Source organism: Rhinichthys klamathensis, unplaced genomic scaffold, assembly GCF_029890125.1.
Source record: "Rhinichthys klamathensis goyatoka isolate OS25496 unplaced genomic scaffold, OSU_Roscu_1.1 h1tg000181l_1, whole genome shotgun sequence".
Taxonomy (NCBI): Eukaryota; Metazoa; Chordata; class Actinopteri; order Cypriniformes; family Leuciscidae; genus Rhinichthys; species Rhinichthys klamathensis.
In genome coordinates this window covers 2420584-2492672 of record NW_026606709.1, presented here as the reverse complement: position 1 = coordinate 2492672, position 72089 = coordinate 2420584, and the positions used below count along the sequence as shown (strand labels likewise).

The window sequence follows — 72089 nt, the reverse complement described above, 5'->3', positions numbered from 1 at the left end:
TTTACAGTATTACTGTATGTGAAAATACAAAATATACAAACAGAAAATGCCATCTTCTAATCATCCCGGTCTTCTCCATTTGGCCACATGTTCTCATCCACATCACACTTGATATATCTTCTCTGGCAAGGCTTCTTGGGAAGAATCATTTGGCATTTCTTATCCACCCCTGTCAGTGTTCAGTGATGTCTTGGCATGCAGCATCCATTGCATCCAGGAGGGACATTTGGTCCTGTGGACGATGGTCAATAACCTTCCATCTACAGGCTAAGAAAGGGAAAGGGGAGTAATGGGCAAGGAAAAAGGACATCATCCTCTGATGGGATCAAACCAGCCTGTGACTACACTGGAATTGTGAAATGCCACATTGTCCCATATTTGCATAATTCAATCAGCTGTTTCTCAGTAACAATAGAATAAAATACAGGGGATATATTTGTGTTTCAATTCACAATATAAACAGCTGTTTACCTTGACTTTAGCCTGTAGGGTTAGGTTTAGAACATGGTGTTATCTGTTCTGACATACAGTGTTAAAGCATTGGTAAATTTGGCAGTAAAAATCCATTGTTTTGGTCTTGTTTGAGCTTGAGTGTAAAAGAAGTTCAAGCATTTTAAATTTGTGTTAATTGTATGCATTTTGTGTTAAAGCAATAAGAAATGTGTTAATAGTATAGCTTACACAGAAGGATGTAGTGCTAACTTTGTTAAGAGTTTTGGAAAATTGTTAAAAGTATTGAAAAATCTGTCATAGCAATCGTAAAAAACTGTAATTCAAAAGGTTTGACTCAAAAGAATGATTATAGTTCACAAATTGTGAAGGCGAGAAGGAATGGAAGTTAAATTTAGCCTGTTTCTTACTCAAAGCTATTATTTGACTTCAGTATGTCTTGAAGACTTGCAATATAGCACGCAAGTCTTATGAGTCACTTTTTATGGTGTTTTTTTAGCTGACAGCACATGTCTTCATCCACTTTCATAACTTCAAATGACCAGGATATTATTCAGAAAGTCTTGCTTCCACCGAGGAAAGAAAGATGTGAGGAATTTGGTTCAGCATGAGTAAATAATGACAGAATTTTCTTGTTTGGATGAACTACTCCTTTACTGTGTATGTGTGTGTGTGTGTGTGTGTAAGAGAGATTAAAAGCAAAGGAAGCATGAACAACCCATGATGAAAGGAGAACAGTGAAGCTGGCCAATTCTGACCTGTATTTGATTAAGATGGTGTGGTGTGGTGTGTTTTTGTGTGCCTGCATTTAATCTGGCTGCTACACTCCAAATGTACCTCAAATACAAGGCATTATCATTTATTGTAATCCTAACCACGTTTCACAATACAGCTATGACATCAGCTAATTATAGCTTAGGTGCTTTGAAATGTTTACCAAAGATACCTTTACGCTCACAATATTTAGAGACTTTCATTAATTCGGCAATTGTGTAGTAGCATTTTAATCAAAAAATGGTCAACATTAATTTGCCAATGAAATAATAGCATGATTATACAGTATATGCTGAATGAGTGAATCACGAAATTAGCAATTTTGGAATTAGTACCAATCACTGATTCTTCATCCACACAGACATGGTGGATGCTGGCTACATTTCATTCCATCCTGATAACCTTCATGTTTTGCTTGGTATTTGTTGTTCTTATATATACAGTGTATGTATTAATATTATATGTGCTTAATATTGAAGCGTTAGGTTATTACTTAATACTAGATTTTCTACATTTTTAATGCATTTTTCCATGTTTTTTTCTGTGGTCAAATTAAAACAGAACAATGTAACTAGATACCTGCCACATTTGTGAAGTCATTACGTGGTAAAACATGGATAAAGCTTGATTTTACTTGGTTTTGATTTGGTTTCTGTGACCTCAAAAAGCTTGGATTATGTTCATACAGTATTTGTTTGTCATAGATGTATTTTGGAGTATGTATGGCAGGATTCATTACATTTCAAGCATGAGGCAGCTGCTCCATATTCAACAAGCAAGGCTGAGTGTACTGATCCTTTCCCTCCATATTATTAGACCGGCCATTCCTGTTCCCTCTTGTTTGATCACTGAGGGCTGCACTGTACACTGCTGTCACAAGAGAACATGACTCAGCCAATGGCACATGTTTTTTAAATGAGGTCTGAAGCTTTGTCATGTACTTTAGAGGTCATTCATTAGCCTTGTTCTGTTTGTCTTGAACTTTTCTCCTTAGGCTATGGCAGCATTCAACGTGGACTGTGTACTGATGACAAAGGAATTCAAAGGCTATCATTTTTTGAGATTGCAGTATATGTGTGGTGTATGTGTGTGGATATTTCACAAAAGGTCCAGAGCATTATTTTTTTAATAGGGTCTGAGGCAGTTGAGCTCCAAAAAGTGTTCTGAAATGTACTTTAATTTTTTGTGAGAAACAGACATTTCAGCAGTATTATGATAGTATTATTTATAAACTATTATATAATTTATTGAATTAGCTTTTATTTTTTTATATTTTCAGTTTTCATTTTAATTGTTATAATCTTGGTATGTGCATTTGTCATTTTAATAGCTTTTTTTTATTTAGCTTAATTGACTTTTAGTTTCAGTAATTTTAGTATTTTAAACTCATGTATTTTAGTTAGATGCCTGTTACGGGTATTCTGGGTTTAATGTCTGTTTTGGGTGGGTTTTGCACTTTTTTTTAGTTCAGTTTCCTGCTTTTGAATTTGGTTTCCTTGTTCTTTCATTGATTGATTATGATCTGCACCTGTTCCCTTTCAAGGGAACTCGCGATGCGTCATCGACGCTTTGGGAACGCCCCCAGCGTGAATGGGCATCAATGTCAACTAGTCCAATGGAAAGAATGAGCGTCACGGGCGGGTGACGTCATGACCAGGAAGGCATAAGAGCACATCCGGTGAAACGCGGCATTAACTTCTGTGTCTCAGCAAGCGATCTGTGTCATTTTGTCTCTGTCTATTTACTGTTGTCTGTTGCGGAAAAGGATGGAAACTAAACAAGTGTACAAACAGTGTGCTTCTCCCTGCCCGCGTTATTTAACGGGTGGGGACACACACGAGCTTTGTGTCATTTGTTTGGGAGTGGAGCATGCGGTCTCAGCCTTCGACAAAAAAAAAAGAGAGGGGGCTGAGTGCCAGCATTGTGAGATGCTACCGCTTCGCATGCTCTGCTCTCGCCTGTCACTCTTTGATAAAGAGAGTGGGCAGGCTCGCGATCCGCAGGGATCAGGACCCGCGTCTGCCGAGGCAGCGCGGAGAATGCATTCCTGGGGATCGCAAAAGGATCTTTCGGAGGGGTTGGAGACGGGTCCGAGGGCTCTTTCTCCTTCCTTACCCGAAAGATCCAGCGCTCCCCCCCCCCGGTGTCGGAAGCACGCTCTGCGGTTTCTTCCGCCCGGGGAGAGAGCCCTCCATTACTTCATTGCTCTTCCTCCGAGGAGGTCGATGCTATGAGTTTGGAGAGTGAAAGCACACACATGGGGGAAAGAGATTCACAATTTATTTCCCCAGCATATGATGAGCTAGTGGATGTTATGTCGCGGGCTGTAGAAAAATTAAAGATTGAATGGCCATCTGATAATAGGGGCGCTCGTCCTAAAAGTAAATTAGATGAGCGCTTTTTATCTTCTACTGCTTCATCTCCACCACAAGGGCTTCCATTTTTTCCTGATCTTCACAATGAGATTTCTAAATCATGGAATAAACCATACTCATCACGACTTTTCAGCCCTCAAATTAATATTTATTCGAGAATTAGAGGGCTGAAAGAGTATGGTTATGAGGTGATGCCCCAGGCGGAACAGAATTTAGCCAGCTATCTTTCCCCTGGTCCCGCATCGTCTCTGAAAGCCTCGGCTTTGCCCACTAGACCGCTCAAAGCCACTTCGGTGTTAGTGGGCAAAGCTTATACGGCAGCAGGTCAAGCTGGAGCATGTCTGCATACTATGGCAGTGCTTCAGGCTTATCAAGCTGACCTGCTGGGATCTGGATAATAGTGAGGGAGTTAGTCATGACGATATTCGAGAACTTCGTCGGGCTACCGATCTTTCTCTCAGGGCTACTAAGGAGACCGCCAGAGCAATTGGGCGGTCTATGGCAGCTTTGGTAGCTACTGAGAGACATTTATGGTTGAATCTTTCTGAGATTAAAGAAAAAGATCGTGCTTTTTTGTTAGATGCTCCGCTTGAACCTTCTGGTCTCTTTGGTGACGCAGTCCACACGGTCGTCGAGAGATTTCAGGAATCAAAAAAGCAAGCTGACGCTTTCAAAAAGTTTATCCCTCGCCGTGTCCAGCCCCCTGGGGCTGCTGGGCGTGAGCAGCCCCAGCCATCAAGCTCATCATATCGTGTGCATCAGAAAGAGAGTGTTGCGTCTCGTGCACCTCCACGTGGAAACTGGAGACAGACGCAACCCTTTCAGCCGAAGTCTTCTAAGTCGAAGCCGGATCTGAGGACCGTTTCTTCAGGCGAAGAAGACTTCGGCTCAAAAAAGGTCCTGATGTTCATGCATCAGGCCTGTGAGGACAGCCCCGACCGAAATAGAGTGGTGTACACCTCATTATACGGTGCCCGTTCCATTTCGGGGTCCTCACGAGACCGTTCTGCCAACCCTGCCACCCTTGGTGCTTCAGGGCGCAGCGGTCTCCAGCGAGTCGCTGATGCTATGCTGCGGCACAGCATCGGTTTCGCGCCCTCTGAGGGGGGCTTTAGAGCAGCCAGTTCAGGTAGTTCCTGCCATTATGTTTCAGGCTCCGGAATTAGCTGTCTCGATAACACCAGAGACCAGCCTCGAGAGGCTGGTTCCTTTAGTAAATTTTCTGGCAGCGTGGAAGCTTCTGCCGAATATTTCTCGTTGGGTCCTGCAGATTGTAGAGAAAGGATACAGAATCCAGTTTGGTTCTCGTCCTCCTCGTTACAACGGGGTGCTGCCCACAGTGGTGCATCCCGAGCAGGCTCTGGTAATGGAGCAAGAGGTAAAGGCCCTGTTAGCAAAGGAAGCTATAGAACAGGTGTACTCACCCGACAGAGAGTCGGGTTTTTACAGCCGTTATTTCATTGTTCCAAAAAAGGATGGGGGGTTGCATCCCATTTTAGATCTTCGTCTGTTGAATCGTTCAGTACAGAAACTCAAGTTCAAGATGCTGACACTCAAACAGATCATGACTCAAATCAGATCCGAGGACTGGTTTGTCACGATAGATCTAAAAGACGTATACTTCCATATCTCCATCCTCCCTCAGCACAGGAGGTTCCTGAGGTTTTCTTTGGGGCAAAGAACACCAGTATCAGGCACTTCCTTTCGGTCTAGCTCTATCACCCCGCACATTCACGAAGTGTGTAGACGCAGCTCTGGCCCCGCCAGGTCGCAGTGTATACGCATTCTGAATTGCATAGATGACTGGCTGATTCTAGCGGAATCAGAAGAGTTAGCGGTTCGGCACCGAGGTGTCGTTCTCGCTCATATGCAGATGTTGGGGTTGAGGCTCAATGCCAAGAAAAGTGTGCTTTCTCCAGTACAGAGAACCACTTTCCTTGGTGTGGTATGGGATTCAGTGACGATGCGGGCCACTCTGTCGCCCGTTCGTGTAGCTGCTATCCTAATAGCCACAAAAGAGCTGAGGCTAGGCCAGTCACGCACTGTAAAACAGTTCGAGAGACTGTTGGGTCTTGTGGCAGCAGCGTCCAACGGGATACCGTTTGGCCTGCTGTACATGAGACCTTTACAGTGGTGGCTCAGGACCAGAGGGTTCTCCCCGAGGGGAAACCCACTTCGTATGATCAAGATCACGCGGCGGTGCCTTCGTGCCTTGGTTATATGGAGGAAACACTGGTTCTTAGCCCAGGGTCCGGTGTTGGGAGCTCTTTGCCATCGAGTTGCTATCTCGGCAGATGCTTCCCTCACCGGCTGGGGAGCGGTATTGGAAGGCCGCTCAGCTCAGGGCTTGGGAGGAGTCATCATCTCGCTTGGCAAATGAATTGCCTAGAGATGATGGTCGTCTTCAATGCGTTGAGACATCTCCTCCCAGACCTGAGGGGCCATCATGTGTTGTTCTGAAACAGTGACTGTTAGGCCTCAGGGCAGCAGCGTTCAATGTGATACCCTTTGACCTGCTGTACGTGAGACCTTTACAGTGGTGGCTCAGGACCAGAGGGTTCTCCCTGAGGGGAAACCCACTCCGTACGATCAAGATCACGCGGCAGTATCCCCGCGCCTTGGTTATATGGAGGAAACTCTGGTTCTTGACCCACAGACAACACGTTGGTGGCCTATTATTTTGGTCCCTCAGGAAATTACGCTGTCTGAGGGCAGTGTATATTCCAGGGGGGCCAGAATATTGGAGCAGACACCCTGTTGAGGCAGGGGCTGAGGCCAGGGGACTCCACCCCTAGGCGGTGGAGCAAATATGGGAGTTTTATGGCAAGGCAGAAGTGGATTTGTTCTCGTCTCAGCATACGACGCACTGTCCACTCTGGTTATCCCTCACTCAACCAGTCCCCTCGGGGCTGGTTGCTATGGTGCAGACGTGGCCGAGGCTACGTCTGTACGCATTTCCCCCTGTTGCTCTGCTCCCAGGAGTTCTGGAGTGATTCCGCCAGGATGGAATAAGCCTATTTAGTAGCACCACCCTGGCCGAGCTGAATTTGGTTTGCGGACCTAATTTTTCTCCTCGACGGACCTCCCTTGGAGGTCCCGATCAGGAGAGACCTTCTGTCTCAGGCAGGGGATGCAATATTGCACCCCCGGCAGGGGATTTGGAAACTGTGGGTTTGGCCTCTGAGGGGGCCCAACTCATAGAGAGTGGTCTCTCAACCGAGGTTGTTGAGACCATTCTAAGCTCCAGAGCTCCCGCTACGAGGAAACTATATTCACTATTTCGAGAGTTTTTCACTTCTTGGTGTTACCAGCGTCAGTGGGATCCGGTTAACTGTTCAGTAAACACAGTATTCGAGTTTCTGCAAGAATGCTTTGTATCAGGTCTATGTCCTTCCACGCTTAAGGTATACGTGGCGGCCATTGCGGCTTTCCACGCCCTGGTGGGTAGTACATTTTTGGGTCGAGACCCCCTGATCACTCGTTTCCTTCGTGGCACTTTGAGGCTGAGGCCTGCAACTTGCACTAGGGTGCTGGCTTGGGACCTTGCAATAGTTCTAGAAGGCCTATCTGGGGCTCCCTTCGAGCCCTTAGATTTGGTCTCAGAGAAGTTCCTTTCTTTTAAGACTATTTTCTGCTAGCTATTTCGTCCCTATTAGAGTCAGACCTTCAGGCCCTTTCGGTCCCCACCTGCCTTGAGTGCACCGGGGATGGCCAAGGCAATCTTACCCGAAACATGGATATGTTCCAAAGGTGCCTACCATTATTCCGAGGCCTATTGTGCTGCAGGTTTCTGTCCTCCTTTTACATCTGCGGACCAGGAAAGGCTAAACCTCTTGTGTCCAGTGCGAGCACTGGATACTTATGTTCATCGGACATCTTCAATGAGGAAGTCCGACCAGTTATTTATTTGCTTTGGATCACCTAAGAAGGGTCTTCCTGCTTTTAAACAGACGGTTAGTAAGTGGATAGTTGAGGCTATTTCACTTGCATACGAGGACTCTGACCAGCCGTGTCCTTTGGCGGTCAGAGCTCACTCTACGAGGGGTATGGCGGCCTCTAAAGCCTTGTTATTTGGGGTTTCTCTCCAAGACGTTTGTGATGCGGCAGGCTGGTCCTCACCGCTCACATTCGTCAGGTTTTACAGTTTGGACCTGGATGCTGCCCCAGGTTCTCAGGTGCTTAGTGCTTAGTTCCAACAGACTGACACTCAGGTACTTGGAATTCTGGCGTTTTGGGTATTCTCGTTCCCAAAGCGTCGATGACGCATCGCGAGTTCCCTCGAAAGGGAACGTCTCAGGTTACCCTGAGATAGAGAACGAGACGATGCGTCAGCCTGCCATACTTCCTGCATCCCTGTGATCGGCTTGCTTCGACTTTTTGAAGCTAATGCCGCGTTTCACCGGATGTGCTCTTATGCCTTCCTGGTCATGACGTCACCCGCCCGTGACGCTCATTCTTTCCATTGGACTAGTTGACATTGATGCTCAGACGCATTCACGCTGGGGGCGTTCCCAAAGCGTCGATGACGCATCGTCTCGTTCCCTATCTCAGGGAACTATGGTTACAGTAGTAACCTGAGACGTTCTCCATTTCGTTGATTAGTTTAACTTGTGATTTTTTTTATACCTTATTCATTCCGTTCATTGTCCGTTCTCGTCAATATTATGTTGGTTGTTCTGTCTGTTTTTGTATCCAGTATTCTGAGAAGTGTTATTTTGAGTTTGTTTTCATTCAAAATGTACTGCTTGAGATTAAATCCAGCCTTTTATTTCATTGTGTTTGCAACCAGCTCCGACAGAAGAATGGACAAGCAAAATAGATTTAGCAACAGTGAAAATACAGTCCGAGAGAGAGAGAGAGAGACACACACAGGCCTTCCTGGATTTGTACCATCTCGTCCACTATGACAACAACAGCCTGGGTGTGTTTTTCTGGGCAGGTATCAACGCGGAGACATAACCGCGCCTGCCCGTAGACGGACCTTGAAGGACGTTTAAAGAGTATGTAGACTGGATCTACCATCTGCGAGAGAGAGGAGGAATTCAGTGCACCATCCACATCCATCATTCCAACAGAAGCTAAGCCGTGACAGTCTTTAGGAGTGTAGGAGTTTGATAGTTTGATAGATAGGTCATTGTATGTTTATATCATACATTTTTGCAAACATTTTCCTTTTTGTTCCATGTAAGAAAAGTCAAACAATATTGAATGAGAGTGAATAAATTTTATTTTCATGTGAACCAACACTTTAAATATCATGTTTTTTTATTTTTTATGATCATATAAAAGCAACTTCACGCTAAAACATGAATCTGACTTGGCAGAACTAAGCTTTGCTCCCCGTGTTTGATGCTGTGGTGAGCTAACATATTATCAATATGCCCGCTGTAAGCAGTGTATTGGCAGAGGAGTGAGAAAGAGCTCTATTAACTCAGCTAGCTAGCAAATACTTCCTGACAAGAATATTGAATTCTGTTGCAGTGTAATGATTAATTGGACCAGGCAATGTAACAGCCCAGCACGTGTTTGCTTATCAGAGTTAGTTCTCCCTTAAAATTAAAATATATCATTCCTGCCGGGTTTTAATTATTGAAAACGTATTCCCCCTCCCCTCCCCCCTTTTTCTCTTGCCCCTGGGCATGAAAAGGTATGGAGGAGAGAGGCTGACTGATTCACTTTATTGGTTTTGTTATGATGCATGTCGATGGCTGCTTGGTGTGTAGAAGCAACTTCGTTTGAAAGCTGGAATTCATTTGAATGAGTTAATGATTATTTGCACTGTTTGCAGGAATGGCGATTCAATTTGGATGACTGTCTGTGGGGAGGCTAGATATAGCTGACTTATCTGTTCCAGGATTGCGTGGTCCTTCAGTCCACAGGCACCCGTATAGCCTCTGGGTGAATGAGTTGCAACAGAAAAATATTAGGCTTCATGTTGTGTATTTTGCTGGAAGCTGTTATCTCCATGACTGCGCTCGTGTCCTGTCTTTGTCTATTCTTCATTCTTCGTAGCATGTTGACAGGTCAGGGTATTTGGGAATTGTTGAGAGGCTCTGATTGGTCTCCTCTTGTCTTCAAATTCAACATGAAATCAGAATGTACACTATTTGTACACATTTTCCTAGTCTTATGTACAATTCATCAGTGCACATTATTCCAAAGGAAATTTTTGGTATTCGTAATTTTTTATCAAAATGTAATCATTTTGTCTGCCTTTGAAACATTACTTTTCATCTGACACAACCAAGGTCTTACGCAAACCCAGGCTCACTGAAAAACTTTTCTGTGCTGCATATGTATTCGCTCTGTACAATTATTTTCCATTTGCTTTTCTGTTTTATCTCGGGATGCCCATCCCAAGATAACAAGAGAGTACATCAGCTACAGTTTGGATCCAGCCTCATATAAAGACTTCAGATGCCCCAACACCTGCAAGGACTTCAGATGAAGCAAACTCTGAATCAACAAGCACCAATGGTAAATTTACTATACAGGTCCTTCTCAAAAAATTAGCATATTGTGATAAAGTTCATTATTTTCCATAATGTAATGATAAAAATTAAACTTTCATATATTTTAGATTCATTGCACACCAACTGAAATATTTCAGGTCTTTTATTGTTTTAATACTGATGATTTTGGCATACAGCTCATGAAAACCCAAAATTCCTGTCTCAAAAAATTAGCATATTTCATCCGACCAATAAAAGAAGTGTTTTTAATACAAAAAAAAAAGTCAACCTTCAAATAATTATGTTCAGTTATGCACTCAATAGTCAATACTTGGTCGGGAATCCTTTTGCAGAAATGACTGCTTCAATGCGGCGTGGCATGGAGGCAATCAGCCTGTGGCACTGCTGAGGTGTTATGGAGGCCCAGGATGCTTCGATAGCGGCCTTAAGCTCATCCAGAGTGTTGGGTCTTACGTCTCTCAACTTTCTCTTCACAATATCCCACAGATTCTCTATGGGGTTCAGGTCAGGAGAGCTGGCAGGCCAATTGAGCACAGTAATACCATGGTCAGTAAACCATTTACCAGTGGTTTTGGCACTGTGAGCAGGTGCCAGGTCGTGCTGAAAAATGAAATCTTCATCTCCATAAAGCTTTTCAGCAGATGGAAGCATGAAGTGCTCTCAAATCTCCTGATAGCTAGCTGCATTGACCCTGCCCTTGATAAAACACAGTGCACCAACACCAGCAGCTGACATGGCACCCCAGACCATCACTGACTGTGGGTACTTGACACTGGACTTCAGGCATTTTGGCATTTCCTTCTCCCCAGTCTTCCTCCAGACTCTGGCACCTTGATTTCCGAATGACATGCAAAACTGAGCAACAGTCCAGTGCTGCTTCTCTGTAGCCCATGTCAGGCGCTTCTGCCGCTGTTTCTGGTTCAAAAGTGGCTTGACCTGGGGAATGCGGCACCTGTAGCCCATTTCCTGCACACGCCTGTGCACGGTGGCTCTGGATGTTTCTACTCCAGACTCAGTCCACTGCTTCCGCAGGTCCCCCAAGGTCTGGAATCGGTCCTTCTCCACAATCTTCCTCAGGGTCCGGTCACCTCTTCTCGTTGTGCAGCGTTTTTTGCCACACTTTTTCCTTCCCACAGACTTCCCACTGAGGTGCCTTGATACAGCACTCTGGGAACAGCCTATTTGTTCAGAAATTTCTTTCTGTCTTACCCTCTTGCTTGAGGGTGTCAATGATGGCCTTCTGGACAGCAGTCAGGTCGGCAGTCTTACCCATGATTGCGGTTTTGAGTAATGAAACAGGCTGGGAGTTTTTAAAAGCCTCAGGAATCTTTTGCAGGTGTTTAGAGTTAATTAGTTGATTCAGATGATTAGGTTAATAGCTTGTTTAGAGACCCTTTTCATGATATGCTAATTTTTTGAGACAAGAATTTTGGGTTTTCATGAGCTGTATGCCAAAATCATCAGTATTAAAACAATAAAAGACCTGAAATATTTCAGTTGGTGTGCAATGAATCTAAAATATATGAAAGTTTAATTTTTATCATTACATTATGGAAAATAATGAACTTTATCACAATATGCTAATTTTTTGAGAAGGACCTGTATATCCTAATCATTTGTTAACAACATGTATTCATTACTTCAATGAGCTCACTATTTCTGCCTTAAATTAATACATTGTTTAATTTTGTTAGCTAACTGCTTGATTTCTATATGTACATTTCTGTATGTTAATGCTCTATCGTGTTTGAAAATAACGTACCACATACAATAAACCCTGCCATAAATCTAACCGATAGTGTAGAAGTGTAACTTCGCAGATTTTGAACCCGCTTTTGTATTGTTACAGTGTCGGTATGTAAATTAACAATGATTACTTGTTCTCTGTATTACTTGGACCGAGGAATTACTGCTGACAAATAAACGTTCCAGATAAAGAAATCTGGATTATGCAGACTTCTGAGAGCTCTAGTGCTTCTGTGAAAATACAGATTATGTTCCAACAAAACACTGTGTTCATTGTCATTCAGTTTGAAATGTTTACTACAAACACAGGTTTTTTTAGATTTTCCATCGCGGCGTTCGCTCTGTATTACAATTCTTTGCAGCCTTTAGCCACTGCCTAATGCGCTGGATCCTTCACTGGAAACCAAAAGTAACTCACTCCCACCAAACATTTACTCTTTGAACCCTTGCACCCGACGAACAATACAAGTTTGCTAAAAAGTATTCCCTAAAGCAAGGCAATATTTGACTCTGGTAAGAGTATTCAAAGCAGACTGGTAGGAGTGGTTTTGGATGGCAACATGCCTAGTGCATTATGCGTGTTGAAGTTTTCTTACCTATTTGGCAAAAGGGAAGACAAAAGCCTCCTTTCTCTGTTTTCACTTGTCAGGTAGCACTGATTTCAAACATATTTTCTCCCTTTCTACTGTACTGGCAGCCAAGTTTTATTGAAAGCCCATTTTGCCAGCAAAGTACTCCTTTAACAAAAGCAAACGATGAGTTAAAGAAACCATGTTATTTTAGCTTGCTTCTGCAAGTCTTTTTTCTCTTTTATCGTGACCCATGTTTCACGGGACTTGTACCCGAACGCTTCACATTGTAAGTGGAATACTGTACCAGGTGAGCTACCAAGAAAATGTCGGTAGCACCACATTTTTCCAACAAGTCTATGGCCATTGTTCAAATATTAACCAATATCCAAATACTGTTGTTGTATTGCAGTAATTCCATGCAGTAATTTTATGTAATTAAGGTCACTGCTTATAGAAGATAATTAATTAAAAAGAAAAAAAAAACTTGAGTAAAACTGACCTTCAGGGTCAAAAAACCATCCTCAAAAGTGGTTTCTGGTGGTGTAAAGTAAAAACCCTCAGTGTCCAGTTTTTTATTCAGTTTCTGATAGATTAAATCAGTGATCCCATTTTTTCCCTAATCCTGTTTCAAGTTTAATGGATTGGAAACGCAGTTTTATGCGTACTTTAACAGAAAGTAAGAAGATGAGATATTGATAATCTTTCATTCAAAGAAAGAAAAAAAAAGAAAGTTTTCCCAGTGTTCTGATTTGATTCATGATGGGCTGGGAAATTGAGCCGCAGCATCTGTAAACTGATCAGAGATCAGGGAAGTGAGATGATCAGGTTGAGCGCTCAAGTTCTTATCCAGGTAACCTGAGCACCAGGGTAAGGGCTGCTGATGTAAAGAGGCTCAATTAATGTGGAAATAAAACACTGCACGCACAGCAGAGACCACAGAAAGTCCCTCGGTGTGAGACAGACGGTCCCTTTAGTTTCACTGCTGGCTGCAGTTATTGGCAATGCCATGTGTCCTTGTAAACTATATCATTTGATGTTGTTGACAAGAAGTGGACGCTTCTAGAGTTGCATGTTGAGTTAATTGATAGGCAGATGGATTCATTTTATAGAACATGAGGTTTTGCTTGAAATGCTGACGGGGTGCTTTTGGTACAGGAAAGGCTCAGATGTTCTTCACCCTGTGCAGATGATGAAGACCATTCTATTTTTGGCCCTCTTGTATGGGGATATCCGGTCTGCAGTTCACTCTCTCACAAGCACACACACATGAACAGTAGACACACACGCAGAGAGGTGGTGTAACTGCGAGGGAGTTCTACGTTCCTGGCTGTTCTCAAATTCCAATTTAAGCTCAAAGGGAGGTTTGATGTCTGCATAAAGGGATAGGTCTATACATCCCATCCTGCAGCATTAATGTTTAATACAGAACACCATAGAAAGCTTCAGACTGCATATATTTCTCTTTAGAAATCTCCAATGCCACAACCAGCCCAAATTCCAGTTGACTGACATCTGCCATCCCCCAGGAGAAAATTCATTTAACCTGCTTCCCTTAGCTGCCATCAGGATTTGATTACAAATTTGAATGTTATGTAAATCGTCCTGGATTAGGATTGCTGTCCGATAGACAAAAAAGCGTGGTTATGCCGAACCGACACGTCCTGCTCCATCTCACCTAGTCATGGTGCTTTAAGCACAACAAAAATCAAATCTTTGATTATATTGATTCAATTGGCGGGGGAGGGAATTCATCAAACACCTATATTATTGGGATTGAGAAAGTCTCACAGCTCTATAACTCATTCTCCTCCACTCTGGCAGACCACTGATTGGCAGAAATCTAGCTATTCACACACAGGAGCAATTAGGTTGATCAAAATATACACTGGATCAAACGGATGTCAGTGGGACACACAACTGCCCATCAGATGCCAGAGCTACTCCACGTCCTGTCCCGTCCCCCAGCCTGACACTCTCATCAGTTTAACCCCATCCCTTTGTCGCTGGGGATTACCGTTTAATCCTCCAACTGATTCCTGTACTTTCCCCACTCTGTCTCATTCTCAAACAGTCTCTTTCTCTGTTAAATGTTGTAGGGCCATCACTTTAACCACTGTATCCTTGATGAAGCCACCCATTTGTGTGTGTGTGTATAAATCACACAAGGGTGTCGTCTGGCAGACAACACGGAACATTGTTCTTTGACTAGGGGATTCACAAGGATATAACTTCAAAAGCAGATTACGTGGAGCGACGAAGGCTATCCCAATTCAAGGGCTTCTTCAATTGCAGCATTGAAATGCATCCTTCATTTCCCGGGCAATGAAGGATACAAAAGATGGATCCTTTACGGCCTAGCCAACCCCAGAATATATTGCGCACTGGTGACGATTACACTTTTAAATGTAAGTATTGGGTTTCAACTTACTCGAATATCTAATGATACAAATGTAAAAATAAAAATAAAAACTTTAAAGCGGTTCAAATGTTGACATATCTTATTAAGATGCGATTTCATATATAGTTTAAACTCTTTATTATGTACAGATAAACATAATTTGACAGGTTGTGAACCCTGTTTTAGTTTTCAGACAGTTGAATATCACTTTCAAAAAAGTCCAGTACAAACGTTACTGCCGCATGTCAACGGCAGCTGTCATAGTTGCTAGCACAAGAAAATCATCCGTAGGCTAGACCGGAACAACGCTCCGTCCGACCTTTGCGGCCTTCGAATGCGGGGCCTTTGAAGTTTGCGCCCTTCGAAGGATGCAGCCTCCGAATTGGGACACATACAGAGTAGGGCTGGAAAAAAAATCGAAAAAATCAGTAACATCCTAACGGAAATAATCAAAGACAAATGTCTTTATTGATTTGTCTGGTACACATCCCTTTAAAGTATACGACCAACCAGCATATGCATTTCACATTGTATGCAGGGAAAATAAAATTTTATATTTATATATATGCACACACAATGTATAGCATACATTATGTATATTATGTGCTTTGTTTGAAGGAAATATCAGTAAGCAGTAATAGCAGTAAAAAAAAAGGATATTTTTTAAATTGTAAATAAAGAATAATTCAGTCTGTTTAAAAATATATATATACTATTTCAGTCTTTATACGTGCCATATTTTCTTTGTAATTATTTCATTATTTACTGTGAAAATTGTTTCAATTTTTAGTGCACAGATATTAGAAAATACACTGGACCTCAGAATGGCTTTTATTTTGTGGCAAATATAAATATATGATTGAAGGGGTTCAAAAAATTAAACAGTCAGGAGGGGGTGGATATGCATATCAGCAGTGCATATGCAATCATTCATGGGTTTTATGTGTGCTGCAGACCCTTGGCATCCAATGATGGAGAGACTGAGTGCACAATGCCAGCTGTCTCACTTTCCATTCATATGCCACCAGGACCTGTGCAAACAGCTTAGTTATTTTAGTATTTCCCTGGCATGTCCATCATAATGAGTACAGTATGCACACTTTGTATGTGTCTGTTTGTAAGCTCCATAATAGTGCTGCCAGGTGAACAGCATGTATGCAAATACTGAATCAAACTAATTGGGTTGTCCCGGGGTGTTTGCACTGTGTGCAATGCATAATTTCAACAAACACAGATTTGCACTTACCTGTAGATATAGCAGGCTAGGCTACGAACTGTAATGGAATATTGCGGTTGATGAAACAACCTCTTGAGCCATGAAACAAATGTTCTATTAGGAAAGTAGACTATTTTGCCTTATGATTCATACACAGTTACTGGATTCAGAAATTGTCCCGCCATTGTCACCAAGGAAGAGGTTAAGTGTCCATTGCGAGTGTAATAATTAATCATGTCTCAGTGACGCTCAATGACGTGCACATCTAAAACTAGTTTTAAACAGGAACCTGCAATAAAATAATCTGCTATTTATTGTCGGAGTGTGAACAGTACGTGGTCAGGGTTTGATTTCAGTACACCCCCACGATGATTTAGACTTCTCTTTAAACTTACAGTGCCTCTGTCAAGGAGCGAGAGGGGCGCGTGACCGACCGGCGTTCACACACACTCGCTCGCTCGGGTCTATGCAGTGATAGTGACTCTGAGCGGCGCGCGGGACAGTGATGATGTGTCAGCGAAGAATATTCGCTCTGTGATCATTTTCCCGCCCCTAACTTCAGCATTCCACCAAGAAGCGTTAAGTAAATACTAAAGTGAGTTCGTGTATCCTGTTATGGAGCAATATGCACAGAAAATGTCTCTGCTGAAGAAAGTGAGGTCCGGAGTCGTGGCGAGGGGTGAGTAGGGAGTTTCTACTTTGATGCTCTTGTAGATTTTATTTATTAAACTTATAGAATCATTGTTCATTTCGCCTATATTGCATATTTATCAACTTTTAGCATGTCGGTGGTGCGTTTGGTTTCGCTTTAGCTTTATTTGATGTCCGTGCTTTCATAGATTGACATACAGTTTTACACATGTCTTCAGAATAATGTTATTTGAACATTTTTACGTATTTTCAGAGATAATACATTTAAATTCAGCAGCGTTTGAACTTATCATATTGTACGATAATTTGTTAGCCTATATTTGTGATTGAGCCAGGAATTTTCATAAATTATTTATCCTATGTTGATGGGATTAGGTTGGTAACGATTCGTCTTAAAGATTCTGATTAGTCTTAAACGATTACAATTCCACGAACGATTCTTTTGGTAGGCTAATTTTGAGGAAGAGATATTTGAATATAAAAATACAGTTTTGTGCTGCCCTCAGCAGTCTGTTGACAAATGATGAGATCGTTTCAGATTTCAACATACAGTAGGCTAGCATAAGTAAGAAACAAATGTAGGCCTAATATAACTCTTGCTAAATGTGTTACATAGACTTTTTAAGTCTATGTTAATGTGTTACATTAACTTTTTATTGGCGGCATATTGATTGAAAATAGCTAAGTGAAATTCAGTATGTGAATGGGCTCTTTATTAAAAAAATTATATACTATAATGTACTAAAATAGGCTATAGGGATTCAAATGTTGCTTGCAAAATGATTTGTTGGAATAAACTTATTTGATTGGTCGTCAAAAATGCTCTTTGCAACCAGATGGCAGACATAGACATTGTGGAAATGTTTTGGTGTTTGTTTTTTATGGTTAAAGTTACAGTATAATGATTTTTTAAATTTACTAAAGTCAATAAATCACTCAGACATGTAGTGGATTTTTAAATAAGCTTTTTAAAGGCAACAGAAGTGGCCCCTGACCCTTCTTGCATGCTGTCTGTTGTTATAAAAGTATGCACATTATTTTGCCATTGTTTAGACACGTTTGCAATTATCATGCATTGTCTGCTTGGCACATCCATTGTCACATCCTTCCTAATTTCCACCCTATTTTAACACCTGCTTATGTGTGATTATGAAGCATCTTGCTCCCCTCACTTTCTGCTCATCAGCCTGTACTGGAGAGAAAGAATGTTCTTGATAGAGCCACTGCACTGGGCTGCTCAACACACTTTCGTCAATTAACTTTCCACACAGTAAAGCAAGCCTCACTCCCAATGGGAATATGCTTCTATTAATAAATAGTTTATCACTCCCACCCTAGCATAATGAAACACCTTGACAACAGCAAATTATTCAATCTCTGTTAAGAAGAGTTGAGGGATGTCTGGAGGTCTCTGCTAATACACCCAGCCTCCAGACACTATAGTGTCCTTCTTTATTGAAATACGAAGAGCAAGGCTGTAAATATGAATATGATTCAATTTCTACGTAATTTTAAGAAAGTTATAGTACTATTTCAAACTGATTTTATGAACACAACTATTTGACCTCTTTAAGTTTTGTTGTCTCTTTGTCTCCAACAGGGTGCAAATGATGTGGGGTGTTTGGCTCTTCACTGCTGTGCACAAGATCCTATGGGATCTACCTTCATATAAACACCTCAATGCCCAGCACCCAGGTATCAGGCTAACACTGAAACGACCTGAGCTTTGCCCATCACTTTGATCAACTTTCCTTTTCAATGCCATCATGCCAATCATCAGCAACGCCAATCATGACTTTAGCAACCTCTCGGTCAGTGACGACAGCAGCTTGGACCACATCTTTACTGAGATCCCAGAAACCGAGACCATCAAGGGAGAGTATTATCAGCGAGCTCAGTTCATTCGCCGATCAGAAGATCTGATTTCTGTTGACCACGGCCTGCAGGCCCTCATCAACGTGGGGGGTAACCGTTACACATTCCCTTGGAGTACGCTGGAGCAGTTCCCCTTGACACGCTTAGGACGTCTAAAACCCTGCAGCAGCCCTGAGGAGATCGCTCGCGTTTGTGACGATTACGATGAGGCCTGCCGTGAATTCTTCTTCGACCGTAGCCCCAGTGCATTTCGTGTAATCCTTAACTTCCTAGCAGCAGGAAAGCTACGTATGTTACGGGAGATGTGCGCACTCTCGCTGCACGAGGAGCTCAACTATTGGGGCGTGGAGATGACCTACATGGAACGCTGCTGCAAGCGCAAGATGTACACGCGCATTGAGGAGGTCGCCGAGCTCGAGCGGCGTGAAGAGGAACGCCGTCAGCGCAGTATGCAGCTGCGCCCACCTGTAGTGGAGACACGTTACCGCAAGTTCATGAACGATCTGAGGGACATGGTGGAGAACCCTCAGTCGGGCTTGCCAGGAAAGATATTTGCTTGTTTGTCTGTGGTGATGGTGGCGGTGACAGTGATCAGCCTGTGCATCAGCACCATGCCGGACCTCAGAGAGGAGGAGAATAGGGTGAGTGCACACAAAATGTCTTAACCTGATTAAGGAGATTGGTCACCCAAAAAATGAAAAGTCCGTCATCATGTTGTTCCAAACCATTATGACTTTTTTTTTCCAACAAAGAAAGGAAGTCATACAAGTTTGAAACAACATGAGGGTTGAGCAAGTGATGGTCATTTACTCACCCTCTTGTTGGGTAAGCTTTGAAAAACAACGTAAGATATTTTTTATGAAACCTGAGAGGTTTCTGTCTCTCCAGTGAAAGTCCAGGTAAAAAAAGCTTACAAGAACCAAAAAGGTCATAAAAGGATCATAAAATGAATATATGAATCGAGCAATTTAAGTCTTATGAAGAGATTTGATTGCTTTATATGATGCACAGATTTAATTTTAATGATTAGAAGATGTTCACTTTTGAGATTGAATTAAGCCTTTAAGTCTATATGATCTGAATAAATTCTATGCTCTCAAATGCATAGATGCTTTCATATCGAGCCAGCACACTGGAAATAGTGAAATTTACAGTATATGTAAATCCATGTGTAGCAATTCTCTCTATATTTTACTTCGATTCTTTTTTATACAATATGTAAGCAGCAAAAGCCAAATACATGTTCAGCCGTTCACTTAGACCCCCTTCTCCTCGGGTAGAACGCGAGTTTGTCATTGGAGGTGAGTTTCTGGTCTTCAAGCAGACCTCTGTGTGCTGTTCCTAGTGAGAAATAATGAATGCACCTCAGCAGGGCTCCCCAATGTCAGTAAATACCCAGAGAGTAATGAACTGGACCAGCAATGCCTCCACAATGTCAGCAAACATACATAGAGAATAATGAACCAGCTCCATAGAGACCTCTGGAATGTCAGCAGGCACACAGGGGGGTCCGCTTGAGAAGACTAGACCTTTTTGCTGTTAAATGACTATGAATTTTAATCGCCCTTAGGCAGATACCTCACACTGTCCAAAGTGTAAGGGGTAGGCCGCTGACTGTAGCTTCATTTGCCGGAAGTTTCGCTCCATGTGTTTTGAATGGAAAATGTATACTTTGTTTGTAATTGGATGTGCTTGTGTATATGTCAAGGTAAGATCTGGCAGTGTCTATGCAGTTACGCCAGCATCCAACAGGCAGAGTCCCGCTGGAAGCAGCAGGACTGTCATATTTAATTCACACTGCCGGGCCGTTTGTCAGTGTCACCAGCATGGTAGAAAAGGAATGGCCTGAGCATGGAGTCATTCATCTTTGCTCATAAATGTGTGTGTGTGTGTGTGTTTGTGTGCGTGCGTGCGTGTGTGCGCATGTGTTCACTGAGTGATAATAAGATGACCTCCTCTGTCTCTCACAGCACTTTCAATTCTTTGTGTGCAGTCGATTGTGAAGATGTACAGATTGATGTTTCACACTTCTGTATGTTTACAGGCATAAACCTTTTTATTTAATTTTATTCCCCTATAAATTATATACAACAAGACTTTAGTTTAGAGCTCAATATCAGACCCGGAAAGACAAGGCCGCAAATCTCTAGTAAACAGGAAACATGAACAGAAGTGAGAAACACTGTGAGCAAACTCACAATGAGCTAATAGAGAAAAACAGTGAATAAATTCAACAACCCACAGGCTTGTCTGAACCTTTGACATAAGTGTGACCTAAACAGACCCCTGTAGCTTATGCAGCTTAAGTTAGATCTAAAATAATCTATATGAATGTACAGTGGTCTCAGAAATGATCTGGACACTTGAGGAATTCATAAATATATGAATGACATTGCATTAGACAACAAAATATCAAACCATGTAGCATTTATTTTACAGAAAAGTTGCACAAGCACTCTTTTCGAAATGTTTCCCAATACGTTTTGAAATTACAAAACAATAGATATATTGTTTTATTCAAAATCAAGACAAGAAGTATTTTGAACATTTCTTGCTGTCAATTATTAGTGGAACGTGCCCATAGTTGTACAACTATGTAAATCTATTTGAAAATCCATCCACTGAAAGTCATTGGTGAAGTAAAATCTATTGTAAGGTCTAGCATAATTTGTTTGTAGATGTCACTTGTTTTGGGGCCTCTGTATACACACTCTCATTGTGAATCCTGAACTCTATAGTGCAATTGAAATTGTGTTTTGTGTTTTAAGAGTGATATGGATATATAGATAAGAGATACAAAACATTTATGGAGTAGCATCTGAACTTGTTTAATCTGACAACCTTGGGAATCGATCCAGAGAGGTTAAGTATCTTGTGTGTTTGAGAGCAGGCTGTATTCTCATTATCCCAAGCAGCAGCTTTTTTATATTGTTTAGATAACAATAAATGCATTCTTGTAAGGTGATAAGATGAGTTTTATCTGGATTCATATGCCCTAATACCCTTTATATTTGCGGCAGCTAGATAAGTCAGAAGCGGTGCTCCTAATGGTATTATGTGTACGCATGGGTATACCTTCTGCAGGTTTGTAATAGTTTATTATATATTTAAAAAAAATGAACTAACCTTCATTCTACTAGTTCGGGATAAAACATCAGATAGTCATTAGAGTCTGAGCATCCATAGGATATTCCCTATGGATCTGTGCTTCACTCCTTCCTATAGCTAGATATTTAACTTTAGTCCCCTCTTGTCCTACAGTAGATGCACTCTAGCCCTGCATTTTTCTAGTTTTCCCTCTGCTTTCTTAACTCTTTCCCCGCCATTGATGGAATTTCCGTTATACGTTAGGGGGGATCTATGACACATCTTCTGATTCAGTACTGAATCTCCTGATCAAAATCATGTGAAGAAGAAACAGAAACAAGCAATAGCATATGTATGCATGTAAAATAACACGATCATCAACATTAAACAGCATAAAAGTCAAAAGTGCCTAATGTTACTCAAGCTTTGGGGGTGTTAATGGACTCGATCTACTCCATCTATGTTTTGGTCAGCGTTCTGAATCCGATCTGGATGTAGTATTTGACAAAAATGCTTTTTTTTTCAGCTTTTTGCATAAAATGAAACTCCCCCACATTCAAGGGTTGATTAAAAAAGAATGCATTAAAGGTGCCGTAGGTGATTCTCTGCAGAATTTTTCTTTGTTATGCTGGTTTAAAGTCTCCTCATATCCTGATAGCAATCACTCTGTTAATCGGACTAACTGTAATTTTATGAATATATGTTGTCTGTGGAAGCGTAGGACCATAAAATGTTCGTTCAATCGTATCTTTCGGTCCGAACGGTCCTATAGCATGTGTCCCCTTTCGGTCAATGTGTGTTTGCATACCACTGTGCACACACACTGACAAGTTTTGCTAGCTAAACAAACACGTTTAAAAAAAAATACGTTTGGTATTGTAGTGTTACTAATTGTAATATAAATTTTCACCGGTGAATAAAACATCATATTGGTATTGTAGTAACAATGTCTCCATCTTCTTGACTGTCTTCTTGGCTGTGCACTTTCATGCTTTCAGGAGGTGTGGCTTTGGATGGCGATTTGCAGGGAGGGGGGGACATACACGCATACACTTTTACTGCTATCAGGCTAAAGTTAGCATATTCCCAGATGTCCTACAGCACCTTTAAGGTAGAATTATACGTTTAAAAAAAAAAACGTTCAGCATGTTCTTGCATGTTCAGATATTCATACAACAGATATTCTGGGGGCCATTAGAAATTTTGTGAAAATGCTAGCAGTGGCAACTTTTAAAAACAAAACCTTGGAGGGGAAAGAGTTAAATATTCATTTCTACCTTTGCTTGTCTTCTTTTGAGCTTCTTTTCTCTGCCTTTTCTCACCTTTACTCTTGTTACCTCTCTCTGCCCCGTCCTTCCCCCATGCTGTCTTATACTCTCTCTCCTTTTCTCCTCCCCAGGGCTGCAGGTGTAAATTTTCCTTTGTTTGAGTCAGCAAGGACTCAGAACCGAGGGTGTTTGTATGCCATGAGCATCCTGAAAACTCTCACTCACCGAGTGCTGGTGAGACACACACTAATTCACAGTATCCTGTGAAAGTGAAGCTGAACATCTTAGAAATAAAACGACAATTTTTTTTAAAATCGACTAGTAGGTGGGTTTCCTGAACGACTAGTCGACTAATCGGTCTTTGGCATAAATTTATTCACACCCTCATGTAGGGATGGCTCAATGTGTTTCCTCATATTTAAACTACTGTGAAACAAGAAGTCATAGCTAGACAATTTCATGTTACTTGTCACCCTGGTGTGCTAAAAAAAAGGTAAATATTAATGGAAATATACTTCAGAGATATTTTACTCGTAAAAAATTCTAGGGGTGCCAATAATTGTGGCCAACGTGTTTTTGGAGAAAAAACATTTATTTCATAATGTGACCCCACCACCACCCTCAATTCGTTTACTTCAATGAAAGGTTAGATTTTTGCAAATTTTTTGAATGAGAGATCAAAAGGATAAACAATGCAGATTTATTTTTTACAGACATTTTTTATCATATTTACCAGGGGTGCCTTTCATTCTGACCATTTCATCTTAACACGTTTATAAGACCACCCAGAGTATGTGATTTTTGCATACATGTGGTTTCAGTTGTTCCTACATTTTTTTGTAAATCTTTTAAATTTTTTCTCTTATATGTCAAAAGACCAAGATCAAGGAACTTTTGAGTTGTCATGCCATGACCCATTTAAATCACTGGTACTAAAAATATGAATGTTAAAATAAATAATACATAATGACAATATATAGTAAACTTGTCATAGGTGGAGGATTAGATGAGTAGTCAATCATTGTGGCCCATCCCTAGTCCATATGAGTCCAAAACTCAGTACTGATCTGATCTCCAAAGAGCTGGTATCGGACTACACAAAAGAAATTGACCTGTGTTGCCAAGAGAGAAGATTAATTGGCACATTTATTCATTTAAAATTATACACTATATAATGCATGTTGAAATTGGCCTGAATTGAAAAAAATGTAGAGGGGAATAAAATATTTAGTATGATGTCATGAACTGTTTTTAATTTAGCTAAAAGTCTCCAGCCAATGCATCAAGCAAAGAGTAGCTTTGTGTTTGCAACAAAAAAGACAACATAATCATTGTTATTTGATGGAAACCTTCTAAAAAGAGCTGGCTTTACCTGGAATTTTACTTACCGCTACACCCATCAAAATATCTTATATTGCAGGTGTATTCACTTGATTACATGCATGAAGAGATAATGAAAGTTGAACTCATAATTTACATATGCTAGATGAAAGTGCCGAGAACAAAAAAAAGACAAATTTAACTGATAAATGAATCATCTGACTGTGCTCAAGCACATAAAGTAAGGGAATATTTAAAGCCGTTTTACAGCTCTGCATCACATTCATCTCTGTGAGTTTCATGAGATTTAGCCAGTCTTGCAGTTCAAACCAAAGTTAGTTTAATTTTCCTCGTGACCGATCATAGTCTCCACACACCCATCAGTGACAGACTAGCTAATGCTGTACATGTCCTACTCATGCTATGTTGGACAGAGTATTACAGAGGGCCAGATGGTGTCGGTACAGGTGCAAGTCGTGAGTGGTTTCGGTGTTGTGTTGCAGTTTTGCATTTTGGCTGTATGATTTGCCAGAAGGGGAGTTCCTGGAACAGGTGGTGTTGCAGGGTTAGCAATGATCTTAGCTGTTCTCTGTATAAGGCAGAAGAGAGTGAACAATACACAGCTCAATCTGAACAATGTGCCGCAGGTTTCCCCTTGAGTGGGCAGAAACCAGCCAAACTCAGCATAATGAGGACAAAGAGACGCAGTCAAAGAACGGAATTATAAGAAACACTAGATGAAGATTGGGTGCGCTTCTAGAAGTGTTCTGTTGATGCCAAGTTTTGTCAACCCATATAAATGACCAGTACCTCCATGGACCTTGTAGTTTTTATTAGAAATGTTTTACTAATTACACTGATTTAAATAATGCAGACCATACAAATTTGAATTTTTAATATTGGTTTACAAATGTGCATGTTAGACAGTGGCTGCGTTTCTATTACCCTTCAAATTGCAAAATCGAAATTGCGAATTGAAAATATGCCCAATGGAAACACGTCAATTCCGCAAAAACTCCCATATATCGCATGAGGTAGGTTTTCATGCAATTTGAAAAACAAATATTTCTCAAAACTGCAATGGAAACGTGACCGTAAAAGTCACAAAATCATTCTTTAAAGAAGGCGCAGTATGTTTGAACAGAAGACAATACAGAGTTCTTTGTTAAAATCATAAAAGACAAAAGAATTACGCCAATAATGGATTCTAAACAACAAGGAAATGCCACAATTTATCAAGACCTCGAAGCAGATACAGTATGAGGGAGAAAAGCTTCCAGAAGCAATTGTCAAGTATTATGGTCCAAATTGAAAACTCCCAAACAAAAGTATCTTTTGGAAACCTCTGCAAAAGCAGTGATGGTGGGATAGGGAAAATAAAATTCAAGTATTTCAACCTAATAATAATAATAATTCATTACGTTTATATTGCGCTTTTCTAGGCACTCAAAGCGCTTTACATGGAAGGGGGAATCTCCTCAATCACCACCAATGTGCAGCATCCACCTGGATGATGCGACGGCAGCCATAGTGCGCCAGTACGCCCACCACACACCAGCTTATTGGTGGAGGAGAGACAGAGTGATGAAGCCAATTAGTATATACAGTATATATATATATATGGGGATGCTTAGGAGGCCATGATGGACAGAGGCCACTGGGAAAATTTGGTCAGGATGCCGGGGTTACACCCCTTCTCTCGGAAGACATCCTGGGATTTTTTGTGACCACAGAGAGTCTCGGTTTAACGCCTCATCCGAAGGACAAAATACTTGGCCAGAATTTTCACATTGATGAACGCTAGTAAAACTAAAATACACCAGGCTAATGCAAGTTAAGTGGACGTTAAGTTAGCCTCAGGCTTTGTTTTGACTTATTGCGAGGGGTAAAATGTACTTTTTAGTCGCATAACATTGGTTAATGGAAACGCCGTCATTTCGCAATAGTTTTTTATTGACATTTAGGAAATATTGCAAAAGTTTTGTGCAAATCTGTAATGGAAACCAGGCTAGTGATTGTGTATTCCAGTTGATACCTCCATTGTTCACAACAATATTCAAAGGCCTCATAACTTGATTTTGTCACAGACACTCATTCTTAGTTTCATTTTCATGGACTTTTAGTTTGTTATTTACAGTCACATGTGTTTCTTTGTTCAGTTTCCTGCCACTTTATCAGTTGTCATGGTAATTAATTTGATCTGCACAGCTGTTCATCATTATTTCCCTCATTTGCTTTGTATTTAAGTTGCTCTCTTTTCAGTGTTCTGTTGTGTGTTCTCTTGTCTGTTCTCAGTTGAACCATCTCGTCTGGATTTGTTGGATTTACCGTCTGAGTTTGATATTAAAGACTTTTAACCTAATCTTCTTCGTCATTGTCTGCTTCTACAACAATGCATGATGGTTTTTTTTAGTTGTTTGGACTTATTTTAAGGCTTTTTTTGTCTAATTTGAAATCTTTTTAAGTCGTCTTATGGCCCCCTTGAACGTTTCTTAAGACTCTGGGACTCGGTTGAGTACTGTTGGTTTATTCTGAACCAGATATGACTGACAGAAATAAAATTCAGTTCAGTGAGTTATTGCAACTATTTAAACTGATAAGTCATGACGTTGATTCAGATCATGAATCTCTTTGACTGTTTCATTGACAGCGTCACTCACAGTTTTCCAAATATATTTTAAGTACCGACTTCATGCACCCTAGGAAATTGTGTATTGTGCTTTTTTCAGTAATAGGTTTGTTTTGTGGCTTAAATACATATGCTTCATTTAGAGAAATAATATAGATCGCCCCTTCACTTTCCATTTGCGCTGTTTTTTCAAATACCTTAATTACAACTCATTGACTCCATTTTGTTCAGGAAATCTGCATGGAAACGTTTACACGAACAAATCATGATTCACCAAAAACGTTCATACTAAAATGTATTCTAAATTTCTGATAGCCTAAATGTAGGAACAACTGCAAACGCACGTATGCAAAAAGCACTTTCTCTTTGTGGCCTTATAATCGTGTTAAGAAAAGTTATATTTCATCTTAACATGACTATTATTATATTATATTATATCATATTATTAATAAATAAATTTATATTATTTCGCAGAACCTATTCTTTCTCTTTCATTATATTAAATTCACACTGCAAGCTTACATCTCAGCTAAAATCTAAATTGGTTTTGCCATGGGGCAGGAAATTCAGCAGTTGAATAATGGTGCAAGAAACACTGCTTAAGTGGGTTGGGAGGGTTGATTTCTAATTCCATGGCTTTGAGAGAGTTGAGTTTTAGTTTTTCCCTTTTACGAGAATGCAGACTGTCTCTCTACTGCAAATGGACTTTTTTGTAGTGTCAAGGAAATAAGAGAACTAGCAACCCTGCGGTGCTCCAATATTGATGCAGGAGAAATTGGGATGTGATTGTCCTCACATGCAGCTTACAGAATAGGCTTTTATATGACACTTAACAGCAGGAGTTTCCAAGCCACAAAGTGCCAGTGTAGGTCAAAAGTGTTATTGCACCAGAATCACCTTTGTTAAAGCTGGAGCTGCGGTCCAGAACGAATTGACTTGCTTGAACTGCTTAAATGAGCAGCATGACTTGAAAGAAAATGTTCCGAAGTGAAGCTGTGCCTGCTTATGCCTGCCCGTTGTTTACTATTCCGAGCACTAACATCTTTTCAGTTCCAAGGTTACAGAGTTCACAAAAAGAAACTCTGGAGTGTCTCACAAGTGTACGTATAAACAAACACGCACGTGGCTTCCTCTGCGCAGTGGTGCTTGTCTTTATTTGGGGAAATGGTTACAAGCTTAGGGTAACCAGAAGTCACTCAAACCCAGGTTGCTTCAAGAGGAGTCCACTGGTTCAGATTGCATCACAATACAAAAAAACTCCTGTTCTGAAAGCCTAGCATTTTGTTTAGGCTTTTATTTTAAAATATTTTATTGGATTTTTTGCTTTTGATTTAATAAAATAGAAGAGAAGCAAAAGGAAACAACAGTGAGACGAGAGGATGCATGGTGTGGTGTTGCAAGGCTGTTAATGTATGTGTGCATGTTTGATCATTTTTCTACTTGTGCTGCATACTCATTTTTGATTCAGCAGATGCAGAAATCGTAAATGGAGTAAATAGTGTCATCCATCAAAAGATTCATTCCACAAGTAGCTTCATCCCAGAGTTAAAGATGCATTTTTAATGCCCGCCTGCTTGTTATCTTCCCCTATAATTTTCTTGAATTAAATTTGCAAGATACTCTGTATACAACTCATCTTGTGTAGGCCACACTTTCTGGGTGCTCTCTCTCTTTCTACTTTATTGTGCATAGACATAAAAACACATTTTTTACAATCGCATTTTTAAACTTTTCCATTAGGAACATGTTCTTTGCGATGTTATTTATTGAAGTTTTGTATTATAATAAAAATATCATTATATTTATAATATATATATATATTAATATAATAGTATTTGCCTCCCTTTCTACAGTTAACAGTTAGTGCCACGGAGTCAACTTTTGGCAACAATTACTGTGTGTAGCGAAAAGAAACCGATGCCTCGACTTTATAAAGTTAAGCAGAAACTGTTTAAAAACTAGTTTAAGTAATTTCACAGATGCTTAATTAGAATGGCTGGGTCACTCCAGGACATTAGTGTTTTGGGTTTTAAGTGTGTATTTTGCTGTATGCTTCAGGTCTCTGTCCTGTTTGAAGATGAATCACCCTTGAAGTCTTAGTGCTGTGTAGAACAGTAATATTTTTTCTCCTAGGACTTTCTTGTTCTCAGCTTTATCCATTGTTCTTTGTGTCTCTCTGAGTTTTCAGCCCCTGCTGACAGGCATTGCATTATGCAGCCGTTACTATGCTTTACTCAAAGGCCTGAATCATACTCTATGCAATAGGGCTGGGTGATTTGACCAAATTCTTATTTTGCGAAATGAGCAATTTTATTTCTCGACAATTTTTTATTTAACAACAATATATATCACGATATAGTTATTTTGTGTTATTTTATCTCATGTCAAATGACAACAATAGGACAAATACAATATAACAAAAATATTAATTAAAGGGGTCATATAATGGTATGCACTTTTTCAAGTTGATTGTACTGAAATGTGTGTTGGCAGTGCCTGTACACAACCATCATATAATGATACAAATCTATCCAGTGTTTTTGTTTTAATCTCCTTATATGTTTTCCCCTGCCTCAAATTGAGCCGTTCGTTTTTGTGACGTCAATAAAATGGACGCCCCTCCCACGATTGTTGATTGACAGCAGCGTTTCAACACATCCCCGCCCTGAGCGAGCTGTCATCATAGTCCGTCATTGTTGATGATACGCTGGAGCAGAATGGCGTCTAAGCGATTGTGGTGTTCTGTTCTTGGGTGTAATAACGAACACAGTCATTTTGATGTTCCTAAATCCGAACCGCTGAAGACGTATGGGATGAATATAGTATCAAAATGATTAACACGTGCAAGCACAGATATCAATGAACCTGATTAATGTTGCAGAAATGTTTTACTATCCACAACCAAATGCCTTTCAACTTGCGTGTGCAAAATTCAAAATTGAATGAATGTATTGCAATTTGTTCAAATAGAGACATTTTTGTGAATACAAATGTTTTCTTTTGTATTAGTGTATCATATTTTGCGCATGCAACAAATAAGATGTGCATGTGTGGATCAGGTGACGCGCATGCATTCATTGACATCTTTTCTGAGTCAATCTCATTTGATTCATTTGGATTTTGAGACTTTCTTTTCGCGATTTTTAAGCATTTCACAACCCACACACAAACAACTACAAATGAATATATAGGCCTGGTGCTAATTATTATGTGTGCACAACTACCCATCTATTTGACAAATTCACAAATGTGCGTCACTACATTTAAACTAATACAATACAACTTGTGTGTGCAAAATCCAGAATCACATGAATGTGCAGCATTTTGTACTAATAGACACATAGTTGTTAATACAAAACCTTGATTTTGTATTAATGTAGCTCAGAATTTGTGCATGCAACAAGTAAGATGTGCATTTGTGGATCAGGTGACACGTGTGCATTCAATGACTCGTTTCTGAGTCGATCCTATTTGATTCATTTGGATTTTGAGACTTTCATTTCACCGGTTTAGCCTTGCTTGATCCACGCACACTGTCTGAGAAAACCTGCTACCACTAGATGGCAGTATTCTGCTAAAACAGACAACGGCAGCGTAATCGAGCGATCTTGCCCATTTACGCTCAATGTGAGTGATATTGAAGCACTACATTTAGTACGCCTACACCTACCTTATTAACCCTCCAAAGTCGATTGACGCTCTAGAGCGTCAAAGTGCGCACCCCTGACATATCTATTAATAACTTCGGAATGGATCAAGGTATTAACTTACTTTTTTTTTTATTAAAAAGCTGACATTCGACTGCATAGACTGTGTTGACTTCCGCGAATGATAAGCCTTCCGTATTTTAGTGCAAATCTATAGCATTTTACCGCAAAACAAAGAAATTGTACTTTATTCTATCTAATGATATAAAATGCTTTGGGTGTGTGTGAACCAATCGCAGACCTGTGTGTGAACCAATCACAGGTCAAAAACAAAAAATGACGTTGTCAGGTGGTCTAGGAACGAAAAAAAGGGGAGGGATTTAGAATCAGTTCCACCTGTGATTCCCGAATTGTTTGCTGACGCAACATTTTGTATACGGTCTTTGGACGCGCACATTTGGAGATACCAGATACGCTTGTACTTTGCAAGATATTTTCTCAGAAAACATGGCACAACAAAGATTCACTGCCGAGCAAGTTGCTGGTATGCTTTTTGCCGACAGCGATGAGAGTGAAAACGGATCTGATCCAGATCGGTTTGACTCGGAGGAAGAGGATCAAATCTTGGACGGAATCGATCCATTTGAGGAGTAAGTGACTCATGAATGCTATATTGCTGATAATATATTTTCTAATATATATTGTATCGTGTTTTTAGTAAAATTATTTTATTATAGCTTTTCAGAAATAACGGAGCAGTAATCAAACAATGTGCGCAATCAAACAATGTGCGCGTTTTGGTCGCATGTAGTCCATCTTCATTTATAAGCTATTTCGTTTACTTTGCTTGTCCATTTTATTGTAATGTTTTTTTAGGGAAATTTGATTGTAGTTTTTCAGAGATGGTGCAGTAAGGCTTATCTAAGGCCTGTAGTATGTGTCTACATGGGAGGGGGTTTGTTTAGAATGTATTTACTCTGTGCATTTTATTGTAATGTTTTTTTAGGGGAATTTTTTTGTAGCTTTTTATAAATAATGGTGCAGTCAGTATTATCTAAGGCCTGTATTATGTGTCTACATGGGAGGGGGTTTGGTTGGTTTAGACATTGCATTTACTCTGTGCCTATAATACTATGATGAAGACTCTGGTAATCATTTTGTTTTTAGAAGTCCTATGACTTGAATGTAAAAAATGCACACATGATGATGAATAGCTAATCTTTATTTCATTATAAGAAATGCTGTACAACTTTTGATATGTGGGAATCTAAACTAATGACAAAATCTGTGTGTTTTAGTCTAAATCAGGAAACCACAGAGCAGCTGAGTACATCTGCTGAACCCAGGACCCCGACTGCTCGGCCTTTTCCACCCAGCACCGCTTCTGCTCCTCCTGCAGCCCGCCGATCTAGGTCTCGTCCTGCAGCCCGCCGATCTAGGTCTCCTCCTGCAGCCCGCCGATCTAGGTCTCGTCCTGCAGCCCGCCGATCTAGGTCTCCTCCTGCAGCCCGCCGATCTAGGTCTCCTCCTGCAGCCCGCAGATCCATTTGTCCTCCTCGACCCGGCTCCTCCAGCACTGCCACAGAGCCACCAAGATCGTCTGTGACCCCTGCCTTGAGGTCACGTCATAGGGGAAGGAGGCAGTCACTTTCACCTGTCAGATGTCCAGCACCACCAGACCAGCTGGAACCAGGATGGAAGACCGAAAATGATCCTGATGTAGCCCCCATTCCACATAGGTTTTGCCCCAGACTGGATCCTGGAGTGCAATTGGAAACCTCTGTAGAGCAAAGCCCCCTTGGCCTTTTCAAACACTTTTTTAGTACTGATTCCATCAGGACATTGTGTGCCAACACAAACAAGCTGGCAGAGAGAAACCTGGCTGCTGGGAAAAGGTACAAGTGGACCACCATCAACCCTGCAGAGATGTTCAAATATATTGGCTTAGTTTTGTACATGGGAGTTCTGAAGCTGCCAGCGATAAATGACTATTGGAAGAGAAAAAACATTTTTTCTGTGAATTTTCCAAACATGGTCATGTCAAGGGATAGGTTCCGTACCATATCCTGGAATATTCATATGAGTGACCCAGACGAAGATGTTGTGAATGACAGAAAGAAGCAGACTCAGCCAGATGAGTATGACACACTCTTTCGTTTGAAGCCACTGATGACGGAGATAAAGGCCGCCTGTCAGTCTGCCTACCATCCCAAGAAGTGGCTTTCCATTGATGAGAGGATGGTGGCCACCAAGGCAAGAACTGGGATGACCCAGTACATGAAGGCGAAACCCACCAAGTGGGGGATAAAGCTGTTTGTGCTGGCAGACTCCAGCAATGGCTATACCTGTGACTTCAACATCTACACAGGTAAAAGCAGGCTGGCCTCTGGGCTAGGGCTCTCGTTCGACTCTGTGGTGGAATTGATGAAGCCATCATTCCTAGGCAGTGGTTATCACCTCTACTGTGATAATTTTTACACCAGCCCAAAACTCTTCAGGCACCTGCTGTCCCTCAATTTTGGAGCCTGTGGGACCATACGTGAAGGGAGGAAGGAGGCTCCAAAAACAAAAATAAACCAGCTGACCAAGAAATCCCCCAGAGGAACTCTCAGGTGGATAAGAGAAGATGACCTTCTCTTCACCAAGTGGATGGACAACAGGGAGGTGGCAATGTGCAGCAGTGTCCATGTTGCTTATGATGGGGACACTGTCAAGAGGAAGCAGAAAAAGAGGGATGGATCCTGGGAGGAGACAAACATACCAGTGCCAAAACCTATTGTGGACTACAACAAGTACATGGGGGGAGTGGACTTATCAGACCAGCTGATACAGTACTATTCAGTTCACCACACAACTAGAAGATGGTACAGAACCATGTTCTTTCATTTTATTGACATTGCTGTGACCAATGGCTTTATAATGTTCAGAGAAATTGAAAAGCTGAGGAACACCCCAGCCAACCAGCTCATCACCCACAGGGCCTACGTGGAGCAGCTTGTGGCCGAGCTGTGTGACGTCACAGTCGCGGCTGTGCCGGTACAGAGGAGAACTGGACACACACCTGTGCCAATCTCAAATCCAGTTGCAAGGCTGAGGTGTGAGAAATGCAAGGTAGATGGGCTCCCAAGAAAAGACACCTCATGGAAGTGTAATGAGTGTGATGTTCCACTCTGCCTGCAGCCAGAGCGCAACTGCTTCCACATGTGGCACAACATGTAAGAAAAGAACGACTGATGAAAAGCGCATCAATCTTTCAAATGCAGTGCACAGTGCCATCTAGGGGTGATTTCGGATGTTTAGTAAATTAAAACAGAATATTCCATAAAGGGAACAAAATGTTCATTTGAATATTTTTGTTATTTCTGTGTTTTTCAACAAAAAAAAAACCTATGGTGACTACAGTCACAAAAATGTAAATAGTTATTTTGTTTCTTTATATTTTTTCACCCAGTTTCTTTTGCAGGTGTTCTAAAGCCTTTGAGGAATAAATATTTGTTGTAAAATCCTTTATTCATTTATGTTTGATATTTTTATATAATAAAAACAAAAAAAATTAACTTCTGTTTTTGTATTTTTCGGTGATATATCACATTATAACACATACACGTGTCTCATGAAGTGTATTTTCAATGCATCCACATTGTAGCTGAGAGTCTATAGAATCCAGAAATATGTCTCTCTTCACTCTGTTATGAAAATTGACCATTCCAGAAGCCAAAATATCAACATAGTGCCAGGCGGCAAATATTTTTGTTATTTCTGTGTTTTTCAACACAAAAAAATGTATGGTGACTACAGTCACAAAAATGTAAATAGTTATTTTGTTTCTTTATATTTTTTCACCCAGTTTTTTTGCAGGTGTTCTAAAGCCTTTGAGGAATAAATATTTGTTGTAAAATCCTTTATTCATTTATTTTTTATATTTTTATATAATAAAAACAAAAAAAATTAACTTATGTTTATGTATTTCTTGGTGATATATCACATTATAACACATACAAGTGTCTCAAGAAGTGTATTTTCAATGCATCCACATTGTAGCTGAGAGTCTATAGAATCCAGAAATATGTCTCTCTTCACTCTGTTATGAAAATTGACCATTCCAGAAGCCAAAATATCAACATAGTGCCAGGCGGCAAATATTTTTGTTATTTCTGTGTTTTTCAACACAAAAAATGTATGGTGACTACAGTCACAAAAATGTAAATAGTTATTTTGTTTCTTTATATTTTTTCACCCAGTTTTTTTGCAGGTGTTCTTAAGCCTTTGAGGAATAAATATTTGTTGTAAAATCCTTTATTCATTTATTTTTTATATTTTTATATAATAAAAACAAAAAAAATTAACTTATGTTTATGTATTTCTTGGTGATATATCACATTATAACACATACAAGTGTCTCAAGAAGTGTATTTTCAATGCATCCACATTGTAGCTGAGAGTCTATAGAATCCAGAAATATGTCTCTCTTCACTCTGTTATGAAAATTGACCATTCCAGAAGCCAAAATATCAACATAGTGCCAGGCGGCCTTAAAACCCCTTAGACTTTGAAGGGTTAATAAAGTATACTTTGTATAGGCAAACAGATTAAATCAGATTATGAACAACACCCATAGAAAACCAATATAAAATGCTTAACGTGCAATATAGTGAGTTGCATGTTTAATAAGGTGTAGCTAGGCTACTAAGTTTTAATATCATCGTCTTACTACATTGACGTTAAGCTTTTTCTTTATAATAATAGGCTCTATGGGAAGAAAAATATATAGCCTACAGACAAGAGCCTGTAAGTTATATAACGCGACGCGCAAAGTTTCATGGCATTTTTCTTCCCGAGCCTGTTAAAAAAACGTGAAATTTCCTCCCATAGAGCCTATTATTATAAAGAAAAAGCTTAACGCAAAAATAAGTTAATAAGCTTAACTTATTTTTGCACTAATACAAAAGAAAACATTTATATTCACAAAAATGTCTCTATTTGTACAAATTGCAACACATTCATTCAATTTTGAATTTTGCACACGCAAGTTGAAAGGCATTTGGTTGTGGATAGTAAAACATTTCTGCAACATTAATCAAGTTCATTGATATCTGTGCTTGCACGTGTTAATCATTTTGATACTATATTCATCCCATAAAGACGCAGTGGCTGAGTTTTGTTTTCGAAGGGAATATTCCCTACGAGTAACGTCAATGCTTTCATGTTTGTGCGATTTGCTAATCTTTTCTCACCAGACTGCTTTATAAACGAGGGTCAGACTCAGTATACAGCTGGTTTTGCTAAGAAGCTGCTCCTGAAAAAAGAATCGGTACCAACTATTCATGTCCCTGCTGCACCTCCAGAAGAAGTGAGTGTAAAATTGTATATTTTATATTAATCTTTGCAAATCGCTTGCACGCTTCACGATGAATGCGGCTAAGGTTTACACTCAGGGTACATTACGGCATGTTTTCTATACGACGTTCTCAATATAATTCATAATCCCGTGTTTATAATGAACAATGCGTTATGGTTATTGTGTTATTACAAACTGAGTACGTATACATCAGTAAACACATAGCGTTCGTACATCTCACTAAGTTACTCTACCCTGCCAGTACACAAAGATAGATCAAAGTGACATTATGTTAACCAACCATTCAGAAACGTCCTGTTCAAGCCTTAATTGTCGAACTTCTTTGCGGCCGTCATCTTGTTCCGGGTCCGACTCCGGTTCAAATTGATACGGTTTCACAGATGTGTCCTCAGAGACTCCCGCTGCCATTCTCTCTCCAAAATATACCCTCAACTGTTGTCAAGGCAACACTCCACGTGCGTTGTGTCGAAACGCCCGCAGAACAGAGGGGCGGAGTGAGCGAAGCTCATTATCATTTAAAGGCATATGCACTGAAACGGCGTGCTGAAAACAGCTGTTTTTGACCAGGTAAAATTAGCGTTTTCTTACAATACTAATGAGAATTTTTAATTAAAGAATATTACAAACTTTTCATTTAGACCCTAAAGAATCAAATTAACTTGTATGAAAATGGCATTATATGACCCCTTTAAACAAATTAAGTTTTTCATGTACAATAGGTTTATTTAACATGTAGTTGGAATGAAAAACTGCTTATGAAAGCTAAAAAAGTTATTCAGTCAAGAGCAGTAAGTTATTGTAACAAGGTTCAGCTGTTATGGGAAGAAGGAGGCGGGAACCGGCGAACATTCAACCATTTGAATAAATAAACAAATTTGGGACGACTGCTGGCCACACAAAACAGAAACAAAACACAACATAAAATCAGGCCTGTTCCTCTCTCGATCTCCACTGTCATCGCTCCTCCTTTTATGCTTCCGCTCCTCCGTGAGAGATACGAGACCGGTGCGTCTCACAGGTGTCGCTCATCAGTAATCACGCCACCGGCCTCGCGCCGCTCTCTCACAGCCCTCGGCCTGGTCCTGCTCGCCACAGTTATTTTCTTATAAAATTATTAATTTATTTCTTTTATTTATCTTTTGTTGGATTCACAATATTGACACAGAGCAGAAGGTATATTAGGCTGCTGTCACTTTAAGACCAAACACACGTACGGATCCATTATACTGATGCACATCCGGTTTACACCCAACTGTTTACTTTCAGTTGAGACAATACAATAACCGTCTGTGTTTACATGAATACTCTACTACACGATGGGTAATTTGACATAGTAGCATGTGTATTCGACCATTCAAGTGTAAAAAGACGTGAAAGAGAACTGAATTCGCGATTGCATGCTGAGAGATGCTGCGTTCTGTGCATTCACTGCATTGAGTTCTTTTTCACTGCTTATTTTGATTATTGATTATTAAGCTTATTGTGCTTTTTTAACATCGAGCACGTCCCAAATACACTATCGCCTTCTGAGAGAGGCAGCTTTCTGTGTACGCACTTTGGCTGTGTGCCCATCAGCACGAGCACCGCCCGTGTTCCTTTTAGGGATATATTGTACTTATAACTCTTTTTAACATCAAGCACGTCTTGCTCTTTATATTCTCTTTCATGCATTTCACTGAAGTGTCAGTAGTGCTATGTATTTACATATTGCGATATACACGATATAGCAACATCTCCAACAATAGACATTGTATACCATGGTAACGATATATATCGTCATACCGCCCAGCCCTACTATGCAAGTATGCAGGCTCTTCTAGCTATGCAAGCTCAATTTTTTGTTTTTGTGTGAAAATGCATTCCCAGAGTTGCCACAAGGAATAGTATAGCAACATTAGCTTGAACATTTTTACTCAGTTTTTCTCTTTCAGATCACTGCCCCATAAGTGTATGTTTGAATGGCTAGAGCTGCTAAAATCCATTGATATACATTTTTCTGGGAAGCAACATTTAAGTTGCTAGGCTACCATAATGCTTCCATGAATGAACTAGTCCCTGGATTTACCAACGTTAGGTTCATGGCATTTTATTTTTAAGAGACATTCAAGAGTTTTTAGGCAGTTTGTTCTAATATTATGGTAGCATTGGTTTCAGATTTGCATGTCCATAATCGTCATGCCGGGCTGGTAAATTTGAATGTGGTTGTTTATTTTGCGTGCCAAAATTGCGTAAATAAACATTGTATATTTCCACCAAGCCCTCATTTTCTTCCGACTTTTTCTTTACAGGCCAGCATGATGAATAAACCAATCTGTTGACCTCTTGGTTATTTTTCCACTGAGATGTTTATGGGTTGGCTGTTAGGTATCCATGTCTGTTCAATGTCTCCTGGGTCCAGACTAAAAGCTAGAGATGCTGCTCTGAGAGGGAAGGAGAGGATGTTACAGTGCCATTTACACTTAGGCCAGAAACATACTTGAATGTGTGGTCAACAGTGGAAGCAGACTGTTCCGTTGTATATACTTTTCATGCGTTATGTTACTGTGATGGTAACAAGTAGAGAGCTACAACAGGTAGCTAGCTATAAATATGTCAATTTGGTGTGGAAGTCATTGTTTCATGGCCAGCTGCATTTTCTTTTCACTGCAGCCAAGCAAAATGAAATATGACTATCTCTAAAAAAATTAGCAGAGGAAGCTGGAGCTAATACATTTCTAATAGTTATAATGGTTGCTCCCTCTGATTTATATAGACTGATGTAGAGATGCTCTGGCAGATGGAGACCACAAAACTGCTGGTGCAGGACTACGGTAGTAAAACTCACTTGACAGGATTTGCAGTAACTTGCTATAAAGGACAGATCAAATGGACCGAGTGCAGCAGTGGTGTCCAGGGACTGGGGGAAAGAGGACACTGAAGAGAGTGAACAGAATGAGAATGATGCAGTTATGGCTTGTTTCCACCGAGCGTGTAGTACAGTACAGAACTAAACCACCAGTACTTCCAACGCCAGCAGTACCCTTACTTGATAGGCGCCATGTGTATGCCAGAAAGTAGCGATCAACGTCATTCTCGTGCGAAGAAGAAGAAAGCGACACAGTAAACAACAATGGAGAACATACAGCAGATCTTTTCAGATGTTTTTGTGTTAGATATGTAGTGAGTTGCTCTCCTGCAGTGGACAACTCTTTGCAGCCTGTCTCCACACACACACACACACACACACACACTCATATTAAGACACAGAGTGGAAAAAGCTGCCCAATTTACGGTCTTATGATTTGCATGATGCAAAAGGCAGAATGGATGGAATCCCGAAATCCATGTCACAACATTTTGCAATGTTTTGGTGATTAAATCAAATGTAGGGCTGTACACTTGATCAAACCACTATATAGACTAGTGTCTGTGAATAAAAAAACTGCTAAAGGACTGCTATTTAAAAACATAATCTTCATGTTCTGCGTGTCTCTGTGAATGAGTTGGACAGTTTAGTCTACACATACTCAAGCTCGTGGTGTTTTCTGCCCTCTCACTATATGAAGACACTTTACATGAACTTCATCTCCAGAGCTGCTCTGAGAGCCACTTCATGAGCATTTCACTGTTTTCATTTGATAAATCTATCGTCATATACACACAGAAACTTCACTACACACAGAGATAACCTGTTAGTTCTGTTTCGGTCATACGCTATAAATTATGACAGAAATATTTTACTGCGTATTACGTAATATGTACTTCTCTGGTTAATAATAACAATAATATTAAGTTTATTAATACAGTTTATTAAAACATCACATTTTAAAGAATATCACACAAGGTCACCATTTTTTTCTAATTTAATTTAATACATTTTAAAAGACTGTTTAAATTGTTAAAGTTTTATGCGTTCATTTCATTGATTGCCAACATTTTTGATAATAAATATGTACTAATATATAAAAGAGAATTCAGGAAAATAAAGAGACAGCAACATTTCTGAAGAACTAAAGCATTTCATAGGATACTATTATTGTTAAAAAAATTATAAATGATTAAATTGTTAAAGTTTTATGAATTAAGTTGATTAGACATATTTTTGGATTATTAAAACTGTACTATACCATTAAAATTGATTCCAGATTCTTAAAAAAAAAAAAGGAAAACAGAATTTGGGGAAAACATATCAGATTTCATGGGGCCCAATTTAGGGCCTCATTTATCCCTTTATATCTTCATTATTCTCCATTACAGGAGCATAAGGTGGGGAGAAGAGAACGACTGTGTCTCAGTTGAAAATATGGAGTGCTTAGCAAGCAGGAGATGGAGAGGCAGGTGTTTAAGATTCTGAGACCGTCTCACTGTGTACTTTTGCTAGCACAGAGCTGTACCGTACCATCCAAACCTGTGCTTTACTTTAGGTTTCTGGGCTAGGATGAAAAGAGATAGAGAAAGAGGGAGAAATTATTCAGGAGGAGAAATTGAGTAAAGTGCATTTTGAAGGATTACACAGATTAAAGCATCTAAAACTGAATGTGCGTGTGTTGTTTAGAAAGCTCTGATGAGATAAAGAAAGAGACAGACTTTAAAAAATAAGAGGCGAGGTGATGTAAGCTGAAAAGCAAAGTCGTTTCAGACACAGAGCTTTTACATTTTGATTAAAGATTATGATGACAAACATTTCTTCTTTGAAAAACATGCACTGATGCACAATAAGATCAGGAACATGTATTAAGAAATGGGTTTAATTTAGATTTTGTATTGACTTTATCTCAACTGTTTCTTCTAGACAGCAGTGTGATAAAATGGAGAGCAAATGAAAGCTGCTAATCTTCTGAGGTTTTTTTATGCTAAGACACAGGCGGTAATCTCACATTGGTAAGTTTGCACTTTACCAAAGTCTGCAATCAAAAAAAATAAAAAAAAGTTTCAATATGAACTCATACATTTCTCCCAAGGCCAAGTGATCTGAGCTCTAGTGTTTTTGTTGTTCTTTTGTTTCTCTTCTGTGGGGTTCTAAAGAATTTTAAAAGAAACTTTCAAGACAAAATTGAATATATATTTTTTCTAGTTATGAACAGTGTTGGGAACGTTACTTTAAAAAAAGTAATTAGTTATAGTTACTCACTACTTGTTCCAAAAAGTATTGAGTTAGTAACTGAATTACTCTAATAAAAGTAACTCGTTACCAGGGAAAGTAACTATTTGCGTTACTGTTTAAAAAAAGTTGCTATATGTCAAAGAATTTGGATTTTTTTTTTAGCAGTTTTCACAAGTCAGTTGAAATGAGTAGAACAGACAGATGTTTGTACGTAACTTTCGATATTTATTGCACGTCGATAGACAGCAAGAGGTTTATCCTGCACCTCAAGTATTATCTTTGTAAGAAAAGTAAACAGTTACACCATATAAAGTGCATTTAACTCTAGCGAATTAAATCAAACTCTCTCAACCTGAGACAACTGGTCAAGTTAACAACCTGTACTTCCAAGTGTTTTGTTCACAACAAAAGTAAACTTTAAAACTACAAATTCTTAATTAAATAAATCAAACTCCCAATGTCAGACAACTGGTCTGGTAGACTTTCTGTACTTCAAGTATTTTCTTCAAAAGTAAACAGTTAAATAATATAAAGTGTGTTTGCAGTAACTGTAGCAAATTAAATAAATCAAACAAACTCTAACAACCTGAGATAAATAGTCTGGAAGACATAGGCTGCTGTATTTCTTTATCTTCATTAAAAAAGTAAGCAGTTTAACAAGATGGAGTGCTTTTAAAGATTGAACTTTAGCTCCTAGATATAGCTGTATCTATATATCTAGATCAAGCAGGGACACGTTTGTGTGCATTTTATTTTGTGATTTCACCGGAATGAATAGTCTCCGCAACGGCGTTAGATTGAAGCGCGCGTCCGAGTGAAGACTGCGCGCGCCGCGAGCCACAAGAGAACAACTGTATCCATGACACTGATCGCAGCAGCACGAGCACTCAGCTGGATCTCAAAAACAACAGATTTATGCGCTAGATCTCTTATTTAATAGCGAACTAAATTAATGCTCTGCTAGTTAACTGGATATGTTTTATTTATTTGTATTAGGTATCCGTTCTATGACATTAGTATATTTTTTACTAACCGTATATTTACGTATATTGCGTCGTTGTACCCAGCACTTCTGAAAGTGCACTTCCGAATGCGTCTCTGTCCCCCACACATTTCAAACCAAACTGACGCCCATGAATCAACGCATAGTAACGCACCGCATTTAACGTCCAGTAACGTTAACGGCGTTGTAACGACGGAAAAAGTAATTAGTTAGATTACCCCGTTACTGAAAAAATAACGTCGTTACCTAACACTGGTTATGAATCCACAAACGTAATGGTTATCTGTGTTAATGTCTGTTTTGGGTGGGTTTTAGTCATGTTCCTACAGTTTTCAGTTCTTTTCTATGGTTTCCATTACATTTTGATTATCATGCTCACCTGTCATTCATGTCGTTGATTGGTTTGTTTGTATTTAAACTCTGTTTCTTTAAGCACATTGTCTGTTCTCATCAGGTTTATATTGTTGTTATCAAGTGTGTTTTTCAGTCAAGTGTGTGTTCAGTCAACCACCACTGACAATAAGAGACTTAATTATATATATATATTAGGGCTGTCAAATGATTAATCGTGATTAATCACATCCAAAATAAAAGGTTTTTTTACATAATATATGTGGGTGCACTGTGTATAATTATTTTATATATATAAATACACACACATGCTTGTATATATTTAAGAAATATTTTCATGTATATACTGTATATAGATTTAGATATAATTTATATTATATATAAATATAAATATTTTATATATAAATAATATTTTTTTCTTAAATATACATGCATGTGTGTGTATTTATATATATACAAAATAATTATACACAGTGCACCCACATATATTATGTAAAAAAAAACTTTTATTTTGGATGTGATTAATCACGATCCGTATATATCGGATATATACTGTATATATATATATATATGTGCATGTTAAGCATGGATAGAAATTTTTTTTTTTTTTTTTTTTTAAATCTCACCCTTTACCTATTTGCACCCTATAAGTCTTTTGACCTATAATTGTATTTTCTCTAGGAGGCCGTGTGTTTGTGTTTGTGTGTGTGCGTGTGTGTGTGTTTTCCAGAGAGGAAAATGGAGGTTGGTTGCCAGTAATACTCAGACGTGGATATATCTGATCATCTGTCATGTTCATGTCTGTCTCTGCTTTGTGACTGTATTAGTGCACACCAGAAGGGTGAGGGTTTCTGGGTTACTGCGATGTAGCACACATAGTTCTTTCAATGTCCCAATCACTCCATCTCTGGCTCTGCCTCTCTCTCAATCTCTGGCAATGATCTCAAGGTCATTTTGACATACGCCTTCATCAGCACACACAGCCTGGTAAACACCCAACATGACAGATTGAGCATGCTTTTACAGGGTTTTTTTGCTTACTTTATCCTTTATGTCTTTGAAACAACGTTCAATCCGAATATTGAACAGAGAGAAGACAGGGGAGTCGAGAGTACAGCGATTTAAATAAAAGCAATATGCTGACCTCAACAATTTCCTGCCTGGGGCCTTTTTCTAGGAGCTCTCAGAATGACGTGGCATTATTGACTCTGAGCCAGGAATGTTCGACAACACATATTTTGGCAAGGGAAAGTGGAAAAGACAGAGACAGAGAATAAATAATGGGCTTAGATTATGGACAAGAGACAGAGTGTGTAGGCTGATGTGTTAGAGCAGGAAGACACAGTGAGCAGCAGCGGTGCAGTGGAGACGACTTAATCACATTACATCATATCACACTATACAGCTACTGTCACTGCAGGACTGCAGAACCATGTTAAACATCCATTTACCTCTATTTCGAGGTGTTTTGTTGTTTTTATGTGTTTTTTGGCCATTACTCGTCCCTCTTGCCTGTAGAAAGAGCTCTGAGAGAGTCCTCAGCCTCATATGTTATCACTTCTGTGACAAAGCTCGAAAACATCAGAGACAAGACATCAGTCTTGGAATGTCTGTGAGCTTTGTAATATCTTCTTCTCTCCTAGCCTCCCTCTCTCTCTCTCTCTCTCTCTCTCTCTCTCTCTCTCTCTCTCTCTCTCTCTCTCTCTCTCTCTCTCTCTCTCTCTCTCTCTCTCTCTCTCTCTCTCTCTCTCCTCTCTCTCTCTCTCTCTCTCTCTCTCTCTCTCTCTCTCTCTGCGTAAATGCTTGAAATGTGCATGAATTTGCAGTACCATGCACATATATATACTACACACAGAGATAAGTTTGGGTTTGGTAAGAATTTTTATGTTTTTAAAAGAAGTCTCTTATCCTCACCAAGGCTTCATTATTTGATCAGATGTACAGTAAAAAACAGTAATATTTTGAATGATTATATATAATATTTGTTATAATTATTGTTATTATTATTATAATATTACAATTTAAAATATCTGTTTTAATATATTTAAAATATGTCATTTATTCCTGTGATGGCAAAGCTGAATTGTTAGCAGCAATTGCTCCAGTCTTTATTGTCACATGATCCAGTGATAAATCATTAATATGAAGAAATAGATATCTTTTGTAATATTATAAATGTCTTTACTGACACTTTTGATCAATTTAATGTATCCTTGCTGAATAAACGTAAAATATTTTAAAAAGTGACCCAAAACTTTTGAACAGTAATATATTTATATTAGCTTAGTGAACTTTGCCAATGTCACAGTTCTGTTCTGTTTGGATGCTGTTTTTCATCTTAGTTTCATTTTCATGGACTTTAAGTTTATTATTTTTAGTCACATGTTCTCCTTTGTCTTAGTTTCCCCACCAATCATTAGTTTCGATGGACACTGATTAATCATCACAGCTGCTTATAATTTAGTTCATTATCTCTGTTTATTTAAGTTCCTCTGTTTGTATTACTCATTGTCTGGTATTGTTTGTGTGCCGCACATTGTTTCATGTTCTGTTGAATAAATCTAGCTGTTATTGGGAAATACTTCTTCTGCTGCCTTCATATTTGACCTGAGATTGTTACAGCCAACAAAGTTGCTCAGCTGGTGCAGTTTAATGAATCAACTGGTGAATTGGTCTTATTGAATCAGCTGGATGGCTCACTTACTCACTGAACAGCAGGTTTCAGGGTGTCACCTACTGGAAAAACATTATCCTGTAAGAAGCAATGGGTTGTTATTTATCCTCTCTTTTTTTTTTTTTTACAAAGATACATTGTAATTTATTAAAATGGGTAATGTTTTTTAAAGGATGAGTTGGACTAGAGAGTGAACAAATGTACCTACCAGACATGGGAACTACTTCCATACTTTTGGAAAATAATCCAAAAGTTGGTCCCAAACATGTAAAAAGGGTGACAACTTTGATTAATCTGAAATAAGATTTGATTTTTACAAATTTGACCATGCTTAACATGGTTATATACTTTATGAACAGCTCCATACTTCACATTTTCAGATTTTTCATCTTGTGTCCATTTAATATTCAGTCATGCAGTTGCTCTTACTCTGAGTAATAAAAGAATTTGCCAGGGCCCTAATATCTGAAAGTGTAGAATCCTAGTTGCAAGTGTTTTCCATAACTTAATTTGAATCTTTTTATAAATGCTTAATGTTAGATATTGAGAGGAATAGTCTTTATGGTTTTCCAGCATGTCTTCCACTATATGCGCTGTACTTGTGCATTTAGGGCTAGACTCCTGCTGCGGTTTCGTTTCTCATGAATAATATTTTTTTTGATGAATATCTGATGCATTTCCATGAAAATATAAGATTTGAAAAATGTTTAGAGGTTTGAGTTCAAATTGGAGTTTTAGGAAACAGCTGACCCCAGGGGTTTTGTGTGTTAACATATATGAATGAGAATGTGCTCCATAACAAGCGTTGAGTTCTGCACATGCCGGTAATGTGTTTGGAGTTGTTTATCAGACCCTCTAATTGTGTATAGTCAGATAAAAGTGTGTGTGTGTGGCAGTAGCGCTGCTTCAATTATTCAACTCTATGTCCAACCCCTCGTCTTTTCCTGACATCCCTACTCCTAGGTCCTCATATCTCATTCACTAAGCAGCTCACAGATCGGATTATCCAAATTCATTTAATTTTCAATACATCCATTTATGCATTCTCAGACCCTCCCTCTAGATTCATACAGCCCAGCCAGACCACCTAACATTCAATCAGAGATTCATACCACAATGATGGGCTGTCAGTTCATATAACCTGTTTAGTGCTAACAAAGACTGTGACTGTGATGCATGCTGGCAAGATGTCAATGGTAGTTCTGTGTTTGGTTGTTTCGTTTTCTTTGTTTTACTCTGGGACTGCAGCAGTTAGCCAAACCTATTCTAACCATCCTATTGTGATTGTGTTGTGATTTGTTAAATGATGAACATTTCATATTTCTTAGATTTTAAGGTTAAAAGAACAAGACGCTTCATGATTTCAGTTTTATTTTGATTAATTGTGCAGCCCTACTGCTGTGAATGCTGAACTTTAAAAGCCCTGGTATAAGTCTTGGTAATCTGCTCATTCGCTCTGCAGGTGATTTCTAAATGTACAGGTTGAATAGATGCTTGGGACTGCGGCTGATTGGTTCTGGGCACAAAAGAGGGGGGATATCATTGACATTTCTAGTGGCAGCACAGAGATAAGGTTACCCTAAGTGCATTAGCACTGAGAAATTGACAATCAGCTTGACGATTTGCAAAATGTTCTTTACATGCATAATGTCTGCAGCTGCAGTCACAGCCACTTCTTCGCCACCACAGGGAGATGAGGAGCAAAAGTCTGAGAAATGAGATGTTGGAGTAGAAGGGGGGAATTAGAATGACTGAGAACTGGGGAGAGTGACAGAAAGGGCGAGAGATGAAAGGGGACAAAGTACTGGACGGAGGAGGGACAAATTGTGTGCTCAACATTTAAAATTGCTGAATTTACACAAATGAATCTCCTCAGCGCTAGTGCGGTTTCATAATATGTCCACTCTAACTGTGAGTCTGTTGCTTCAGTGAAAGATTGAGAATTTACAATGGCTTTTCAACACTTGACAAGCAAAAGCATGAATGAGTTTTGAAGGTTTTTGAAAAAGATGTAAGTGTGGCAGAGTGATTCGTTCTTATAGGAAGGCAGGGTGTTTGTGGAGCAAGGTTTGCAGCATTTGTATGCAGTATTTCAGTTGGTTTCTTGATCTGACTGTTTCAAGTTGAGGATTTTTTGCTGCATTGCATTGCTGAAGTATTTCACAGATTACTTGAAACTAGATTGGCCGATTTTTTGTTGTTTTGTTTAGTTGATATATTTTCCAGTTTTCCCTTCCTCTTTTTTTACCTTTTGCTCTCACGGGTATGTTATTTTAAATCTCCCTTTGCAAACATTTTTCTACTTTAACTTCTATATGCTAAGCTGGCTTAAACAGATTTTAATAAATTTAGATGCAAAGTGGTTTTATTGATAATAAATGAATTGGGAATTCAATTAGTTTCTTACTTTTCTCCCTTGTTTTGTTTTCATGCTACCAATGCTGATGAAATTAAATGGAATTAATGTTTTATTTTTATTTTTGAAACAATAAATGAATAATCACACTACAACAAAATAAAAATGTATACATTCAAAATATTTTATTATTCTATTTATATTTATCATTAGTAGTGCTAGTATTTATTCCAATATATTAAATATTTATATATTATATTTATTTCCCGCCTGATAAATATTAAGGTTGAATATTTGGCATTTTTCACTTTTCCACTGGATGTCTTGAGGTAAACACATTATAAAGACATGTAGCCTACATGTGGTACACCCGAAGTTTAGTCCATCATCAATTATTTATTGCATATCTTGGTCTCTGAGGCTATGTTTATATTTAACCGTTTTTATTGAATTTCTATTAAACCATGCAGCATTTTCTACTACAGCACATGTTGGGCCAAATCTATACAAACATATTATGGCTGTGTTATACAGATGTTCATCAATATGAAAGATACACCCCCACCCCAACCCCAACCCACCAACCCACCCAACCATCCCAATTCGTTCCTTTGAATCCAGATCTTCACAAGAATGATTGTCCATTAAAGTGCTTGTCCAACCATGAGATGCAAAAGGAGCATATACAATATAGCATAATGTTACAAAATAAGTGATTACAACAGGAAAGAAATGAGTAGAAGACATAAAATAATAATAATAATCTAAATAAACTAAATAAGTAAAGTCCAGACAAATATGTAAAAATAAATAAAAAAAATAAAAATAAAAAAAGGGGAGGGGCTGCCGCTTCACTCTGATGATAACACCTTAGTCATCCTTATTTAATGGTATTTGCAAGCTCTCATAGTACTCTAAAAAGGGGGCTCAGACCTTCCTGAATGTTTGCAAGGAGCCTTTAAGGGTATATCTGATCTTCTCAAGCTTCAGGAAATTCATTACATCCCTAATCCACCTTGTGAAGCTGCTTGTTCTTTCCAGGAGAGCAGGATGAGACGCCTGGCAATCAAGGAAGTGAATGCTATAAGGGGGAGATTTTGGGGGAGATTATCAGGGGTGAATCCAAATAGGGCACTGACAGGATTGGGAGTAATGTTTTTTTGAAGCATCTTAGTGTAGGCACCAAAGATGTTGGCCCAGAACATATTGAGTTTAGGGCAGGACCAGAACATATGTATATAATCCGCTGGCTGACCTTTGCAACGAGGGCACGCAGGGTCCACATTAGGGAAGATTTTCACCAGCCTTGTCTTGGTCAAGTGTGCTCTTAGAACTATTTTAAGTTGTATCACGCTGTGTCTGGCACAAGGAGAAGATGTATGAATTGAATCAAGCACAGCCTTCCAATGAACATCTGTAAATTCCTCCCTGAGATCGTTCTCCCAAAGTCTCCTGACATCCTGCAAAGAGTGCGGGGAGACATTGCATATACTGTTAGAGAGTCGAGATTAGACCTTTATGTGAAGGGGATAATGCAAGGATATGCATTTATCCCAATGTTTCGACTGTGTTGCTCACTGGGAAATCTGGAAAGGAGGTTATACTTTTCTGGACAAAGTGTTTAATTTGGAGAAATCTAAAGAAGTGGGACGTAGGTAAATCGAATAATTGTGAGAGTTGAGCAAATGATCCGAACTTGCCATCTACGTAAAGACTGGAAATAGACTTAATGCCCTTCGAGGACCAGGTTCCGAAGGTAGAGTCTGAGAGAGAAGCTGGGAAATTATAATTATTCTTTACGGGAGAATGTACCGACGTTGTCTGCAACTTAAAATGTCTTCTAAATTGAGACCAAATTCTAAGAGAGTGATAGACCACTGGGTTAGCACAAAATTGGCTTCGAGGGGGAGGAGATGGGGCACAAAGTATGGAGCCTAGATCAAATGAGCTAGAGGCAAACTCCATTTGCGTCCAGGCCTCGTGCCCATTGGGACCCTCTCTTCCCATCCAGTGTAGCATTGTCTTTATATTACATGCCCAATAATGGTAAATAAAATTAGGTAAAGCTAGGCCAGCCATCTTTTTAGGTCTTTGGAGGGAACTTCTTTTGATTCTGGGCGGTTTACCGTTCCAGATAAAAGAGGATATACTACTCTCCAATGAGACAAAGAATGATTTTTTAATCAGGATGGGGATATTTTGAAAGAGGTAAATAAATTTTGGTAACGTGACCATTTTGATAAGATTAATTCGTCCTGCTAGGGAAAGCGGGAGATTCATCCATCTAGACATGTCTTTTTTTACATTTTTCAAATAAGATGTTAAAATTCTTAGTGAAGAGGGACAAAAAACAGGAGTATTCTCTACCTCAAAATATTTAAAGCCCTTGTTGACAATTCTAAATGGGAAATGTGATGCAGAAATTGAAGTGGCTGCCTGATTGAGAGGAAACATCTCGCTTTTATCAAAATGTATTTTATAGCCGGAGAGGTTTCCGAATTGAGTCCGAATATTTGAGGCTATGTTTCACATCATAGATCTTACTGGACTGTTTTGAATATTTGCTGAGAGATGTAATCTTTTTTTTATTTGACTGTTCACATTTGTGTTTATACTGTAAATTACACATGCATCATTGTGAACAGACAGCTGACCTTAACGTACCTGTGAGTGAGCAGAAACAATAACATCACATGCTTTACCAGCATACAGTGTGCACATGACAACAACAAAACCATTACATCTCCTAGTGTCTTCAAGCAACTGCAAATTGAACGGCTAATTTGCTAACATGGAATGACTGTGATACATTCCCTTGAGTTTTGCTTGAACTAATGAATCTCACCAAATATTAATTCAATCTGCTATCTCAGCATCTTTCCAGTATTTCTGCTTGCTCCTCCCTCAGTTTTTAAGATTTTAGCAAGGCTCTTGCTGGCACTGAATGATAACAACATGATAAAACGATGTGATGATATGCATACAGTATGTTAACAGAATGTGCGATTTTAGATCTGACTGCATCAGGTAATTTTAAGGGTTTCACATCTAGATTACTACAATGTCAGCAAAAGTTCACAAGATCAAACCTATTTACAAACAAACATGTCGGACATCTAGAGGCATGTCACATGAAGGGAAAAATCCAATTTGGGTCTCTTCCAGCATGTTGCCTGAACATCGAGTGTTTAATTCAGGCATTTCAAGGTCAAAGTGGTCTGGTTTTTCTTTTCTGTTAGCTCTTTCTCCCCCACCGCCTCAATCTGACCTCTGACTCTGGCTAATTAACTGATACAGCTTGACTTATCGGTTAGTGTGACTTGAATACTAAAAGTAAACACTGAGATTTTCTTGAAAACGTTGCATCTATCTGCCCTCTCCTTATCTTATCCATTTCCTTTCCTCCTTTTTGCATTACTGACCAACCTTTTGCTCTCTGGGGTATTTTATTTTAAATCTCCCTTTCGCAAAAAAAATTCTACTCTAATAAGCTAAGCCTAAACACATTGATTTTAAATTTACAGCCAAAGCTTTTTTATTAAAAATAATTGATTGGGAATTAGATTTGTTTTTTTAAACTCTCTCTCTCTCTCTCTCTCTCTCTCTCTCTCTCTCTCTCTCTCTCTCTCTCTCTCTCTCCCTCTCTCTCTCTCTCTCTCTCTCTCTCTCTCTCTCTCTCTCTCTCTCTCTTTCTCTCTCTCTCTCTCTCTCTCTCTCTCTCTCTCTCTCTCTCTCTCTCTCTCTCTCTCTCTCTCTCTCTCTCTCTCTCTCTCTCTCTCTCTCTCTCTCTCTCTCTCTCTCTCTCTCTCTCTCTCTGCAGGGTGTGTGCTCCCAGAAATGCCAGCACATGTTCATCATAGAGACGGTGTGTGTGGGCTGGTTCTCCATGGAGTTTCTGCTACGGTTTGTCCAGGCGGACAGCAAGCTGGAGTTCCTCCGTGGACCTTTGAACATCATCGATGTTATGGCCATCCTGCCCTACTACGTGTCTCTTGTCGTGGGAGAAACCCCCACTGACGAAAATGAGGGACCCTCTGGAGGTAAGGGCTACTTGGACAAGCTTGGGTTGGTACTGCGGGTCCTACGTGCCCTTCGGATCCTGTACGTAATGCGGCTGGCACGCCACTCTCTGGGCTTGCAGACGCTGGGGCTGACGGTGCGGCGGAGCATGCGTGAGTTTGGCCTGCTGCTGCTCTTTCTCTGTGTAGCGGTGACACTCTTTTCACCACTGGTGCACCTGGCGGAGAGCGAGCTTACCGGAGTACATGATTTCAGCAGCATTCCCGCCTCTTACTGGTGGGCAATAATCTCTATGACTACAGTGGGTTATGGGGATATGGTGCCCAGGAGCATCCCCGGTCAGGTGGTGGCGCTCAGTAGCATTCTGAGTGGGATCCTAATCATGGCCTTCCCAGCCACTTCCATATTCCACATGTTTTCCCGCTCCTACCAGGAGCTGAAACAGGAGCACGACAGGCTCTTTAAGGAGGAGTGCGCGGCAGCCGCAGCTGCTACCGCAGGAGTCGAGGACGAGCAGGATGGAGGATGGGTGGACTTTCCTCCTCCTAGACTAGTTGTTACCCCAGACACGGAGACGCCAGGCTCTGTTGAAGACCTTTCTCTACTCGGGAATGGAGGAGAGACTTCCGGGAATAACAAGCACCCGTTACCAGCTGGAGCCTTTTAAATGATGCACAACCATTGTACTGTTCACTAGATCAAAACTGTTCTTCCATGCCCTCATACTGAACCCTTTTGCAGTGGACAGGGTGAATTTTCATCGACGGCTCTGACTAAAGAGTCAAAGGGCCTTGAAGCTATAGTATTTTGTCTTCCATCAGCCACAAGCTGACTTCATCTCATTTAAGTACTATTTCCTTCATATTTACACTGTGGACTTATGCCAGATTTAGCACTCCATGGAAATCCATGCAATAGAAATAAAACATTAAGCTACATAGTTTAACTTTGGAGCCTTTTTCCACGCCGTTAGACAGCTGAGAAATTCACGTTCCTCAAATTAATTATCAGTAATTTTTTAACAGATCCAAAGATGTGCTTTTTTTGTTGACTGTTTTAAATGCAAGAATTGCTCTTCCAGAAAATGTGCATAATGCATATCATTTTCTTAATATAATAAAACATGCAATGGCTCTTGAACAGCTCCAAATAAAACAGCAGTAATCTCAGAGTCTTGTCCTGTGTTTTAGGGTTCATAGAAGGATTTTCTAATCCTCTTATTTGAAACGCTCAATCATTAGACACAGTCACCCTGTTCTCTTCTCTTCGTTTTACGAAGCAGCACATATGTGCCCCTGCCATCTGCCAGCTCTGACATGCAGCAGTTACGGAGTAATACATCTATGATTGTTTTAGTGTTTATTGCTAGAGTTGAGATTCAGACATGTCGTGACCTCAGTGAGGTTAACTCAGTTTTCGTCGTCTTCACCTCTTCTTACCGATTTCTTCCTAAGAAAGTCTGATGCCTCCAGGTGAAAAGGTTCTCTGTAAGGTCACAAAATTGTCCCACTGCCCAGTGCTCCCAGGACTGATGGGGGATCTTGATGAGGCTGGGGATTAAACATGCAATAAATACTCAGAGATAAAAAAGTCATTCTGGAGTCAGACTCTGTGACGGACTTTGCTTTGTCAACAAATCACAAATTTGTTCCATAAATGGTGTTGCTACTGTGCCGAAAGCCCCAGATGGCCTTTCAGATAGTCATGAATCGAAAAAGGTACAGAGGAAACAAATTTGATGGACCAATCAAATTACATATGTAGCTTTTCTCAGGATTTACCAGCTGGTTGAATCATTAAATGGACATCAGCTTGTTCTTAATGTGAAGGTTAAACCTGTTTATCACTTTCTTCTTTCATGATAAACACAAGCAGAGCCAGGATCGGGCCTTAGTCCACTCTCAAGTTACGTAGTAAGTACATTAACCAGATAGTCAACAATTTCTGTTAAAATCACTATACTATACCAGAAATCTCATCATTCTATCTCTCAAGTCATCAGAAAAGGAAGATAAGAATATATTTCATAATGGTACGGTACTTGTAAAGAGCTTCAATGAAGACAAACAAAGCCAACAAATGATACCATGGCACTCTCCACAGCGATGTTGTTGATAAATGCAAGCTACATTTTAATGAACGACTGAAATTGTGTTGTAGGTCACTGAGTCATCAGCATCCCAATGTTTAGTGCTTAAGTTTGTGTTCACGTTATACTGATCTTAACAACCTGTAAGAGAAAACCATATTCTTAACTATTTTGATGGAATGTATTCTATTGCAATAACAATTCATATGAACTTAATAACATCTGCACCATTTAACAGCATTAGATGGGGGGAAGCATCGTGAGATATGCCATCAGCTCAGCTATAAAAGTGCTTTTAGCCGCAGTGCTTATTGAGAAATCTTGTTGAAGGATGGCTTGAATGATGTATCATATGCCATTATTTGTCAAGGAAGGCCAGATCTAGATGCCAAGTGTCTTCTACTGGCACCAGTGATTGATGTAGAAAGCATCAAGAAGGGTTTAAGAGGCCATCCATCAGATATACTTGATGGTAAGATTGATTCCTATTCAATAAATAAGTTGCTTTTTAGATTCCAAATTGTGGTAGATTTAAGATTTAGCTCTCTCATCAAATAAACCCATTTACAGTTCAATTTTAGCCATAGGTTAATGATGCATGTGTATGTGTTTTGACACTTCAGAGCATTTCAGCAGTCAGTAACAGCACTTTTCTGTGCTTATGCACAGCAAATCTTTTTAATAACAGCCACTTGGAATCCACACTGAAATATGACACATAAACTGTTGAAGGTCAGACTAAAATGATCAATTAACTCAGATTCAGTTACTTGTTTTTAATGTCATAATATGCAAAGTGAAAGCCCGAAACAGCCCAAAATACACATATCATTAGTTGTGTTTGGAACGGTGTCTTTTATTTTTTTACTTCCCCCTCATTACTTTATCAAATATGTCGGTGGTTGTATGTTAATAAATGTGGGTTTATTAGACATTTTAAGTTTTTGGAACAAGAAGGTTTTTTTTTGCATGGCCTTTTGAACTGTTTTCAGTTCTTGAAGTTCCAATATGGTTACATGCTATTTTCAAAGGATCAAGAAAAGTATTGTTTCTCATTACATCCTTTTTAACTATTCATGAGTGGCACGAGTTCTGCAGTGCTGTCTGGATGCTTCTAGCATATCTGTGATGTTGTCATCGTACTATATTTCAGGCTTAAATGTGACTTTTTATCACTTTATCACATTTAGCTTTATCACTGCACTTAGCTGCCTGTTGGCAGAGATGCTAGAAGTGAACAGATGTTCGAGTTCTCACTATTCACTTATTTTTGTGTCGAGTGAGTTTATAATTGGGCATTGGCTTGTCTGTCAGTCTGTCCGACATGTTTGTTTGTAAATAGGTTTGATCTTGTGAACTTTGGCTGACATTGTAATCTAGATATACAGCAGCTACTGAATTACCCAGATGGCACTGTCTAATCTCATTTTAAGCAGTACACCGGTTTTAGCATAAACACTGCTTTTTCAAATACACAGTCGATATAGTATAGATTAAAGAAAGGGTCGATGGTTATGTAACTAAACTTAGCCTTATTTACCTCAAATAGCTCTTTTTGCTTTCACTGTAGACAGACGTATTGCATTGCTCCTGGCTACGATGCGGTGTAATTTTTTCCCCCTCTGTCTGTCATGATGGTAAGAGCCTCAATGGGGCAGTGAGCTTCCCATTAATCTTAGCTGACAACTTGACCATAGATGTAGTGCAGTGTGGCGATGAAATTCTGGAAAGGGTCTCGCTTGGAAAGTTAAAGCATTCCTCTTTTCTGTATCACAAGCGTCATCATTGCAGTAGTTGCAGTCTATGTGGAGGTTTCACTGAACATCAGAGACCGTAGTGTCTTTGACAGACAGCTGTGATTGATTCCTAGTGTTTCTATAAAGGCAAAGTTTTAAAAATGAATCAAAGACTCTAGGAGGAGGCATTTTCAGCATTTTTTCCTAGGCTTACTTCACAGTGAGTATCCATGTATTATTTATATACCACACAAACCTGAGTGAAAGAGCAGGAAGGGCAGTTCGAGCATTGATCATTCATATGCTATGAGCATTCATATGCACAATAAGTCAAGTTAATTTAAAGAGTGCTATGATGTGCTATCGGTTAATAAACTCGGTGGATTGAATTATGTGATGTCATTATCGCACAGCTCTATTTATAAAGATGAATGAAGGCTACCGGTATATTATACAGTATGCAACTTTATCCACGGACATACAGTATATTCACGCAAAGCAATATATTCTGTAGCAAATCTTAACTGAAAAAATGTATCTATATTATCACCTAGCACTTTATATAAAGTTGGATACGTATAAGTGTGTCCAACTTTATCCGAATACATGCAGTACACTCATGTAGGGCGATATAATATTTAGCATGCTTGATTGCTTGTATCCTTGCAAAATGTGAATATATATATCGCCCAGCTCTAATCTGCTAATTGCAACTATAAGGCATGAAGATATTATAAACATTAACATCGTGATTTGCTTTGAAACAATGTGTATTGTGAAAAGCGCTATACAAATAAATTTGACTTTACTTGACATGTACATAAACCTGGTAACTTTCGCACTGTACACAAATAAAGGGACTATCTGCAAAGTACTGTTTATATATATTTACTATTTATATAGAGGCTGATGATGCTTTGTGCATTTTCTTTCTTATTAAGGTTTCTTATTCTATTAAGCAGGTGTTTGAGCATAGTGGCTGTGTCTTAATCCTGCCATCAAATTATCCACTTGTGTGGCGGGCGTTCTGCTTGATGTTCTGCTCCAGTACAAAGTGTATTTTTGTGTCCATCAGATATCAACAACAAACTGTTGGATTTCAAACTGTAACAAGCTTTCCATCTTACAGACAAACTAACATACTCGACTTTTTTTGTAATTTGTGGTGAAAAATGTGTGGTTTTGTCTCTTGTACTGTAATATACTGAACTGCTTTTAGGTGATGCAAACCAAAATCTGTTGTTCTACATTACTCTTTAAGAAAAAAGTATTTTGACATTTGAGACAGAAATAGGTTGAAGAGAGTCAATGAATAATGCTAGTAAATACTAATATGATAAAGTCAATGAAATGAACAGAATAGAATAGAGACTTTATAATTACTGCAAAGTCACAATTTCACTGCATTGCACCATTGATAGCAAGCTTTGAATCTCAACTCTGGTGCTTGAAATAGCTAAACTGGGTGATTTATGATATTGAATTTCAGTATATTATCCCATAAACAGATTGAATGTCAAAGGCTATGTTCAGATTGAAATAAAATCGTACTGCATACTGCACAGAAGCCTATATACTGAAAACACTACATAATATGTGAAACATTATGCATTATAAAATGATTATTTTAAACAATAATATACATTGTTGTCACATGACCTCACCAAGTTGCATGTCTAATTCGGGTAGTGGACTTCTCATAAATAAATTGTCAGGGTCCTGTCACCTTAATTGGTCTTGTACTTAGTTTGGTGACCGAATCCTGACACTCATGTGTTTGTGTGAGCGTTCTCTAGGCCGTGCGCTCTTATGTCTGTGTCTTGCATGTTCGGGGCGTGGTGTCTCCTGCCACTTCGGTCTAGTCTTGGTTCGGTTTCGGTGTCGGGGTCCTGACATCCATGCTCCGTGCACTCCTGTCTGTCTTGTGTCTTGTTTTCCGTTTGGGCACATTGAGGACGAGTGTGTTTATCTGCCATGTTCTCTTCTGTCCTGTGGGTTTGTGCGAGCACACTTTGCTTCTGTCATGTTTGTTTTGCGGTCAAATGATCCAAACGATTTTTGTTTGTTTCTCTGTGCCATGTGCTCTTTTGTCAGTCTCTAGTCTTGGCCCTGCCCTCTTGTTACCTGCTTATTGGTTCATTTAACACCTGCTCTCTCTTGTTACCCTTCTGATTTTCTTCTCTTTTTATTCTCCTGTTGTTCGCTGTCCTGTGCCAGGTCGTCATCTATGTTCCTCATGTGGAAGCCTTGTCTGTTTGCCGTGCCTTGCACCAGTCCTGCTGCCTGCTGCCCTGGACTGTTTTCCCCCATTGGGGAGGTTTAAGTTGTGTTTTGTTTATTTTTTTATTAAATAAAGCCCTTCAAAGCCACCTCAGAGTCCTCACAATTCTTGACTGTTGACATAAATATGGATGTTTTGCTATTTTAATACAAATGTAAGTAAAAAAAAAAAATTACTTGACATCCAATCAATTTTTAAAGAGATGTTAAAATTATCTCTATATAAGATATTACTTATAGGTCATTCATCATCCTGGAAATGGAAGGTTAGGTTGAGTGCATTACATTGAATCCCATACATATATTCCATATTCCCTCTGTTGTAAACTGCACATTTAAGCTAAAGTAGTACAGGTGTATACTTCATAAATGAGCTTTTCTGGTGTATGTGGAAGTAATTGCTATAACAAACTTGTTCTGATGTTCTACAGAGGCCGACGATGAACAAGATCAGAGAGACAGGTGGAGGTTAGAGATGAAGAAGATATCTAGAGATTGTAAGAAGACACAGGACACTGATGATTATTGCCTTTAAGGGCAGATTAGAGGACCACGTTAATCATCTCATCACCATGGGTAATTAGTCCCAACTTCTAACATCCTAGAACCAATAGATCAAAGCCCACTCTAAATAGCCCACAGACAGGGATGAGCTATTCTAGTGGTCACGGTGACGAGAATGATGTGATGTCAGGGAATGTAGAAATGTCCCCGAATCAGTTATGAGACTGTAATGCATTAATGAGCTTCATGAGACCTCATGAAGGATGGTGGTGAATCCATAAAATGTCCAGAGAAAAATGGACTGATGATTTCATTCATGATTTATAATCACCTTGCCTAAGGGTTTGTACACTCTACACTAGTTCCCTACCTTTTATTTTTAAGCAGGTGCATTGGAACTGGAGAAAAGTCAATCATACATAGAAAAGAGAATGGGAGAAACTGCAATGTGCAAAATGGCTGCAATAAGGAGACATTTTGGTTTAAAAAGATATGGTTAGGCAAACTAGAAAATATTTTATTACTGTTTTTTTTTTTTGTAGTAAAAAAACATTATTTCTTTCTTTATCATGATTTAAAATATTAGAATTATTTTTAACAATAATATTATTTTGAACTGTTTAACAACAATATTATTATTATGTCAGACATGCTTAAATGGAGTTATATCATCATAACGTCTGGGAACTGTTTGTACAATACTTTAACAAACTATAATACATCATGCTATCTTGTCATTCCGTTCAATTTTAGTCACTAGTCTGATATCATACTTGCAGAACTGGCTTTCATTTCCTTTCTCTTATCTCTCATGTGCAGCTCCAGCAGAGATATCATCACTATCATCAGTCTCACTCTGGGTCACTGCCAGATGTTAGCTTGCCTAAAATCAAGAAATCGAACGCCACATTCAAGAAACGCAAACAAAAAACAAGAAAACTTGTCCACAGGGATCTCCATGTGCCACAGAATCAATCAAGCCAGTATGACTGCCCTATTTATCTTCAAACATATCAATGGTTGGACAAAAGAAAGTAGTCCAATTGGATTGAAATTGCCTATATTAGATATACAGTGTAATTCTTGATCAGTCCTGAGATAGGAAAAGCGGTAGAAGAAGACTTTGTGTCCTCTCAGCTGTGACAGGGCTGGATTGAGTCTTAATCATCAACTATCAGCACAGACTGTGAATGAGCCCCTGATGGGCCCTTCATTTCGCATGGGTGGAAATGCACAGAAAACCATCATCTTGTGTTAGTCTCCCAGTGCACGCATATATGCACGCCGTGTGCAGGTCCACACTCTGACATTTTGATTGGACAGATAGTATACGGTTTTTTTTTACTAAATCTCTCTGCTCATGTAAATTAGAAAGCTTGGGGCTTTGAGTGCTATCTGTGACGCTAGGCAGATGGTGAGGTTGAACTCCAGAGTAATGAATCAAGGGTTTCAAATTTAGATCAGTGAAACACACAGACTGTAGTGAAAATAACACCCTTAAAATAACCTCTAATTTGGTGTTCAAACGAATATAAAATTCAAATTTAATATCAACCGATTAACCTTTAGATAAAAAAACACAAATTTAAAGTGTTTGCATGAGTAAACTGTAAGGGCCACCCATTAGCCCAACTGTGGAATCCAACGGCGTGGGGGAAGGTATAATGCGTTTATGTCTTCTCAGTGCTCCAGTGAAGTTCACTTAATTTATTAGAATTTAGTTTCAATTTGACTTTAGCTCCACGGTTAATCTGACTCCAATTTCAAATTATTATCAAATTTATATTGTGCTTCTAATTAGAAACGAATCATATACATTGGTTATTGATTAATTTAGATATTTGATTATTCTGGATATCCCATACTTTCAATTATCTGTTCATTCTGGACCCAATGCCGCACAGAGTCACACGCCCCGGGTTACATGGATTTCATGGTCACAAACTCTCCAGTCTGATCTTGGTCAGAGTGTGCAGGGTTAGCTAATGCCTCTTTAGTCGGTTGCCTCACTCGTACAAAAAAGTGTAGTTTATTTTGCCACTTCCATACAACTTGCCAAGTCAGTTAAAGACAGAAATCAAAAGGTCTTCAGATGACGTGCCTATGCTCCGTTCATACATGCGCCTTTTGTTTGACCTATCCGCGGTAGCACCAGCCTCCTCATAATCTATTGGTCATAATGATTTCAGGAGAGTCCAGAATAAATCAAATGTAACATTTTATTTGTCAGTTAAAAATGTACCATACCAATTACAAGTAAACAATTAGAAGCCAATTCAGAAATAACAGGTTACACCTATTTACGGGAGAGAGGAAAGAATTCTCAGAATTCTCCTAAGTTTTCTATCTTTCTCATAATACCAATGACTGCAATGAAATTGAGACCATTTTATCAATCGCACTGAGACATTTAAAATGATCTCAATTGTTTAAACAGAAATACCCTTGTGACTGGTTTTGTGGTCCAGGGTCACATATAAACATGGAGATAAGTTTGGGCAAGGCGATGTCCTGTGCTCTTTCTTTGAGTTCTTCTCTCCAGGTGTGCGTTTTATTGTTTTATTGTAGGGGGTTTGATCTCGGCTTTTTTCTTAGCAGGAAAATCAAGTCTTACAGGCCTCCCCTAGCCTCTTGGGACAAATTCAGATCAGTTCCTGAGGGGCTTTTTTTTTTGGCCATTCCAGTTTCCACATTTTGGGTGTTATTTTCATTGTTCATAGGGCTGACACCTGACTAGCAGTGCTAGTCGATGGGTGCAGGAGTCAAGTACTCACCTGAACTAACAGCATTGACAGGTTGAACATTGAAGATGAAAGCCCTGCAAAATGCACCTCAGTGACACACAGTCCCTTTAGGCGTAGGCGTACTGTGCTGAGTGGATGCTGCAGCAGCGGGACATGATGTCTGTGATCCTCTTGGTCGGGTTTGCTTCCAGCTGCACTTGGTTGCGGTGGTATTCAGTTTAACTTGTTGTACCAAGTCTGTTGTGTTGGTCAGCATGAGCAGAAAGTGTCAGTGGAAAGTGTCATTACACTTTGCGGTAACATCTGTGTCCTCCCTGGATGTTTAACTGACCTTTTGTGAAGTCCTCGGTCACCTTCAAGCTGAATGTTTGGTTTACTAGCTGCTGAGATGGGTATAATGTTTTATGCATGTATACATCAAAACTTACTTAATATGTAGAAACCCTCTAATCAGATTATAAATTCAAGCCGTGAATTATAAATGACGTAGGTAACTCACATGCAAAACAAACACTTACATCACTCAGTATTCTGAATATACAGCCATGTAATAACCCACAAACTTTTGTGTTCTGTCTCATTTTCATAAGCTCCACCCTTTTCTCATCATCTTGTTTAACCTATGGAGTTTTGACATCATCACAGCAGACCAGAGGCTTAGTGCTACAACACACCTGATGGCTACAGGTAAGACATATTTTTTCCTATACTGTAGATATGAATTGTTAGCCCAGAACTTTGCTCAGTCTTTAAGTCTATTATTTTTCCATCAGTGTGTAAAGCTAAGCTTTGTTAAGATAAGGGGGAAGGGATGTTTTTGGTGCTGTGACACCAAATCCTCTTGAGGAGCACAGATGGTCACCATAGATACCAAAACATAACCATGAGGATAACAGAGGGGTCACACCTTATACAGATGAAAACAACAGAACAGAATCGGTGTTAGAAGCATAAACACATATGCAATATAGTAATTATTAGGACACGCTCAACAGTCTTTGTATCATTTTTTTAGAAGACAACTTGAATGACTTTATTTTGAATGACACAAAGTCCATTTCAAGCAGTAACAGTATATTAGCAGTCTTGGGGAAAGTTACTTTTAAAATATTGTGTTAGTTACTTTTTATGGAATGCTATTTACATTCCTTTTGAATTAAGGAATTGAATTCAATTTAAAAGTAATTCTAAATTCAATTCTGAAATCAAAACTAACATACTCCAACAAACAGAAATAATTTTGGAATGATTAGAATTGGGGGAAAAAAGAGAATGCATGTATATCTAAACCAGTTTTACACTATTCTAAACCAGTTTTTCTTAGATTGAATAGACTGGTCAGGTTTTTCCAAGCTATCGTGTGTTCCATATTTTAAGATAAGCTTGCTCCTCTCTAGTAGGACAGCTAATCCAAAAAGAAAGGAAGAAGTATTGCTTGGAAGAATAACACCTCAATTTATTTTACATTACATGATTCATATCCAAAATTGCCCAGCAACTTTGTATCCAAGAAAAAAAAGGATGTACATTCTGTCTTCATTCTGAAAGAATATGCCTTGTAACGTAAGCTTCTGAGATAGTAATCTAACAAAGCAATTTCAGTAAAATTGTGATTTAGATGATCTTTATGTTCCAAAGATGTCCTGTGTGGCTGGCTTCTCGTCTTTTTATGATACTCAGGTTTTGTAATCAACCACAAAGCCATCTGGGTAAGTGCAAAGACACCTGTGCTTTTTGGGTGAAAGCCACTGGAGTGGAAGGACTGCCAGAAGAGGATGCCCTTCTATCAATGACAATGTAAAAACATAGAACTCAACTGGTCTGAACAATTCAGAGGATTAATACCTATCTAATCCTGTTCGTCCACATTATCTAATTGACCTATGGCTAAGCCACGACCCCTCCACTCACTCGGACAAACAGTCAACATTCGGTGACAGGCGCTATGGCAGCTGTCACAGTAGGAGACATTTCACAGGAGGCAATTGATGATTTTTGGAGACAGAAAGATTATATACCATCTCGAAGTCACCAAAAGGGCCTTAACTATGCATTGGAGGGTTATATTAATAATTGTATTGTTGAGAAGGTCGATGAAAAGCTTCAGCTCCAGGCAAAAATTTACAGGTCACAGTGTAAACGTGATAAACCGCATCTCGTTGCCATCACCATCTCAGACAACAAGATAGAGGATCAGCATTGTTCATGCACTGCAGGGTAAGAAGTGTGATTTACTTTCAATTTATTAATGTATTGTTATTACTTTCAATTTATTAATCTTGATGTGACTAGTAAAATATGCTATGGTAATTGCTACTAGCTAATTTTTTATCTAGCTTAAAGCTCTGTATTAGCATAGCTAGATTTTTATGCTAAAAATATATTTTTTCTTCTGCTAAAGCAGCGTTTTGTAATATACTAGGCTTTGCTAGAAGCTAACGTTAACGTTTTCTAATGTTAGGCTAACGTTAGCCTAACGTTGCGTTAGAGATAACGTTCAAATACGTTGTTGACTTACCGTAGAACAGATGTAGACATCCTTGTTTAATTTATCCACGTTTAGTTAGTGTTGTGGTCTACCGCATAACTTAAAGGGACACTCCACCCATTTCAACATTAATCTTTATTGAAAGTGGGTCATATATGTAGTCGAAATGTAAAAGAAATTTTGAATTTGGTGCCCTCTTGACCGAGAAAAGACAGAAAATAACGCATTTGTATGTAAGACAACAACTCCCACAATGCACCACATTGCACAGCTCCGCAAGCCACTCCCACTAATCCAGAACAGCGCAAACATCAGAGAAATCACTCTTCCGTCTACAAGGCTAACGTTAGCTGCCACCAGAGTTTGAAATTCATTTCACACAAAATTTCTAGTTAGTTGGCTGTGGCGAGCAGGACGAGGGCGAGGGACGTGAGAGGACGGCGCGAGGCCGGTGGCGTGAGTGATAATGAATGACACCTGTGAGACGCAGCGGTCTCATATCTCTCACGGAGGAGCGGAAGCACAAAAGGAACAGGCCTGATTTTATGTTGTGTTTTGTTTCTGTTGTGTGTGGCCAGCTGGCTTATACTTTTGTTTTGTATTTGTTTATTTTACTATTAAAATGTTTAAAGCTGCAGTAGGGAGTTTTGAGAAAACGTTGACTTAGCCTGAAAATTTGAACAAGCACAACTTACAGGTCCCACCCCCTTGCTCTCTGCTGCGCTCCAGCCCTCCCTCCACAGCGGAGCCTGTCGTGAACGCGCAGGCTAGTAAACAGGGCCACCCATAACGGCGGATAAAAAGTTATATGGCACATTCACTAATAGGGACTAAACGTCAATAATATGCTTTACATTGACTATGGCCTGCCCATACTTTGACTACAAACTTGGTCCTCAAATCATTATGTATTTTCCAATAGCCTACATGTAACTTTATAACGTTGCACTCTTTCTATAAGTTATAAATAGCTAGTAAGATAACGTTAATATAACGGTAACTAACGTTACAGTATGTAAGTAATAATTCTAGCGATATATAATGCTAGATAAGGTGTGCTAGTACATTATTTCAGCAACATGACAAGCCAGTGAATTAGCAGGTTTCAATTTTTGCTTAGCAGAGTGCGTGACATTTTATCTACATGTTATGCGGCTAGAGTTTTGACACCGAGTCAATGGGCTCTGTGTAATTCTTTCTTTTTCGCTTGTTTATCGTCATCGGTCTTTTTAGATTGAACAAATTTATTTCATTTAAAGGTCCCCTGACATGGGGTTATTTTATTATTTTATAATGTTTCCTGGGTTGCCCTTATAATGTTAGTATGTGTTTTAGATCAAAAATAGTCATAATTTAGAAATAAAAGGCATTTTTCCTAGCCCTTCAAACAGAGCGTTCAAATCAGAGGCTAAAATCAGGCTAGGAAAAATGCCTTTTATTTCTATATTATGACTATTTTTGATCTAAAACACATACTAACATTATAAGGGCAACCCAGGAAACATTATAAAATAATAAAATAACCCCATGTCAGGGGACCTTTAAATGAAATAAATTTGTTCATGTATTAACTCGTTATTTCATCTGACTCCATAAATTAAAAAGGTTTTAATGATATCTGAGCATCATTAAATGTGAGAACAATTTATTATGTCAGGTAAATGTATCATGCCAATTCCATAATCAATTCAAAGATAATAAATACAAAACATCAAATGCTCTGGAATAGAGAGAGAAGATGTGAACCTGACATTATAAAATACCAGCCCGTTCTCATCCTTTGGCGTCATACATGTGACGCTTTGTACATTTCGTCGAAATCTTACGCACATGGCATCCTTTAGCATCAATATGAGACGCAGAACTCAAGGCGTCAAACAGGTGACGCTCGTCTAAATCCGACGCACATGGCATCGTTTAGCGTCAATATGAGACGCAGATGCCAAGGCGTCATAACGGTACCCTACCCCAGACCTAAACCTACCCATAACAGTGCGTGTTATATTGACACTAAAGGATGCCATGTGCGTAAGATTTCGCCGAAATGTCAGAATGCGTTGAAAATACATGATGCGGAGTGCCGGCATCCACTCCGCATCACGGGCTAATTTGAGTTACAAATTGCGCCGAGCCTCTCGTTGCATTTCATTATATAGACAGAAACTTCATTAACATGGAAACTTTTTGCTAACAATGGGAATTTGCATTCAGAGTTTACACTTTTTGGGAGCAGATTGCCATTTGCCTGGAAGACACACCCTCCTTTGTGTACAAGTTATCCCTAAAACTCTTAATAACTTATTATACCTTTTGGTTTACCTCTTTGGGAATGAGACATTTGTACCAGTCGTACTGAGATTTCAAATGATACCAAACATGTATAATACTGTATGATAATTATTCACATTAAACCATATAGATTTTTGGGTGAATTTTGAGCATGAGAGAGAGAGAGAGAGAGAGAGAGAGAGAGAGAGAGAGAGAGAGAGAGAGAGAGAGAGAGAGAGAGAGAGAGAGAGAGAGAGAGAGAGAGAGAGAGAGAGAGAGAGAGAGGGAGTGGGGGAAGAGGGAAAGACATGTAGATTAGGATGATTCCGAGGTGAGACTTTTACCTAGTCTCGAATGGTGAGGCTACCTTCACAAGAATGAGTTCAAATGTTAATTTCCTTTGTTCTCTCAGAGAGTAGCCCTCTCTTCCAGTTCTTCCAATTTTTCCAGTCTTACACATCCTATCAGAGGGATCCTGAACATAAAGACCTCATTTTGATGAACGATCCTCTGCTCAGCTAATGATAACCTTCTGTTTAACACCTTGCAGGTCACAGCACCCAAACAGAGATTAATCTGCATTATTTCATCCATGCTGTGATATCCAGTAAGTGGAAAATCATTCTGATTAAGATACTTGCAGTTTTTATATTATGCGACACGTCCAGATTCATGTCTGGAATATGAAATCATTAAACAAGATGCCAAGGTCTGTTGACCATGAGTAGTCTGATCCGTGTCCAGAGAGTAAAAGATCACAGCTAATCAGGCACTGCACAATATTCGATAATTAACTAGCTGACAGTTGGTCCTTTTTAATTGGATTTCATCCAAGACTGGAGAACATGCAACCAATGAAGCTTTAAACAGGACATGCAACATTTAACCCCAAAGCTGATGTATGTTATCTTAACCTTTCAGTGCTGTTCAACCAAAATGATCAGTTTCTCTAGTTACATTTATCCTATAGAAATACATTACCATTCAAAAGTTTGGGGTCAGTAATATTTTTTAAAAGAAATTCAATCTAAATCTCTTTTCAGAAAAAACGCATTCAATTGATCAGAAGGGAGAGTAAAGACATTTATGATGTTACAAAAGATGTATATTTCATATACATGCTGTTCTTATAATCCTAAAAAACATTATATATAGTTTGCACACAAATATTAAGCAGTATAACTGTTTTCAACACTAATAATAAATGTTTCTTGAGCACCAAATCAGCATATTAGTATGATTTCTGAAGGATCATGTGACACTGACGACTGGAGCAGAGCCATAGAGAGAAAGAGTTGCGACACTCCCATAGACCGCCATAGGAACTTTGGAATGCGGAAGTAGCGCGTGTCGTGGAGCAGCCAATAGTTCCAAACACTGATAGTTCCAGCATTGAACCCCATTCATTTTCAGTGCTTCCGAAGTACGCTCGCTGATAAATTAATGAAATTACTGTATCTGTAAGATGACGTAACATAAGAACAGCCTTCTATTTGTAGAGTTTTGACTTCTTTGCTCGCTGTTTTGCTATTATTCTCGTGCATTGACTCTTTCACTAAGCTGAACAGCCAATCAGAGTTCCCTCTTTCACCGACGGCCCGACGCCGATTCAACATGTCGAATCGGCCGAAACAAAGCCGACGAGGACCAATTTCAGCCGACGGCACGGAACCGTGCGGAACACACCGAGGAAACTCAGTTGGCCGACGCACAAAAACTGCCCGACGGACGACCGTCGGCTTGGTGTGTTCCAGGCTTTACACACATTAGCCGACCTCTCGTGAATCTAGTCTGTAGTATATAATATTTTTAATAATATTTTATATGCATGTATATATATATAGCCTATATATAATATTATACACACACACACACAATTCATTTATTTAAATGGATTGGGGTTATGCATATATGTGCTTATATGTATTTAGGAACATCCACTCATTAACTATCTCTCTGGTTTAATTTTATGAAGAATATTTTTCGGTTTAATATTTACCGAACATTGCTGTATATAGTCGTTGCTTTCTACGTTATGGGAGCAGTCTATTTCCCTCCTAAATCATTCATTTGTACATGCACAGCGTAATTATTTATATTTTATGTTGGTTGGAGTTCTGAACGGACTGCAGACCTCTTTGCGTGATCACGAAGGTAGGCTAATGGCTGAATCGGAATTTATAAGCAAGATCACGGGAATCAATAGCCTAATACAGCCCAGTTGTGCTAAAATAAATATCACGAGACGTCCATCATCAGATGAATGACATGGAAAAGTTAAGTTAGAGCCGCTAAAGCCAGTGCTACATGCGAACATGAACACTAAGCTTTTCCCTCCAAAATTATAGCCTAAAACTTATCTAAGTTGTCACCCTGCCTCTCCAAATGCAAAACTGACATTAACAAAATGCAATAACAGCTTAAAAAGTACTTGGGTGTGTGTTTTATTTTATATCTACCGTTTAATAATGCAATCGCTGCTGTCTGTCCATAGAAGAACATGACAGCCCGCGTATGTTTTGGAACTATTGGGGCTTACATGAACCACGTGACAGCCGTTGCAGCGACATCAAAGCGTGTCGCAACTCTTTCTCTCTATGGCTCTGGACTGGAGTAATGGCTACTGAAACTTCAGCTTTGCCATCACAAGAAAAAATTACATTTTAAAATTGTAATGCATTTTTGCTGTATATTGATCAAATAAATGCAGCCTTAGTGAGCATACATAAAAAAATTCTTACTAACTATTGACTTTTGCAGATTTTCATTTTAAGAGTCAGTGACATAAGTGACTACTTATGTCATTATTATGTCAGTCGTTAATAATTCTACAGTATGTAAAATAATTTGTGTGTAAAATTGATTATTAGGATACTGTCTAATTGCAGTTTATTATGACGATTCAATTTCGTCGTAGGCATGTGTTTTGAGACTTTCAATGCTGAAATCAGGTTTAGCTCTGGTAGATAAAAGCATTGTAAAGTAAAGGGATGCAAGCCAATATGTAATTTTATCTATGCAAGATAAATATTACTTTCACTCATAACTCACTTTATCAAGCTTTCATGCTTTTACACTGCATGTATTCTTTTCCGTATTCTATTATAAATTCAATTCTAACCATTAGTAGAAATCAATAAAGTTAGTGTCAATGTCATAATAACCGAGTTCTCATCTTTTTTCCCAATGTACTGCCAGTCTAGACAGTTAACCAGGATCGGTAATACTTTATTTTGAAATTTTAGACATTCTACCAACTCTAAGTAACTTTGCAGCTACATGTCAACTAATTTGGGACTGCGCGCATTGTGCATAATTTTACTAATTCCCGCAGATTTTGTGCTCGCGCCCAAAGTGAGCGCACATAATGCCATCTATCCTGTCTCAGTACTAAATTGAGTTCTTTTTCACTGCTTATTGCACTTAAACAGTCAACAAATACACACAAAAATAATGTCAAAATATTTGTAACAGTAATGTTACAGTTGAGACAAAAAACACATATGTAACAGTGTAATGAATCTTTACATACTTTTACTTTACTTTTATACTTTATTGTCAGACGAGTCTGAAATTTTTCTTGCATAACAGTGTCTATGTTTACAACATCTAACATACATTCTACATCGACATACACTTAAACATCACATATTATACATTCACTCAAAAAAACACTTATGCATCTAACACCTTCACAGTACTCTTGATTTCTGATTGAGTGTTTTTGTTCAACGCTAAGATAGCCTGGTGCACAAAAGAGTGTTTCAGCCTCACTTTGTTAAATCTGGGGACTCTGTACCTCCTCTTTGATGGTAGTAGTTGAAACTCTTTATGCAAAATATGCATAGGGTTAGAAGCTATATTATTAGCTAGCCTTAGCAAATTGTTATAATAGGCTGAGTCGTAAAGCTTCTCAAGAGGCTGACCTACAATCGTTGAGCAAATTTTTAATTGATTACACAACTTTGTTTTCAGCATAACAGACAAGCTTTTATACCAAATAGAGTTGCAATATGCTCATTATCACAGACCTATAGAACAACAGAAAAATCTGTTTTCTTACTCCAAATGACCTATAAGACGACGAAGAAAGTAAATTCTCTGCTTTGTTCCCCTTCGTCAGATCACTACAACGTGAGTCAGAAGTGATTCTGATGAATGGGGATCGCTTGCGAGAGCCTATCTACTTCGAGTGAAATAAAACGAGCCAATGCACATTGGCATGCGATAATTGCACCAGCTGCTGTGCATCGCGGCGCGAGCATATAACAAGCAGCAGGTGCGTTCGCATCTTTGTCTTTCGCTTCGGAGCCAGACGGTGAATGCTGTTCCTGTCTCCTGCAAGATTTCTACACGGTGTTTGTCGAGTCTCTGCGAGGAAGCCTCTGTGTGTGGTGTGACGGCACGAACAGCGGTGGTCACGATCTCTCCGTGTCAACAGTTGAGAGCAAAAACAGCTGTTTTCACAGCTTTGTTGGTTCGGTGGGCGTGACACTGAAAGTGAGTGCTCACACAGGATTGCACTATTCCCCTGTGTTTAGCCGCGGCTATCCCCCTGTGCGTTTCAGCACCTCAGAGCACTTCTAAAAGAGCTAACACGATCTGTCAGCGTCTTTTTCAAGATGTCTTTCAGATCGAGTGTTTCTGGATGCGGTCAATGTTTGACTCCGGCTGACAGGCATGATCGCTGTATCACGTGCTTGGGCTATAGGCACGCTGAAATGGCGCTCATGGATGACTCATGTTCTCATTGCGGGAACATGACCATCGCGGTGTTACGGTCGAGACTCCGTTACCTCGAAAGAGGTGCAGCCCCTTCGCTTATTCCCCGATCTAGCGCTTCTTCTGCCCAGCAGCATGTCCGATCAGAGTCGTGCTTTCTTTCCTGCAAGATGGGTTGGAACGAAGGCTGTCTCCCTCCACCCTCAAAGTGTATGTTGCCGCTATTGCCGGACATCACGATGCAGTTGAAGGTAAGTCATTGGGAAAGCATGACCTGATCGTCAGGTTCCTGAGGGGAGCCAGGAGACTGAATCCGCCTCGGGCCGGCCAACTCTCACGTTGTCCTGAGACCCCGGTTTGGATATGTGCCCAAGGTTCCTACCACTCCCTTTAGGGACCAGGTAGTGAGCCTGCAAGCGCTGCCTTCGGAGGAGGCAGACCCAGCCCTAGCTTTTCTCTGTCCCATCCGCTCTTTGCGGGTTTACGTGGACAGAACGCAAAGCTTCAGGACCTCAGATCAGCTCTTCGTCTGTTACGGAGGCCAGCAGAAGGGAAAGGCTGTCTCCAAGCAGAGGATGGCCCACTGGATTGTGGATGTCATCGCCTTGGCTTACAAAGCCCAAGGTATGCCTTGCCCGTTCGGGTTGCGAGCACACTCAACTCGAAGTGTTGCTTCCTCCTGGGCGTTGGCTTAAGGCGCCTCGCTGACAGATATATAGACCTGCGGGCTGGGCGACACCTAAAACGTTCGCTAGATTCTATAGCCTCCGTGTAGAGCCGGTGTCTTCCCGTATACTCGCCCCCAGTAGCCAGTAGCGCGAGGGACCCGTTCTTAGTGTCGGCTTGCAACGCCACTCCCGCCCCCATGGGCCGGATACATGCATTTATTTGCTCCAGTAGTGTTCCCCAGAAATGGCTACCCGTATACCCTGTGAGTTCCTCCGTCACCCCTGCGGCACTCAGACGTTGCGGAGCGTCTGACGCCAGGCCTACACTCATATGCTTGTGTAACCTGTGTTAGGCTGGATGTCCCTGCGTAGCGGTCCCTGCGGCGATCCCATATGTGTATTCCTCCACGATCAGCTCCTCTGTGGACCAGCCCGTGTCTTTCCCTCGACAGAGCCCGCTCTGTCGTCTCTGCTGGTGTTCTTTCCCCACTATAAGTAGGCTGGAACCACCCCAGAGACTGCCATATGTTGTACTACCCTGCTTGGCTAGTCCATATGTGTATCCGTCACAGTACCTCCTTCTGGGGTAGGATGTGGCTTCCGCAGCATTCCCTTTCTCAAGGGCACGCTTTCCCAGCGTTATCCAATAAGTCACACTGAGTGGGTCTTGCGGAACAGCAGTGACTGACCTTCTCTGCTTAGAGCTCCTACTTCTGCCCAACACTCGGTCAGGCCAGGAGACTCAAGCGGAGCGCTGGAAGGGCCAGCAGCCGTGGCGTTTTGGTAGATATCCCCATTCGTCAGAATCACTTCTGACTCACGTTGTAGTGATCTGACGAAGGGGAACGTCTCGGTTACGTATGGTAACCCTTGTTCCCCGAGTAGGGTACGGAGACGTGAGTCCCCTCGCCACAGTTGCTGAGCTTCCGCTGTACGGCCAAGTCACAGGTCCGGCTCCTCAGCGGAAAAACAAAGATGCGAACGCACCTGCTGCTTGTTATATGCTCGCGCCGCGATGCACAGCAGCCGGTGCAATTATCACATGCCAATGTGCATTGGCTCGTTTTATTTCACTCGAAGTAGATAGGCATTCGTCAGAATCACTTCTGACTCACGTCTCCGTTCCCTACTCGGGGAAAGAGGGTTACCATACCTAACCGATACTTTTTTTACATAGAGTTATCAATGTGATCTTTCCATGATAACATATCGTCTATAATCACTCCTAAATATTTCTATGTCTTAACCGATCTGATTTCCTCC

General features: G+C 39.7%; 1 protein-coding gene across 1 annotated transcript; it reads left to right on the top strand.

The window, feature by feature from the left end:
• Positions 1-16352: 16352 nt before the first annotated feature.
• kcng4a (potassium voltage-gated channel, subfamily G, member 4a) lies at positions 16353-52496 on the top strand. Its single transcript, XM_056261279.1, has 3 exons — positions 16353-16683; positions 18256-19171; positions 51128-52496. Exons 2-3 carry the CDS (start codon positions 18422-18424, stop codon positions 51992-51994), a joined length of 1617 nt encoding a protein of 538 aa, XP_056117254.1. The 5' UTR covers positions 16353-16683; positions 18256-18421; the 3' UTR covers positions 51995-52496.
• The last annotated feature ends 19593 nt before the right edge of the window (positions 52497-72089 follow it).

What these genes read in the sequence shown, in the direction of transcription:
- kcng4a (XM_056261279.1), top strand. Translation starts at nt 18,422, where the DNA reads ATGCCAATCATCAGCAACGCCAATCATGACTTTAGCAACCTCTCGGTC. An exon ending in TCAGAGAGGAGGAGAATAGG is followed by an intron (nt 19,172 to 51,127) that starts GTGAGTGCACAC and finishes CTCTCTCTGCAG; the next exon opens with GGTGTGTGCTCCCAGAAATG.